We start from the raw sequence: 72089 nt of genomic DNA, 5'->3' as shown, positions 1-72089 counted from the left end.
AACTAGATGCTAAAAATACGAAAGAAATTATTAATGAAATCTAGATGACTAATTACAATTGAAAACTAATTCTAAGTAAATCTAATAACAACTAACTAATTCCAAAACAATTACTAACATTTTACTAATACTTAATACTTACTTAACAAAAATAACTAATCTAACAATTACACATTACTTAGCTACTTCAAACAAAAATTTTATACTAATCACTAATGATTTAATAAACTAACAACTAACTATTCAATTAACTAATAGCTAACTAATTTTATCAATTAGCTAACAATAAAAGTTCCATTGAGAACCAACAGTAAAAACAGGATAAATTTCAGTGAAAATCCAGTTTTAAAATCAGCACAACCATGAAAATCAGTTTTTAAATTCAACCGACTATGAAAACCCAATTTTTCTTTAACACATTGTGAAAATAACTTTTCACATTTGATTCACACCAATATGATCGGCTCTCACAATGGCTCAGTAAGAGAAGTTGCCGGAGAACTGGAAACTGATCAGAGATTGCTGCAGTGCCGGTAAACTAAGCTATCTGGCAGATCACAGAGCAATGACTGAACTCCGGTGGAAGGAAAACTTCCAGCCGATGTAGAAACACTCAGAAAAACATTTATTCTGGCAGCTAATAGAGGAAGATCTGGATTCTAGCCATTGTTGGAGTGATTCTGTTTGATATTCACGACAACAGAAAATGATTCTATTCGATCAAATGGAAATCCGATGAATACAATGGATTTGGGTGAATATAAATGAATTCCGGTAGATGCAGGAAAATCCGATCGATTTTTGGTTCAGGGAGCTGAGCCACCAGAAATTTCAATATCTTCCACCGGAACTCTCAACAGCCCACCGGAATGACTCTGTCGGACAGATATTACGGCAGATTAAAGTTCAAGATTATCTGAATTTGTCATTCCAGTGAACATTACTTCTATCGTTGTAATTTCCTGTGTCTTGCAGATGATCTAGATGATCCAATTCAGGTGAACCAAAAATATGACAAAAAAATCGATCCAGATCAAGATGATCTGGATACACCGGAACTTCTGTGACAGATTCAGGTCACGTTGAACTGGAATTTCAAATCAGAGTATCGGCAACCTCTGGTTAGTTTAAAATGACATTCAGATCGGATGATCCATTTAAACATTCAGATCAAAGTAACAAAGCACAAATTTGTCTCTTAAGAAGAAAATATCGATCCAGATGATCGATCAAATGTTTATAGAAATGTTTTGGAATCAAGCGACAGATTTTAAAATCAAAGAATGATGGATTTCAGATCAAATTTCTAAAAAAAAACAATTGAAATCCAATCAGATGCACACAAATCTGATGAATTATGCTTAGTTACTGAAATCATACTGATAGAAGCAAAAGCATATCGGATTGAAGATCAAAGTGAACCGATTTTTTTATTTCACAAAAACAACAACAAAGAAATCTAATAAAGCACAATGCATAAAATTCAGAGGCTAATACTAGGTATGCTGAATTTAAAATGTACGATAGAATTGAAAACAAACATTATATCTACTGTTACAAGAATTCAGACTAATCAAACAGCAAAAGAAGAAGAAGAAGAAGAAGATGAACTCACCGAACTGGAATGGTTAGAAGAGAGGTTGGAATCCTCTCTCTTGCTTCAGCCGTTGTCGGAATTCTCCACCAGAAAGAGGATGATAAAAAGAGGGGAAAATAGGGAGAAGAAGAAGAAGAGGTAAGAAGAGGTGGAGAGGAAGGGGAAGAAGAGAGGGCTTGGGCAAAAGAGAGAAGACAAGCCTCTCTTCCCCCTACGTATGATATTTATAATTTTGAACTTTTCTCCATAAGTCCCTCTTCTTTGTAAAATTGCATTTCAAAAACCTCTCTTCAAAAAGTTATTTACAAAACAACTCAAAATGACTATGTTTTAGAAAATACAAAACTAAGTCTATTTTAACTCTAATTTTTTTATGATTTTCAAAAACTAAACTACTACAATTATGTCAAACACTAAAAAAGGCATTAAAATGTAAAATAAAACTATTTTTCATGCATTTTCTATTTTTAAATCATTTAAGCACATTTACTCGAAACTAACATAAAATTGGGTTTTTAAATCATTTTCTCATGAAATCATGCATATTTTTATATGAAAAAACCCTAAAATATATGCATGATCAAATACCCCTATGCTTATGTTTTGCTAGTCCTCGAGCAAACTAGAAAAATGCACGAAATCAAACTATCACCTAACTCACTTTCGTAGGAATCACGGTTGCATTTAGCTCATGCAACAAGCCCTTTCAACCCCTAGGTTACCCCAGTGGACGAGTAAGGTCTCGTGAGGGTTTGCAGTGATGCTACCCACAAACATCTCTGTCATGTATGCATAATATTACACATCCTCACAATCAGTAGGTAATCAAAGACTTTGTTCCCACAAATATTTCCTGTTATTTCAAAATCACAATATAATTAGAATCTTTTATATACCATCACAGAAAAAGAATTTCTTTCACTTTTCTAAATATCACAATTATTTATGTTTTATTCTTAGAAAATCCAATAAAAACATATTATTATTTACTTATCCTCACTCATATGTTTTCTGCACAGGTTTTCTCAATCGCACTTCTAAGCACTGAACTTTTCTTTCTTTTTAAGCTCTTTTCTCGATTTTTTCATTTTTTTCACGCTTTTTTTTTTGCGTACTTATTCTTCTCTTATAGCTTGCGTGTGGTCTGCTTTTATGCCTTGTGCAATGTCAATATCTTCTATACTTTTTCAATGCATACCATAAGATATCAACTAAGACATAAAAGTGACTTCCTTCATTCACCCTTATAACATGAGAGTCAAACATTTCAACTTGTATCTGTTCTCAGTTACTTAGGATCACAAAGTTTTCCACTCTCCTTTTCGAAAATGGAATTAAAAGTTTCAATTTACATCTAAGTTCCATCTACTAAGGATTGTGGAATTATCCAAACAACCTAACACATGCTATATTTTTTTCTTTTGAGCTCATTTTTATGTTTTTTGTTCATTTGCTTAGTTTTTCAAAAATAGAACTGTGCATATTCATATTTATGATTCAAAATAAATTCTAACATGTATCTATCATCATTTCTTCGAAATCCTCATAAACAACCATAATTTTTAGATCTATGTCAGAAAAAATTTTCGTGGGGCTTAAAAATCCTCTAAAAACATTAGATTTGAAATAACATTCATATAAGTTCAAACTTCTTTCTTTAAAAATCTACTTTTCATGAGAGATGTGTAAACATGTGCAAGAACGTAAACAGAAATATCAAGGTGTGCAAACTACACCCTCCCCCATGCTTGAATGACACTGTCCCAGTGGCATTCCCCCATGCTTATATGAAACTAAGTGAATACACATGAGAGAAATAAATGAGGGAAAAGAGTAGAATGACCTGACATGAATTAAAAATATACGTTCTATGAATGCAATGTATACATGACAAAACATAAAACTCATGAATGAAACAAAAAGAACATGAAAAACTCATGAAAAAAAATAAAAACAAAATAAAATCTATAAATTCTAAGCAAATCTAATAATATACAAGATATGGGTTGCCTCCCATAAAGCGCTAAGTTTCACGTCCCCAGCCAGACGGATCCCTGGAAAAATTCTTCATCGTCCATGAGATCAATGGACATGAAGTCAGGCTCAACCGGGCTCTATATAGAAAAGAGTGTCATCTGTGACACTACGCACTCTGTTTCCATCCCTTCTACCTCTAAATGTAGTATCATGACTCTCTCGATATGAAGGATAGAGATTAGTCTCATCTGAGAGACTGGTCAAGAATTGAGAGTCTAGGAACAACCGACTATCAATAAATGCAACTTCAGACAAGTGGTGAATATGATCATGCTTGACTTGCTCAAGCACCTTCTGCATTTGCACCTCTTGCTTACTAAAAACAATCAGTGATCCTAAAGGCTGAGAAAATGGGGCTTTATATGATGACTGTAACAACTGAGGGCCTTGCCCCTTCTGCTGAGGTATAACGGAAATCGACTCGTCAGTAGAAATGATATGGGGCTCATGAGTCGATTCTCGAGTGGGGAGACATACCTTCTCGCTCTGAAGGGATGTAACAGATTCGACTTGCACAGAATATGAAGCTGTGGGTTGCAAGTCAAATGACATGGACTCCTCTCCCTTGGATGTGACAACAGACTCACTATGAAGGTTCCTCTGGCTTTGTCTACTCAACGTCTGAGCTAACTGTCCCATTTGAGTCTCTAGCTTGGCTATCGACTGCGTATGGGAGCAAAAAGTGGCCTTGATATCAGAAAAGGCCTCTAACATCTTCTCCTGAAATGATGAACTTGGAATGGGCTCCTGAAGAGAAGGTAGACTAGACTGGGGATGAACCTGTGGAAAAATGGGATGCGAGTAACCTTGTGAAGGGTTACTGGGTCTATACTGTGTTTGAGAGGGCTGATGGGATGGGGAAATGGAATAGTTTCGCCAACCTGGGTTATATGATGGTGTAAATGAATGAGGCATGGGTCTAGCGAAACCTTGGGCAGCATTCATCTGCTCCTGAACGAATTCAGGATATAATGGCGCTGCCGGACATTCAGAAACACAATGTGCAGGGCTAGCACATAGCTCGCACACTCTTCCTATTGGACTTCTCGAAGAATTTGCTAGGAATTGATCTAACTTCCTAGTCAACTGGTCAACCTTGTTATGCAAATCTAACTCAGACCCAACTTCGGAAATCCCAACTTTCCTAGGACCACTAGACAGAGATGTAATCCTATCGAGCCGTGAAGACAAAGCATGATGCATCGTGTTTTCACTCAAGGTCTCGAATAGAGACCACGCCTCATCCTCACTCTTGAGCATAAAAGTGCCCCCACAAGACAAATCAACCATTTGACGGTGCTTTTCAGTAAGCCCGTCATAAAAATACTGCACCAACTTCCAACAAGGCACCTGGTGATGGGGACACTTGTGGAGAAGATCTTTCAATCTCTCCCAAGACTCGTGAAATTGTTCTCCCTCAATCTGCGAGAAACTGATTATGGCTTTACGAAACTGCTTCGTCTTACCAATTGGGAAGTATTTTTTAAAGGAACTCGCGCTGCATTCATTCCCAAGTGGTAATTTGAACCATATCGAGAGCCTTTAGCCAATGTTTAGCTTTATCTTTGAGAGAGAACGGAAACAACGTCAACCTCAATGCGTCATCTCCAAAATTGTTGATCCGCACTATCGAGCAGATCTCCAAAAAATCATCAATATGACTATATGGGTCTTCGTTGCTAAGACCATGAAAGGATGGTAGCATTTGAATGATACTGGCCTTTATTTCAAATTGATTGGCTCCTACATCAGGTCTCGTGATGCAGGAGGTGGGAGTGTATATGGTGGGCATGAAGTACTCCTTAAGGGTACGGAACAACGACCGATTTTCGGCCATGGTGATAGGATAAGGAGTTCTCCTAACAAGAAACTCGGGACTCAATTAGCTCGGGTCGAGTGATCGTTGCTTGTGCATACACCTTGAAGTAGACCGATGTAGCACCCGTCTTAATTTTGGGTTTTCTACCTAACTAACGCGCTAGCGGCCAAACCACGCAAACCACAAAGCGAGTAAACTAAAAACAATAAAAACTAAACAAACACCATGCAGTTACACATAGCAGAGATTATGCATAAGAAATATCAAATCTATGTGTACGGTACCAATCGTATGCAGTCACCTCTAAGGAGATCCTAGTAGGTGGGCTGTGCAGAAAAGTAAGCTCGTCTCTAAGATATGCACATACGTGGTTCTAAACCTAAATGCAACACAAACACTAGGCAATAAAGCGAATACTAATATTACGTCGTTCCCCGGCAACAGCGCCAAAAATTTGATGTCTTCTTTTAAATCGTTGTAATTTTGAAAAGATTTTTATATGAAAAACATGTGAAAACCAGACATCAAATAATAAAAACCGGTTCTCACTAGTGGATGAGACCGGGTCGAACTCAGGGAACGGGAATATATCGTATTCGTACACAAATCTAAACTACTCTTTATTGCCGAATTATTTGAAATGTAAAATGTTCAAGTAAAAACAACTAACTATTACAACAAATGAATACCCTTCGCAGAGGGCGTAAAGTGCAATATTTACAAACCCAATCAAAGTCCTAATTCTAAACTAAAAAGTAAAACGAAGCTTTATTCTTCGTACTTCGTGTCACGTAATCACTTCCGCTCCACTCCTGTGCTATCCTGCACAATTCAAATGAACACGAGCAGTACAAAATAAAAGAATAAAACTTATACTAAACAAAATATACTAACTAGATGCTAAAAATATGAAAGAAATTATTAATGAAATCTAGATGACTAATTACAATTGAAAACTAATTCTAAGTAAATCTAATAACAACTAACTAATTCCAAAACAATTACTAACATTTTACTAATACTTAATACTTAACAAAAATAACTAATCTAACAATTACACATTACTTAGCTACTTCAAACAAAAATTTTATACTAATCACTAATGATTTAATAAACTAACAACTAACTATTCAATTAACTAATAGCTAACTAATTTTATCAATTAGCTAACAATAAAAGTTCCATTGAGAACCAACAGTAAAAACAAGATAAATTTCAGTGAAAATCCAGTTTTAAAATCAGCACAACCGTGAAAATCAGTTTTTAAATTCAACCGACTATGAAAACCCAATTTTTCTTTAACACATTGTGAAAATAACTTTTCACATTTGATTCACACCAATATGATCGGCTCTCACAATGGCTCAGTAAGAGAAGTTGCCGAAGAACTGGAAACTGATCGGAGATTGCTGCAGTGCCGGCAAACTAAGCTATCTGGCAGATCACAGAGCAATGACTGAACTCCGATGGAAGGAAAACTTCCAGTCGATGTAGAAACACTCAGAAAAACATTTATTCTGGCAGCTAATAGAGGAAGATCTGGATTCTAGCCATTGTTGGAGTGATTCTGTTTGATATTCACGACAACAGAAAACGATTCTATTCGATCAAATGGAAATCCGGTGAATACAATGGATTTGGGTGAATATAAATGAATTCCGGTAGATGCAGGAAAATCCGATCGATTTTTGGTTCAGGGAGCTGAGCCACCAGAAATTTCAATATCTTCCACCGGAACTCTCAACAGCCCACCGGAATGACTCTGCCGGACAGACATTACGGCAGATTAAAGTTCAAGATTATCTGAATTTGTCATTCCGGTGAACATTACTTCTATCGTTGTAATTTCCTGTGTCTTGCAGATGATCCAGATGATCCAATTCAGGTGAACCAAAAATATGACAAAAAATCGATCCAGATCCAGATGATCTGGATACACCGGAACTTCTGTGACAGATTCAGGTCACGGTGAACTGGAATTTCAAATCAGAGTATCGGCAACCTCTGGTTAGTTTAAAATGACATTCAGATCGGATGATCCATTTAAACATTCAGATCAAAGTAACAAAGCACAAATCTGTCTCTTAAGAAGAAAATATTGATCCAGATGATCGATCAAATGTTTATAGAAATGTTTTGGAATCAAGCGACAGATTTTAAAATCAAAGAATGATGGATTTTAGATCAAATTTCTAAAAAAAAACAATTGAAATCCAATCAGATGCACACAGATCTGATGAAGTATGCTTAGTTACTGAAATCATATTGATAGAAGCAAAAGCATATCGGATTGAAGATCAAAGTGAACCGATTTTTTTATTTCACAAAAACAACAACAAAGAAATCTAATAAAGCACAATGCATAAAATTCAGAGGCTAATACTAGGTATGCTGAATTTAAAATGTACGATAGAATTGAAAACAAACATTATATCTACTGTTACAAGAATTCAGACTAATCAAACAACAAAAGAAGAAGAAGAAGATGAACTCACCGAACTGGAATGGTTAGAAGAGAGGTTGGAATCCTCTCTCTTGCTTCAGCCGTTGTCGGAATTCTCCACCGGAAAGAGGATGAGAAAAAGAGGGGAAATAGGGAGAAGAAGAAGAAGAGGTAAGAAGAGGTGGAGAGGAAGGGGAAGAAGAGAGGGCTTGGGCAAAAGAGAGAAGACAAGCCTCTCTTCCCCCTACGTATGATATTTATAATTTTGAACTTTTCTCCATAAGTCCCTCTTCTTTGTAAAATTGCATTTCAAAAACCTCTCTTCAAAAAGTTATTTACAAAACAACTCAAAATGACTATGTTTTAGAAAATCAAAACTAAGTCTATTTTAACTCTAATTTTTTTATGATTTTCAAAAACTAAACTACTACAATTATGTCAAACACTAAAATAGGCATTAAAATGTAAAATAAAACTATTTTTCATGCATTTTCTATTTTTAAATCATTTAAGCACATTTACTCGAAACTAACATAAAATTGGGTTTTTAAATCATTTTCTCATGAAATCATGCATATTTTTATATGAAAAATCCCTAAAATATATGCATGATCAATAACCAAAGTTTTCCAACCGTAACTACATTTCTAAAATGGTAACTCACACTATATATAGTATAAACAAGGTTTCTAACTGTGATTAGGTTACAAACACACAATACATGTTAAGACAAGTTGCATAAAGCATTTTTAACCATAAATATACTAGAAAATGATATGAGCAATATAAGGATAATGCTTTCAAAATGATAAAACAAACAAAAACCACATATGATTCATATTTCTAGCATGAAACATGGGTCGAAATGATGAATCATTATTAATATTGGTGAACATCATTTTTTGACCATGGATGTATTTCTAAAATGTACTTAACATAAGAAAAAATATATAAAATGAGCATTCATGGCTTTATCCATGAAAAAACCTTGTTCATACCCACATGCATTACCAGAATGCATGTTTTTATAGATTGGAATGGAGAAGAGCTTTAAAATAAAATTCAAAATACAATGGATGAAAGATTAACTTACATCTTTAGTTGTAGTGGTTTTTTATCCTACCAAAAACTTATTCCTCTACCACAACTTGTGTAGGATAGAGTCCCTCTAAAGTACCTCACACTACACTTGAGTGGAAAGAAGAGAAAAAAACCCAAAAATGTTAGTGATAGAGAGAGCTCAAGAATGCCTCTCTTCTACTTTTTATGAGGTATTTATAGGCAAAGTTTATTAGTATATGAGATGTGTAGTTGAACTTACAAGGGAGATGGAGTCTAACCATCCTCTCAAGAAATGTTTTACTAGGTTGAAATTTGCCCCTCTCTAGTCACATGAAGTCTTTCACAAATTTGGTAAGCTACTTTATGCTCTCATTTTATGTCTTACCATTTTTGTTTTTCCTAAAAAATGTAGAGTTTCTACCTTGGGATCCATGTTAAGAGCCACCTTGGTTCTCACACCTCACACCACTCCCAAGATAGGGTCTTAGAAAAAATATAGATCTTTTATTATGATTATTTATTTTCTTCTGATTTATCAATCAAAACAGTGATTGTCACACTACTTAGGAAAAATCCAGAAGTTAGATATTCATCATGCTTACCAACTAAATTGAACAAGTGAAATACATTTTTTCTCAAATTGAACACAGAGAGTCTGGTTTAAATATCTAAAATTTTATGGGTCTTACATTTTCAAATTAATTTGTTGAATGACTTGTGATATCTGAGTTGCTAAAAATATGTTTCAATGTTTTAAATTACATGAAATTGGTATATATTTACCAGGCTTTTACGAGTCTGACCATGTTTCATGGGGAATATAGGTAATATTAAAGTTTCACAACAAAGTGGATGCTAGATGTTGTGATGACATCGGCGAGCCAATCATTTTCCTGAATTTGATATCCATTACTTTTGTTTTAGTGGTATAATATTCTATTTTACTGAGTAATGTTAATCTGCATTTAAATCTAGTATAATCATTTTTTAGTAGAATGTAACTCGCCTGAGGTTTTGAAACAAAGTTAAAAAGGTTTTAGTAGACAATTATAAAATTTTAATTTTACGTATTTTATTGATGGTTAAAAATCTTGAGATGTTACAATCCATAAGGCTTGGCCAGCCCTCATTCCACCAAGATGCACCACCTACTGGAGATGTAGCTACATTAAGTGTGTTTCTCTCTTCCAAGGAGGGGGGCATGAGAGAGAGGAAATGGAGAGAGAGGAAAAGAGAGATAGAATGAGGCATGTGGGAGAGAGGGCATGAAGCTACTCTTAAAAATGTTTTCCTCAAAGAGTCCCCTAATTGAATAAGGAAACTCCAAACCATTCTTAGTTAATTAGGATTTTTTAATTATTCTATAAATCCTAGCTAATTAAGATTTCTAATGCAATTAAAAAATAATTACAAAAATTTGACTAAGGGAAATAAGAGAGTAGGTGGGGGATGTCTCACCCCTTGAATTGACTTGGACTTGGTTGAGTCCTTCCCATATTGGATTCCAATATTCAAGAGGGCCCACATCCTATTGGGCATCACACCCTATAGATCCTATTTACCATATTCTAGGTCCTTTTCAGGATCCAGACACTCAAATGAAAATATCTAATTTAAGATTCAAATATTCAAATTACAATATCCAGATCCAATTTAAAATTCAAACCAATTTGGGACATAAATTTCATTTTTATTTCTCAAAAAAATATGAAAAAATCTCATTTGGTGCATGCACAATCTCACATGAGCCATGTCATACCATTTTTATGGTAGAAAGATGTGCCTAATATGATTCGTCTGTTTCCTATGGGCCCATTCATTGTTCATTCAATCCAGTTCCTAACCGGATCCAATTTGCTCTCCAACGTGCTCGCAGATATCAACGGTATTTTCATTTCATAAAGATATCCGACATTTTGAATTTCTTACAGCAATAACATGGCAACAACAAGATATCGTATATGTTTTCATGATTCTTTTAAGTTTTACTTTTTATTTTTAATAATTTTAAGTATAAATATATATGTGTCAAGATTTTTTCATTTTTTTGCTTAAAAAATATTTCCAATTTAATTGAGGGACGTTCCCTTGGCACTACTTCCCAATGTCGACATTTTTTATGCTTCTGTTCATGTGCTAGTGTTTGGGTTGGGTCAAAATGAATCTGTGCTGGGGTCGATCCATTTAGAATGGTAGTACTGTTTCTATCTCACTAATACTGGTGGCTGTAACTTGAAAATTCTGGATATGAATTTCACTGTCAAGCCACGTTTTCATGTTTTTATTATTTATCATGCCTGTATTGGAAGTTGGAGCCACTTCAGTACGGTTCGATCCAAACATAGAGTGGCTGGATAATTTTGAGGAGCTCCTTGATTGGGTCTTATATCCCACCTGTGTTGAACCCATTGATCACTGAATCCGACCTAAATGAATCTGGCTTAATCAGATTCCAAATTGGATTTGAAGATCAGGTAGATCCATCTGCCTTTGACAAGGTGGTCCTAATTCATTATCGTTTTTCTTTAATGGATAATTCTGTGAAATGTAGGGTCCAGATTAAGGGCAGACAACTGACCTGGCCCACCCTGGTTCGTTTGACCGGTCGTCGATCAGTCCGTAAACATAAAGTGGGATATAAATAGGACCCAACGTATTGTTTGTTTGGACCCACTGGGCGAACCATTTAATGTGTCCAAGATATGGGCAGGATCATGCCAGATCTGAATCTGAATCTGAATCCCAAATATAAATAGAAGATATGAACCCAAAGTTCAGTTCCGAGTCATGTGGTAGGGTTGAGATCGGATCCAAAATATGTGGTAATTCTAGGTATGATGAAAAAAATCTAAAACAAACTATTTTGATTACATATTGATTCCAAGGGTAGATTGTATACCTCCAGCCTACCGGGCTTTTGAAAGGTTTTTTCTATGTTTTCCTTAAATCTGACTGTACAGATGTGTTTTACATGCTTGATTTTATAGGAACAGACTCTTGGATCATCAGATTCTGATAAGCAGGTAGGTTTCTATAAGGTTTAAAAATCAACGGTCTAAATTTTTCATAAATATTTATGGCTTAAAAAATCATGTTTTTCTATCGACTATGCCAAACACATCTGCAAAAAGCAACCTGAAAATATCTGCAAGGTCCATATCCAATCCACTTGCACCCCTAATCCAAACCCATTAATCAAACTAATAACCAAAAAATTTAATTTAAAAAGTCATGATATGTAATGCAGAATTGGCCTGATTCAAATTGAATCGGCCCAAAATTAATTGGCTTCAGGGTTGAAACTTGAATCAGATTGAGTTGCCCCTGTTGGAGCTGGATAATGGATGAATCTAGCCCTTTTCTATTTTTTGTAATTTTTTATTTATTTTCAATTTCACGAAATCAAATAAACGGATTCAACCCGTTTTGATTCGAGCCTAAATCAGCCGATTCTGACAGCATTATATTATATTTTGCATATTTCTATTTTTTACCTATATTTTATATACTGGTTAGGTTTAATCATTTGTCGCTGTTGATCTCAACTGTGGGGACAGCTGACCCGGTGACACCCACTTATCCGATCCAACATGTGGGGCCATTTTTGTCCTGGTCCAATACAGATCTGACTTTCAGGCACATTTACCAGCCTATATTTGAGACTCAATCGCTCCACAAGACATAAAGACTAATATAGGACATAATATTGACTTGACAAATGGATCCAAACAAAAAATCGAAGATGGAACCGATCCATTCACACACAAAGTCAGATCCGGGTCCACATGTGGTCCCTCTCATGATTCCCATATTGAAAGAACAAAAAAGTTTGGCAAAATGCCTGACAAAAATGTGATCCAAGCCAACCTTTTTGTTTGGATTGTTTTCATGAGGGCAGAGTCCACGGCTGAATCCTTTCGGATCCGATTGACACATCTTTCCATCTGGGTCCTATCAATATCTGACCCAGATCCAACCAATTAATTAAAGTTGGATCCAAGTCAAGCACACATTAGGTCAGACCAGAGTAGGAACTTTTTTTCGTCATGAGTAAAAAAAAACAATACGGATCTGGGTAGATATCCTAGAGACCCTTAATTAATCAAATTTTAGAATAGGGCTGTCAAGGGTTGGACTTGAGCCTCACCCATATGGATCCGGACTTCCAACCTTGAGGTGATGATACAACGTTCACTCTGATCAGACCCGTCTTAGGCAGGATCAGATCCAATCCTGGTCCACATAAGAACTTGACCAAGCAAAATATCTATTATTAATATTTTACATGAAAATTTTCGAACATTGATCGGATATCAGGTTGGACTCGGGCCTGTTTTATAGCTTTAACACACCTTGGCCTGTCCACTTTGTGGATTCTGTGGGCAGGACCCAATTGTTGGACTTTTGTATGGCCTTGTATAAATTTTAATGAAATCCATGGATATCTAAATGAATAAATTTTGTTGGGTTCATGAGCAATTTCATATTATTGTATGCATTTATGACTTTACAAGACTCTATTGTGGTATTAATCTGATGCTTACAGGATGAGCTGACCTGAAAATTAAATATCAACTTTGTCAGTTTTGATACGTGAAAACCTCAACCTCAAAGCTTTTTGGCCACACTACTTTTGATGTCTCACATATCATGTTAAGGGTAAATCCTAAGTAAGTTGGGGTGATTGTAAGATCAGCTTTAGTAAACTTTTGAATTAAAAAAATATGAGGCATTTTTATGTAATTTTATGTATTGACCTAAAATGTAGAACAAAAGGATTTCAAAGAGCCAATTATAATTAGGACGCATATATCCTCAGGAATATATGCTCAAAACGTTCAAAGAGCTATGTCACACTCATTTAGCAAAATGATAGAATTTTGCAAAGAAAATCCACTTTGTCTCGTCAAAATGAAGAGAATGACATACTCACTTTTGTTTTGCAAAAAATATCGATGAAACCCTGAAAATATGTGAGTTCCACAAATATATCTTGTGGGTCCCACATAAATATCTCATAAATATCTAGGTGAGCCCCGTAAGGAACATGTTTGTCCTTATCTGAAAAGGATAAAAAAATGATATACTTATTTCTTGGGGTGGGCCCCACACCCAAATCCTCTATAAATAGGACTTCCTCACCCTTTAGAGAAATCACCCTTCTGTCTCTAGCTTTCTCTCTCCTCTCTCTTCTCTCTACTCTTTGTTCTCTCCTCTTTCTAGATTTTTATTTTCTCTAGAAAAGAGTCATCCCTCTAAAAAGGAGTTCTCTCTCTAGAAGAGCTCTCTCTCTAAAAAAAAGTTCTCTCTAGATTTTTTTTGTGTTTCTTCGCACCGATGAGTTCTACATGAGACGCTTTTGGTTATGATCATATCAGACGTAAAGACGTGTTGGCCATGACCTAAGAGTGCCTCTACACTTGCACTAAGAAACCTCTACCAGATTTTTGGTAGGTTTGCACATCGTTCCTTATTTCAAGTTAAATTTATTGAAATAACTGTTGTGTATGACAATTTTTCTTACCATGCATTTTTCTAAACGATATCGGGTCTTAGTTCTTGGTTCAAGCCATCTAGGCCACCGTAAACTTGTTTTAGTATTCACGCATGTATTCTTGTGACTACTTGATATTTATGTTGAATTGCGTGACATAGGGTCGTAGTCCTTGGTTCACGCCCTCTAGGCTACTGCAAGTTTACTTTGGTATTCACGCATGTATCCTTGCAAGAACTTCATTATTTATTATATATATACATTCTTTTATATAAGTTACTTACTCCGATGCATGGTTTCATTCATTGGGTCTTGCTTTATGCACTTTACTTTGTTGTCGCTCTGTTATGTGTGCAAATTCCTACTTTGTGTTGTTTACTTTATTATTGCATTGTTATATGCACAGACTCCTACTTTACGCTATTTACTTTATCGTTGCATTGTTATGTGCACAGGCACATGCTATTAATAAATATAATTGCGGTGTAATAAGCATACAAATGGTGACTGATCTCTATCATTCAAAGCAATTCAAAAAGTCTTGTCGCACTCAAAACATTGTTTGGTGAAGAAACACCTATCGAAAAAGTTTTAGATTTTTGCGTAAAATCGTATTTACGTAAACATCTAAGTCACCAGCATAAGGCCTAGGTTTCTGATAAAATATGAAAGATGCAATGTATGCACAATGATACGCATAGCATTTTTTCGTTAAAATAGGAGAGTTGCTGCCAAAATTCTAATAAGATGATCTCTGAGCTAAAAAGAACGCAGTGTTTTCTCCATTAAATAGGGAAGATACTGCCAGAATTTCTGGCAAATGATTACTTTAATCCTAAATGGCATGTATGTGGTCTCGAATAAGCATGGTGTTTTCCCTGTTAAACAGGAGAGATGTCAAAAATTCTAACAAATACTTACCTAAGTTAGTATGGATGACATAATAATGCCCTCGTTGTTGTAACCCTACCAGAATGGCTCATTCCATTTTCGCCTTCAAAGGCATCGTACTCATAAAGGTCGTAATGTCAGAGTAGTCATTTCACCTTGTTAGCCCTGTGCTCATTGCGATTAAATATGCCTGAGTAGTCAATTAAAAGAAAGCATTAATTATGCATGCCTCTATAAACTACTATTACAAAAATAGTATTCATAATTGTCATTGTGCTAGAGTTGGTTATCCACCCATAATGAGGTGAAGCGCTCGTGAAGGTCATAGGCGCTAAGAACGATGTTTGCATGCATATAAACAAACATAATGATAGTTCATATCGACACAAGAATATGCGCATGCTTTAAAAAATTGATCGAGGTTGGGTTCATATTTCCCTTTGTACATAATGCATTAGTTACCTATGTGACACTCGATATAACACCCTAAAACTTTAATCCAAAATTATGACAGATTTTTTTTAATACAACAAAAACAATAAGTTCGCTTTGGATCAAACGTCTCAGGCATATCACAAACATTCATACCAAAGATATCATTTCACATATTTAATAAAGTCTAACAATAAATTAAGCTATAAGTTTATTACACAAGTTTAAATTAAAATAATTCAACTATTTGAAAGTTATCCTAAAAATATCAAAAATTCATGCATCAAGGCTCCTACAACATTGTGCAATTGCTCCACACCATCTATTCCTCACCTGAAATGTTTAAATAGTATGGTCAAACTACAATCAACTTGAGCAGTAGGAACACCGAAGAAATAGGTGTGTACTCAGTAATAAGTATTCACCAACATACAACCATATACCAGTCATATGCAATACATTTTTACATCGAACATAAATCAGTTCGAGAAACTCACTATAAGAAACATCCATTTAGTAACATCCGAACAAGTATAAGCTTGATAAATAAAAATCATGTTAGCAGGGCATAAATTAATTCGATCACATATAAAAATCACTCTACTCAAATTTAGTAATCGGCTACACGCAAGTCACTGTAACTGTAACAGAAGAGACTACTCGGGGGTTCATTATTCTAAATATTTTAACAACCCAAGTAATCTAACCGAAATTAAAATTCAAAAGACCGATATAAAGACCAAGAGAGAACCTCAGAGGTTGAACCAAAATAGGATGCATCCTATACTTCTACAGAAAAACATGGATCTATCATATAAGACAAAATTGGTAGTGTGATCCCCTATCTCTGATAACTAAGGACCAACTGTTTCATTGTCACTCAGAGCATAACCAAAATGTGCTCAGAGTTTTGTACCACTTACCCACTCCCAGGTAAGCCCAAGATTGAATGGGTTATCTGTTATCATTATGATATATATGTATATATGTTTTTCCCTTTCTTCGAGGCTTTATTAACTTACCTTATATATGTGTAATTGATATTGCACCCATGGCTTAATAGCCTAGGTACCCACATTGGGTACCCTACCATATTGCCTATTTGGCATAGTTCCCCAAACAACCCACTCAAGTAGTGGATAAGATATGGTTTAACTTATTAAATTAACTCATTTGGTGTGCCCCAATACTTTTAAACCAATCAAGCTCTATAATTTTTTTATGTGTGCATATACTTCAAATTTCTTAATTTAGGTGCACCTGCAATACTCTGCGGGTCTATCTCAACCCCAAGCCCAAACTTGGCTGACCTAGTGTACTCATATCCTTAAGATTTACCATAACAGTACCTATCATGGTTCACACATATCTTATCTAAATTTAATATGCTAAATGTTTGAATTTTTAACACAAAGGCAAACACTTGAACATAAATCTTATAAAAGACACAAGTATATATATATATATATATATATATATATATATATATATATATATATATATATATACGTGACAGTTATGTTACACCACAACATATTCATGTGGCTGGAAATAGCTTGTGCATCTGGGTAAAACAGTTTTGTTAAGGGGCTAAAACATGATATGGCTATGTGTTTCAAAACTGACTATAAAGACGAGTCCAAAAATCAAAAAGTTTATATGGTTTGACTCAACATAGGTCTATGGTTCAAAACAGCACCTAAATATGTGCAGAAATCACACATTTATGAGGTTCTAAATTACATATACCTATGCCTTGCAAACACATCACCTAAGCATGTCTCATAACATCACATAAATGTGCATAAAAACAAGAGATTTATATGGTGTCACACTGCATATAACAGCACGTAAGACAGCATCTAAAAGTGCTTCAAAATAGCACATCAATGTGTGTTAGAACAACGCATCTATGTGGCTTCAATTCAATATATATATCTATGTGCAAAAAAACAATGTGGTTATAAATATATTGATGCATGTACTCATTCAGTGTACGCTGTCACATATTCAAAATATATTTAGATGCAAGGTTCTAGTACTACACCTACCTAAGAATGTAAGTAAACAATGGTATTTATGCATGCATGAATATAGGTGTACGAGGCTCGATTAATACAATTTCGGTATAGCATAGAGGTATGTATTAAGCTAAAAGAAAAAATAGCCAAAAACTCATGCATAAGATTTTATTTTTCTTTTGGATATGAACGAATTTTAGAACTAGGGAATCAAGGAAAACGAAACATGCATCATTGCAATAGGTACAGGGGTACATACATTTCTGCAACATTAACTGGGTTAAACATATAATCCTTGGATATTATTTTCTAAGAATCTATCATGTATTCAACCAAGTGTTGGGATATATATATATACATGTTCTGCGACTTTTCAGAGATACATGTAAAAGCATGAATCATTTATGCATCTATATGCATATAGTTTCTTTGTGTATTTAACTATACGCAACAACGAACTATATTAATATCAATCTACATATATACATATATGCTTCAACATTCAATCTTAGCCATAGTTAATACCCCATGGCCGAGCTTAAGTACAACCTACATATGCCAGTTTTAAGGTTGTATGCAAGTGCATATGAGAACCTTGCATGCACCATAGTCACAAGTCTTACCTGGGTTCAACTCGGAGGCAACCACGGGTTTATTGATGTAGGATAATTTTCACCTGGTTCGACTTCCATTCTGACAACAACAACAACACCCTTAGCAGCCTCTCTTCAATGGAGTCCCTTCCAATCGTGTGGGAGGAACAGAATAGAGGAGAGAGAGAGAGATAGTCACGAAAAAGAGAGAGAGATTTATGGAATCGTGACCGGGAGAGAGAGAAATCATGTGAGAGAGTTAGAGAGAGAGAGATGGGAGTCGAGTGAGAGGGAGTTAGAGAGATAAAAAAAGAAATGTGGGGGGTCGGTTATGAGGATAAGGAAAAGAGACGGGCGTGAAAGAGGTCCCACAAAAATGGGCTTTTCTTTCCTATTTTTTAGCCCATATTTTTCCCTAATTAATAGGCTTTTTTCTTTTTATTTATTTTTTGTATTTTAAAAAGGGTATCTCTTCAAAATCGTGTGGAGAGATACCATAACTACTTAAAACTCCTTTTTTTTAACCTGCTTACCTTTTTGCTTTTAACCTTTCCCCTTAGTAAATTTTTATTTCTTTTTACATTAAGATTTACCTTACTCTTTTACCACTCTACTTTAATATCCTATTTGTTACCTTTATATATATATATATATATATATATATATATATATATATATATATATTAAGCAGGTGGGTGACGCCCCACACTACTTGGATTATTATCCCATCATCGATAATTGGATCTACTTAATGAGGTTTCATGATCCGTTTAGATTTTTGGATCGGTATTGAGTCTATCATAATCCATACAAAGATCCAGATTTTTTGGGATCTAAAATCAAAGATCCAAACCCCGATATCCAAATTAGGTTTATAAGGATCCAATATCAGATATCCAAATAAGATATTAAGGATCCAATGGCAGAGATTTAAATAAGATATCATGGATCCAATATCAAATATTCAAATAAATATCACAGTCCAATATCAAAGAACCAAATAAGATATCAATAATCAAATATCAAAGATCCAAATAAGATATCAGGGATCCAATATCAAAGATCTAAATAAGATATCAAGAATCCAATATCAGAGATCCAAATAAGATATCACAAATGTAATATCAAAGATCCAAACAAGATATCAAGGATCTAATATCGGAGATTCAAATAAGATGTCACAGATCTAATAACAAAGATACAAATAAGATATCATGGATCCAATATCAAAAATCCAAATAAGATATCAGAGATCCAATATCTAAGATTCAAATAAGATATCACGAATCCAATATCAGAGATCCAAATAAGATATCAAGGATCCTATATCAAATATCCAAATAAGATATCAAGGATCCAATAACAAAGATCCAAATAAGATATCACATATCCAACATCAAAGATCCAAATAAGATATCAAGAATTTAATATCAAATATCTAAATAAGATATCATAGATCCAATATCAAATATCCAAATAAGATATCAACGATCCAATATCAGAGATCCAAATAAGATATCAAGGATCCAATACCAAAGATCCAAATAAGATATCACAGATCCAATATCAAATATCCAAATAAGATATCAAGGATCCAATATTAAAGATCCAAATAAGATATCAAGGTTTCAAATCTCATTCAAAAGTAAAAATACACACATATAACATTCCAGGCCATATTAAAAATAAAAAATTTTGTTTATTCATGTAACAAAATTTACAGGTGTTACACTCGAAGTTCTAATAATAAAGATTTGTCGTCGAACTCCTTTGGGGCTTACACTCATTAAGGAAGACGATGATGATACTACCTCGAATGACATACTTTATCTTATGAACCAAAGAGTTCATGCAGTCTCCCGATCACTCGGAGGTTCAAAGATCAGGTTATCCCTAAGACATAGGGCTTGACCCCACTACTGTAGTAGTAGGATGCATCCAAACCGATCTGGTGGCGGTTATCTTGAAAAAAATATGTTGTCTCACTACAGACAGGGTCATTCAAGCGACTAGGCAAAAAAAAATACATAGCATAAAAAACACCCAGATGGCTTCGTCTGATGCCGAAGTTAGGTTCTTTCACATATCAGGGGGTGGACTTGTAATTATCAAAATAATGCATTAGTCACAGGTTGTCCCAGGCCGAACTTTCGGAATGGGGCAAGTGCAGTGTGAAGCTCTACTTAGTGGAAAATGCATCGAGTGTAGGAACGCACAGTATGTGTTCGCTTGATTGGTGATGTGCGGTGGTAGCACGACATGCGATAGGCATCGGTGTCATCGTTAGTGCATCATTGTGTAGCAGCACAGACATAGAGCGTTGTTCAATTAAGCAGTGTCAACGGATCAGAGGATGTTGCCTTTAGAGATTTGGTTAAGGACCTCTCAGCTTGCAAGATGTTTCCCACGCGAAGCAGTTGGATGCACAGGGGGTGTGTGTGGGTTAGGGCTAATTCTCCCAGGAATCACCTTAGGTGGTTCCAACCAAGTATGGTGGCTTGGGGCTAAACGAGTGAATGCCTAGGCACTGACGAATGAGTCTAGGTGGTGCTCTTCGCTATGGTGTTCAATCATCAACTGGTCTTTGGACTGGAGGTCGTAAGGTCTTGTTCCTTCAGTGGCGAGGTTTTGTTATGTCGTGCGCATGAAGTCACAATACGCTCCATGGCACGCAAGGCTAAGGAAAAGTTTGTGCTTCTTTCGAAAGTGATAGCTGGTATGGGACGGCTATGCACTAAGTGGCATGAACTACATGGAATGCGCATTTGGGAATGCGCTTGATCAGCTTCTGCTAGGCAGTTGCGCACGGGGTGGTGCGTAGGGCCAATAAAAATGATTCAGCGCATGGAAAGGTGTTGGTACGTGGCCTTTGGCTGTTAGGCTAGGCAGCTTAGCGCATCACGAGTTTATGAAGCATTCTATGTCCTGACAGAGCGATAAGTAGGCTTGTGGTGGTAAGGAAGGATCATCGCGTCGCACTAACTTATTGAAAAAAGTAAGCCTGTGACAAATTGGTATCAGAGCAGAAAGATTCACGGAGACGGAGACCTTGTTCTTCATGGTGTGCGACATTAAAGAGGACAGTGATAGTTTATCTCGGCTACGTAATTTTGTGCAGCTGAAGTATGGTCGATCGAGCATAGAAGCAATATGTTGGCAGGATGGTATAGGATATCTTGTCGATGAAAAGCAAAAGTGTAAGGTTGTTGTTCAATTGGCTAAGGGAACATAGATAAGCCAAAGATTCCTACCAGTTGTGCGTTAGGCTCACAGGTGGAGTGTGGTGTTTGCCTTATGCATGCAGAGAATGCACGTTGAATTCGGTTGGATGGATTTACACTTTTGGGTATGGGAGACTCAACTAAACTTCTAGATACTCTCTCAAGATTGTGGGTTAGCGAAGTGCCCACATTGAGCAGAAGGATCGCTGCTTTTTGTCACTTGAGTTAGCAGATCTTTAATGAATTGTGCATGTAGAAAAAGTCATTGTTTGTGGCTCGTTGGTTCTTGTGAGAACGTTTGTTGACTCTGAGAGAGAGTTTAGCGTGCTTACTTCGGGAGTGGAGTGCAGCATTGAGGCAAAGTGCCCTTGTGAGGACGAGTGCCCAGGAAGACACTTTGGAAGACCTCATTAGGGTGATACGCAAGCAGGTGTCCCTCCACTTGAGGACTAATTTGGACCAGTGGAAAATGACAAGTTATTGCTTAAAGGAGTTGATATCCCTGCGACACGCATTGGTAATCATCTTTCTCTATGATGACCACGAAGGGCTTGGACTTGTCCTTGTTGGGTTTGAAAGGCACCCCAACCATGAGCATCAAGATGACAAGTTTGTTGTGCGAGCGATGATAACCCGCTTGTGTTTGAGACTGTATTGGGGTCTCACGAGTAGAGAATTCTCGATGTTGATAAAGCAGAAGACCGTTATCTAAGTGATCGATGATGCGTTAAAGGTATAAGACTTGGCATGTTAAAGGTTGCGATGATGGTAGATGTAAACCAGAATAAGTTAAGTAGGTTGAAGAAAAAGAGTAAACCAAAGATAAGTACAAAGAAAAACTGGCATATCAGCAAAGACTGTGTTCTTACCTGCACCCGCATTGTCGAGAACGATAATGGTTTTGGGTGGGAGTGAATGTCTCAGGCCGATCTTTCGGAATGAGGTATGTGCAATGCGGAGCTCTACTAAATAAAAATGCATCAAGTGTAAGAACATGCAGTATGCGTTTGCTTGATTGGTGACGTGCGGTGGTAGCACGACATGCGATAGGCATCGGTATCATACTTAGTGCATCGTTGTGTGGCGACATAGACATGGAGCATTATTCAGTTAAGCAGTGTCAGCGGATCAGAGGATGTTGCCTTTGGAGATTTGCTTAAGGATCTCTCGGCTTGCAAGATGTTTTCCACGCATAGTGGTTGGACGCACAGGGGTGTGTGTGGGTTAGGGCTAATTCCCCCAGGAATCACCTTAGGTGGTTCCAACCGATTATGGTGACTCAGGGCTAGGCGAGTGAATGCCTAGGCACCGACGAATGAGTTTGGGTGGTGTTTTTTGCTATGGTGTTCAATCATCAACTAGTTTTCGGACTGAGGGGCGCAAGGACTTGTTCCTTCAGTGGCGAGGTTTTGTTATGTCGTGCGCATGGAGTCGCAATACGCTCCATGACACGTAAGGCTAAGGCAAAGTTTATGCCTCTTTCAAAAGTGATAGCTGATATGGGACGACTATGTACTAAGCGGTATGGACTACATGGAATGCGCATTTGGGAATGCGCTTGATCAGCTTCTGCTAGGCAGCTGTGCACGGGGTGGTGCACAGGGCCAATGAAAATGATTCAGCATATGGAAAGGTGTTGGTACGCGGCCTTTGGCTGTTAGACTGACAAGCTTGGGCAGCTTAGCGCGTCGCGGGTTTGCGAAGCATTCTATGCCCGTGATAGAGCGATAAGTAAGCTTGCGGCAGTAAGGAAGGATCGTCACGTCACACTGGCTTATTGAAAAAAGTAAGCCCGTGACACAGGTACACTGACAAATGAATGAATGTATGTTAGTACTACTCATGCATCACCTTATGTAAGGTACTGATCTCGGTACTTTATTGGACCGATCAGGTGAAGTACTCAAATTGTATATGTATGGCTACGCTAGGCTCGAGGAGCTCCTACTTCGGTTTATGGGATACCTATACGCTAAGTGATAGAGATTTGAGCTATGATATTTTCAAGTATGGCCTTAGAGTGGTCTTTTATGTCTTCAACATATTATACTTGTTAGAATTGAAATGTGTTTCTACCATACCAGGAATGATTATAACCCCGTTTTATGGGGGATACAGGTACTCAACCTGCGGTGTGTGATGCGAAGAAGGGCGGCATCAAGATTCAGGGTTTCTCCAGATTTTGTTAGACATTTCATTTACAAACTCAGTTTATCTAGTACTGCTTTACTAAATAATACTGCTTGTAATAAATAAATCTGTTTGGTTTGCTTAAATGAAATATTTTGATGGACAATGAGTGATTAACCACATACCTGTGACCTGACTGACATTTTTCTAAAATTGATGACCAACTATTGTCTATTTTCGTTGCTAAAGTCTTTTCTAAATTTTGTTGCAAAGAAAAAAAAATAATCTATAAAATTTGGATAAAGTGTTATTTTGAAAATTCGAGGCATTACAGTGATGCAGTGTGTCTTTTATTTTTCGTGTACTAGGGTCTTCTGAAAAATATGCATTTAAAAGATGGACCTACTCACAGTATCAATATGGGGAAATCACTCAAGAACCTGGCATAAAATCGTGAAATATGCAACACATATACTTGCCGGAGACAACACTCATTGGTGGACTTTGGGTTTGAATTGGCTAAGCAAACTTATGTATTTGATAATTGACGTGCCAATATGTCCATGTGTTGGGTAAACAAGGTTTCTCTAATACATGTTACAGTACTTAGCATAAGCACACCATGTAAGTCAAACCTAGTATGCCTTTCAATGTGACTTATGTTAATATACAATAATAATTAAGTATATTGAATTAAAATCATGATTTGTCAAACAAGTTTTTTAGAAATCATGTTTTTGTGAGCATGTTCGTAAAAACTAGATTTATTAAATATTATTTTGTATCCCTACAATCTTTACAATTTTTTTTTAAAAGTCTTAATTTATTAATTAATATTACTTAATGAGAGTTTGACATAGTTTTTTGAAAGTGTGGTTGGATGTTTTAACTGAAGAAAAGATCCCCAACATTATAAATATGGGTTTGGCTCTTGGGAGGAGCATTGAAAATACTTCTAAGTAAGCTAATGCAATTTAGCCAAGAGACAATCCCAAGGTCTACCTGATTTGTTTTGCTTCCAAACCAAGCGGGAATACAAAACCTTGAGCTCCCTTCAATTCTTGACAATGGTTTGAGGTAAAAAGTGATTTGGTTCTTATCTTGTGCTTCCTCTTCTTTTTCTTCTTCAACATGTGTGGAGAAGTGTTGCTCCATGAAGGTTACGCTCTTTTATCTTTATTTTTATTTTTTTTTAGATTTAAATTATATTGTATAAGATTATCTAATTGTAGCTGTGAATTTATTTTTTTCCTACGAACAAATTAGTTGGCCGGTTCTAAACGTATGCCTAGCGGCTTATGTATAGCCCGATTGATTCAGTAAATTTTTTTAATTGAGCATGCCTAATAATCAATTAAAAGCCACACTATATCTGTGTCTGTTTCACCGTGTGAGGATGATAACTCGTTGTATATAACCCGTCAAACCGTCCTTATATTAGATTTTTTTATTATTATGTCATTATGATTGCTCTCAAGTCTTGATTGGTTTAATAATTATTGTTTTTGTCTTTATTGGTTATGAGCAATTAATAGCACTATGCTTACCTATTGATTGGAAAATCATTATATATCTAATTTGTATATTCACTTTTATATTAGTTTCCTCTTTCATGTGATTTTAAATACACTGGATTGCTTGAAATCGTGATGGATATATTGACCTGATCTCTAATGTATTAATAATTCAATCGGGTCTCAATACCAGTTAAAACCGAGTTATGAAATTGTGTACTATGATAGGCTAATGTATTATTCAATTAATATTATTAGTCATTTTGGGTTTTGTCAAAGGTTAATTATACTTATATGTGATTAATTATATTTATAATTAGACTTAATTATAAAATAAAGGTTATTTAATTTATTTAAATAAGATTTATATGTTATTTGTCGATCCTAACCTATCACTTTTTTCATCATTGGTATCATAGTCATGATTAAATAACCTATAAATAAGTTTTTAGAATATGTCGTGACATCCAATGGTAATTCAACCAAAAGAGAATAAGTTGAATGAAGAGAATTTTTCAAATATGTGGTGACCTCCAATGGTAGTTCAAGTAACATGATCGGATTGCTAATCTCACCCGGATCCGCTCCCATGTCAATGGGTTGGATATGAACTTAGATCCGGATCCGGATCCAGTTGGGTTAGAATGATATATAAACAGCAGATCTAAATCTTGGTTGTAAACGTCCGTGCAGTTTGAGAGGATTCCCTCTCAGTGAGTTCACCGTCCGTGTCGTTTACTTTTGTTGACTCCCTCTCTCTGGTAGCATGTTACATTGAGGTTGAAACTTTTAATGTGAAGTAGTAAATTTGAGGCGGCTTTCAATCTCAATCGAATAAAATCAAGGTGGTGAATCGGATATTCCTACTACCTCTCTGGTGAAAACGGAGAAAATTCATGTGCAAAAGTCCCGAGTTTCTAAATCGTATCTCTTTATATATACATTTGTGTGCATATATCGATGCGATGAAGACTCTCATGGCTTCCCCTCTCCTCTGCCCTCTCTGTAAGTATTTGAGGTCCTGGAGACGTAAACAAGATGTTTCCTTTAGATTTTGTGGCATGCCCATCTTCTTGTTTTCTTGATCTTGGTTGTTATTTGTGAAGAGAGATCGTTTCTTTTGATCTTTTTTGTGGCATATCCACTTTTTGTTACTGTGGCAAAGAAACGTGGGTTGTTTCGTGTTTGAGACATTCCCATTTCGCGTTATTGTCCTTGGTGTTGCTGTTGTGAAGAAAAAAGGGCTCATAGTATTGCTACCGACCACTTTTTTCATGTTATTGATCTGAGAAAGAGAGTGAGGCATTTGGATAATTTATACAATAGAAAAGTCACTTTCTTAAACCTTTAATTACCCATTTTTGGTTATTTAGTCGTGATAATGTTATTGCTATATTTACCTTAGTATTCAGGTTCATAGTAGAGATGAAGAAACGATTTTCTGTTTCCCAAGGTTACTTTGCTACGCTGTTAATATGTTTAAATCATTGTGATCTCTCAAGTATAATGTATAGAAATCGGCCGAAATTCGTATTCTTCTCATTTACCCGTTTTATGACATTAAACATTCCGTTCATATTGCCCTCCTTATATGTTAATATTGTCAAGTTCATTGTGTCTTGCTGTTACATTCTGGATTTTGTATCTCAGGTGTTCGTTATTTGTCCTATTTCACATAGGTGCGGGTGCGCAGGGGCGTAGCTAGGATTCATGTGAGGGGGGGGGGGGGGGGGGGGGGCAAACAGGATTTTTTTTTTTTGAGATAAAATAAAAAATGGCTACAATTATTAATAAAAAACTATTTCATATGGACAAATCAAACTATTTGCTGCAGTCACGGCTGGGCTAGGACTGGACTGGGCTACAAAAATGGATAAAAATCTATTTCATATGGAATCAGGGCTGGGTTAGGACTGGGCTTTTAAAAAAAAATTAACTGTTTCGGGAGGCAGGACTGGGCTAGAGCCCAGTCCTGCCCCCCCCCTAGCTACGCCCTTGCGGGTGCGGGTTCAGGTGCGGGTGCAGCCATGCGGCACTTTAAAAAAACTTGGGTGCGGGGGTGCGGGGACGGTATATATATATATATATATATATATATATATATATATATATATATATATATATATATATATATATATATATATATATTTTTTAACAGTTTTAAGTTAACACTGTGTATGTCTGTGCATTTATGCATTTATATATATAATATAGATAAAAATGGACTTGATTAGGGTTAACTGAATCTACTTTTGGATAGAAATGGACCTCAATGTGGTTGACTTCACCTAACATAAAGGAAGCTGTGTCCAAGTGTCGCACCCGCCTGGGTGCGGGTGCGACCCGGGTGGGGTGCCCTGTTAGAAGAGTCCGTGTGACATAGTATTTGTCCAGTCTTTGGTCTCCTTGTGATCAATAGTACATATAATGTGGGGTTACACTTCCAAAATTTTATAGTTTATGCTTGAGATCAGGTAAGCCTTTTTTTTTTGTAAGTTTTTAATGAAACTTTTGTCTAGGAGTAGTTGGTGATGCATCAGATGAGACTTTCCTCTACACGAGGATGAATTGCAGAAGTATATGTCCCATATACATATAGTTGTATTCTTTACATGGTGTCCTTGATGTTAACTCTTCTTCTTTCAATAACTTTCCTCCCTTTGCAGCCACAGTTTACAGGGTCATTTGTGCTTGTGATTATTGAGTCCATTTCCTTCTCAACAAATAAAAAGCTGTAATTATCTCCTTTCTCAACAAATAAAATGTTGACGGCCTGTGAAGCTCATTTACAGGACTAATTAGTAAGGTAGTGTTACTGGATTATTAATATAAGATTGTCCCATCCAGTACTTTCAGAGTCAGTGATCAAAACGAGGAGGGCTCACCACTTGACAAGCTCAATCTCCTTGGTTTCAAGAATTAACAAGTCATGATGAGCCTCTTAGGTCTATCTAATCTTCATCTGGGCTTCAAGTTCTAAAAACTAGTTTTAGAGGTGTGCAACTAATCTTATTATCTCTGAAACAACTGAAACCCGGTTGTCAAGCGCTCTTAATTCATGTTGGTTGGGCTGTTATGAGTCCATGACAAAGCAATCAGCTTTAGTTTTATGTTCCCTTCTTCATTGGTACAAGAGTAATCTTTCTTTCTTATTCTTGCTTTTGGTGCTGAAGCTCATTAGGCTTGGAAAGAAAAAAGAGAAAAACATCAATTTTGTGCTATCTAATATTGTTATTTAGATCATTCTCGAGCTTCAATTGTTGGGCTTCAAGAATCAAATACATGATCTCTCTGATAACTCTATAACCTAGATGCTTCATTCTCTATGAAGAATATTCATGGATTCACTTCATTTTTTATGGCAGGGTTTCTCCCTATCATTGTTCTCACTCTCTTAGATGCATGTGTTGGGAGGCCCCTCTACCCACTTCCAAGCAATTTAGATGAGGAAAACCGGCAACCAATCCAAACATTTCGCCCATATAATATAGCGCATCGAGGGTCAAATGGGGAGCTTCCTGAAGAAACTGCTGCTGCTTATATGGTATGACTTATGCGCCAATAGTGCCTTCATGATCTAGAAAATCGGACAAAATTCAATCCCTATAAGCTGTATGAATGTCATCAATTCTTTTTACACTGGCTTACAGTCGGCTGCGTCATCTCTTTCCATTCACATTGAAGCTCATGGTTTTGTCATGCAGAGAGCTATTGAAGAGGGTGCAGACTTCATAGAAACTGATATCCTTGCCACTAAGGATGGTGCTCTCATATGTTTCCATGATGTTTGTCTTGATGACACAACCGACATTGCAGAACACAAGGAATTTTCCGATCGCAAAAGAACCTATGAAGTCCAGGGGTCTAACATTACTGGATTCTTCACAGGTGCAGATATTTGTTGTTTGTAGTGGAGCAATTCAAATATGGTTTTGGGTTTAAACTTAGATCAAAGTTCTCTTGTTGAAATATGGAACTCCATACTGTCTTATTTTTGGGCTTCACTCAAGTATTTATGTTCTCAATTCCATGAGTACTAGAATGTGTGTTTATTACCACCATTTCAATAGTTGTTTGGTAAGATTATATCTGAATGAAGCCCATAGTAGCCTTATTGTATCTTCATATTCTTCCTATGGGGCCTCTATTATAGAAAATCCTAAGAGTTGCCACACAAACAGAAAGCTAATGTTTTGTTTGTTTATGTACAGTTGATTTTACTTTGAAAGAAATCAAGACATTAAGAGTGAAGCAGAGGCACAACTTTCGTGATCAATCTTACAATGGTCAGATCAAGGCTGATGTTTTCTTTTTAATCTACACTGTTTTAATTGTGTCCTAGCATAACACAGTGGGAATATTATTTATTACCAATATTATTAACAATAAGGCTGTTGTTGTTGTTGTTGTTGTTGTTGTATGACACTCCATCCTGCCTGTGTGTGCTTCGGTGTTCGGTTGTCACATGAACCATAATTGTCATGTTCAGATTGCAGGTTGCAAGTTTGTTTTATGTGACTGGTCTTATTTTTCTTGCTCTTACACCTACTGTGACTTGAATGATTGGTCCTGGAAACTCACATAAGTGCTGCTGTGATCTTGAAAGTTCCTTCTCAAAAACCAATACTCAAAATCTAATGGGTACCATTAACACAGTATTCTAGTTTCATATTGTTCTTTGCATAACAGGCATGTTGAATGTTGATCCATCTGGAGTGTGATATTTGAGATATAGTGCATGTTTGCAATCTGTAGCTGGGATGGGCGTTCATGGAGTTTGTGCATTTGAAGAAGTGGCAGCTGCCAAATCCATGATTTAGTGTAAATACAAAAGAGAAAGGGCCTCACTTCCCATCCCAAATGCTTAAACGCCCATCCTAATGCCGAGATTCCAAACAGGACCACCAAGGTAGTTTGACCAAGATTTTACCTTGGGACCACCAAATGCATAAACGCCCATCCCAGTGACGAGATTCCAAACAGGCCCATAATGTCAAATAGACAGAACTGAAACATACTAAAAATCTAACATCTGAGATTTAATTATTCTCTATTATTCAAGAACAATATATCTATACCAGTGATAACTAAAGTGATGCCCTTGGATGGCGCACCACAGAAAGTATGTGCAACCTGAAATCCTGTGGAGATTAAAGAAATAAGGATGTCCATAATTAATGACAGCCTTGTCTTCAAGGTGTTGGGATTCATAAGTGAGATATACTTTGTCAACCTTGACAAATGTTACTTTCCTAGAATTTTAGAGGCAGGACTGTTTTCTTTCTTCAAAAGTTTTAAATAGTTATGTATAATAATCAAGGAAAATGAAGGTTCTAGATGCACTGACTGTGTGGACATCACAAGTTGTATCATGAACCAAAACTGAACTAGTTGAGTCAAGCCTTGCAGGATTGCCAATTAATACAATCTTAATTGTTATGGAAAGAAACTTACAATTGATTAATCTTGGTTTTTCTGGGTGGTCTTCCATGAAGTTTCATGCCACTGATGTGGCTTGTCTGACAGTTTTCTTTTCAGTTGTGTGACCAACTAAATAATATCCCAACCATGACTTAAAGACTTATTAATGTTAACATGATATAAATTCAACAATAACTCCCCAAGCAAATCAAGGTAATAAATGGTCATTTGCATTCTTGCTCTTCTGACCGTCTCCCTACTTAAGAGCTTTTGTACTTCATGCAGTCTGCATACAATCTCAATATAAAAGCTACTATGTTATGAAAACAAAAAAGAAAAACCTGAGAGCTATATTTCTCAATAAATCATGAATGACTCACCTGGTGGTCCTCTTGACAGGGAAGAGTATATTGTCCTGGGTATACTGCTTCATGGCTTATGGATAGTAGATTTGGCTGTTATACCTAATGCTACTGGAATTTGCATGAAAACACAATTTGGCACAATCTTGTGGCCTTGGATGTGAGAATGGATGCATCCAACACCTGTGAACCAACATTTTACATTCCTTAGAGTGTTACATTCAACATATCATATTGCACTACATTGAAGTATTTTTATTTTTATAAGAGCATATACTTAAAACATAGTGATCAATTCCTTTTCTTCATCTGAGGCTTCAGTATTAACCATTTCTATCTACCCTTTGTGATCAATATGTGTCTCACAGGGAAGTTCCCAATTATTACCTTTGAGGAGTACATTGCCATTGCGCTAAATGCACCACGAGTTGTTGGAATCTACCCTGAAATCAAAAACCCTGTTTTCATCAACCAACATGTAAGTCTTTAGGCCTGAAGTATGAGTTCAGATGATTACAGCTCTCTCATGCAATATATTATGTATCATTCAAGAACACATTTTTTTACATGGTAGCAGGTATCTTTTTGTTTTTATATATGCCAGTTTAGCATTAGAGGCCATTGAAATGCCGAAATTGAACATGATATATATATATATATATATATATAGAGAGAGAGAGAGAGAGAGAGAGATTTTGATTGGATTCAACATATGCATACTTCAAGAAGTTTTGAACCCAGGAATGAAGCGGGTAGCTATTGGGCCAAATGCCACAACCTATCTGGTTCATCTCAAGTTCAAAATGATTTAATCAGTGTCACAGTTTACAAAACTAAGGAGTGCAACATATTCCTATTTGTAAGTGTTTTCTCGGCATGATCATTTGGTTGAGGCATAGAGAAAAATAGATTGGTATTGGTCTGCAGTTCTAGGCCAAGAATCTTGGATTGGTCAAACTTATTGACTTTGATGACCACATCAGGGTCATTCTGATTGGATGATCTTGTTATGCTTAGTAAGGACGAATGACTACACTGGCATTATGTAGAATGCATTTGTATTAAACAGCAAGGCGTCTTTGAGTGGCTAATGTAGTCTAGTCACCTTGATGATCAGATCAAGTTCCTACTATTCTGTTTGTGAGCAGCCAATATGGCGCATTTGCATTCCAAGTTATTATCCCTGCAACCTCACATCATGGAGTATTCTTTTTCATAAGAATTTTACTAGCATGAGAATCTTCAGAACATGTTTTGGTATTCCTGATCAAAACACTAGTGCAGAAGCCTCTCCATGATAGTTTGTTTTCAGGTTACAAACTTACAACCAGATTAAGATGGCACCTGAGGATGAGGAGGACAAGACAGCATTTTGTATCTCATTAAATCTCAGTAACTTTGTCAATTGATTTGACTCAATATGTGCTTTCTTTTTTTACTTTATCCATTAAATAATCTCATCATGCAACCTAACTCAAGATATTTTTCTTCCATTTTAACTAATCTCCTTTGAATTTTCCCTTTATATGAATTCATGCATGATTTGAGGATCTGCTGTAACATAGATTTCCTAGGGACAGAAGCAATATGCATATGTAGCATCAGAGCAAGCTCAGTATCCATAGGAACTAATATGCCCAGTTATGCTTTAAGAAACTTAATAATAGCCATGATCCAGGAAATTAACAAATTAGCCCGATTCAATATCCTGATCTCTAATCTTTGGCTAAATCATTCTGTGCTCGTGCGTAAAGTTTTTAGCCCTTTTGATTCATTAGCTTAGTCTCACACTCAATTGGAACCTTGTCCATGATATACTTCTAGCCTTCTCCAGTAATAAGATAATCATGACGTTCAACATGAAATAATAAAACATCATTCATCCTTTTTTGATACACTACAATTGATAAAAATATAATATATATAATAAAAGAAAGAAAATCCTCATTTTCCCTGCTCCTTACGGCTCATCATGTGTAACTTGAACATACCTATTAAAGTACATTTGCAGCTTCAAATATTTAGTTTGTGAAAAGACCAATTTCCTTTCCATTTTCCATTTGGCCTGTGCTAATAGTTTTAGACTTGAAATCCTTTAAATGCTATATAAAGGAATGTGCTCTTTACAGGTCAAATGGGCAGATGGGAAGAGATTCGAAGACAAGTTTATTGAGACGCTCCTGACATATGGTTACAAGGGAGAATACATGTCAAAGGAGTGGCTGCAGCAACCAGTATTCATCCAATCTTTTGCACCAACTTCACTTGTATATGTTTCAAATTTGACAGATTCACCAAAAATCTTCTTGATTGATGATGTTACCATACCAACTCAGGACACAAACCAGGTTTGTCCTTTTCCTCTTTTTGTAGATGTGATTGCCCAACTGTTGAGATCTCTCCATGAATTATTATTTAGAACATGTGTCAAATGAAAGCTCAGATATTTTTCCTTCCATATTTTGATATCTTATGTTTAGGAGTTATGACACTTTTGTGAAAATATTGAAATTGCAAAGTTGGTCTTCTGTAAACCCCAATGTTTGTTTCCCAGCTCGTAATTAGGGCCCATCTGTTTCACCAAATCCCATGAAAAAATTACCTGTTTTCATATGAAAACAGTTCTTCCCAGTATGGGTGAAACAAACACCTCCCGTACGATTGAGTGGGGCCATGCTTTCATATGAAGAGCAGATTTTCATGTCAAAACCCTTTCATAGACCCCTGGTAAGCAGTTTTCTGTACGTGCATTTTTTGAAGGGCATGCCTTTCATGCTAAAGGCACTTTCCCTCCCACCCACTGAAACAAAATAAGCTCTTATTAGTGTTTGTGCCTATAATATAGGAATTTCATGGGTCTTTCTTGATCCAACAATTACAGTAGCTTCTGTAGGAGACTAGCGTGATGTGATGTCCTAGTCTCCTATGGTGTTAATTTCATCTCTTTCCATATTGACTATGTAGGATTTTTTTTCTGTTTTTTTTCTCACATCTTTTTTTCAAGAGGAATCTCATTTACTGCAGATGGTTTTCTATTGGGTGACATTACTAATGGAGCAAATAGTTTATAGCTCTTGGAGCGCCCATGTTAATGATTCTCCACTGTTGTGTGCAGTCATATTTGGAGGTCACTTCAGATGCATACTTTGATTTCATAAAAGACTATGTGGTTGGTATTGGACCATGGAAAGATACTGTCGTCCCACCTGAAAATAATCATCTCAGAACAGCTACTGATCTTGTTGCCAAAGCACATGCTCATAATTTGCAGGTACAGTATCTTCCTGTAAATGCTTATCTTTTTGTGCTCCTTGATGACCAGCAAAAGTTCATCTTTTAGCCTCTCTTAATGACAGTGGCGTTGCAGACGTATTTGTGCAGCTTGCATGCATCCCATTCAGCAGACTTCATTATTTTGTACCCATAATTCCATTCTTTTTTATTTGAAAACAGTTAATGTATTTTGCTTGCATAAAGTTGCTGAGCTTATTATATGGAAACTTCAGGTGCATCCATATACCTACAGGAATGAATATATGTTTCTTCATCTCAACTTCCACCAAGATCCCTATGCTGAGTACGATTATTGGATAAACAATATCAAAGTTGATGGATTATTCACGGATTTCACCGGAAGCTTACACAAGTTTCAAGTGTGGACATCCCCTTCAGCTGAAGATGACAAAACTGCATCAGGTTTGTTGCATAAGATTGGATCAATGATTTCCTCCTTCAAAAGGCCCATGAAGAATCCTTGAATGACTTTCCGTAGATGGGCTTTGTATAATTCTGAAAAGGAGAATGTCTGAAATTCCTTATCAGATTTGGCAGTTCACATCATGTCAAACATTACTCTGCAAAGCAAGCAATATTGAACATGATTGATTATTCTCTGGATTTTCCAAGGAATTTAAAGAAGTTTTTGAATAGCTCATGATTGGATCTACCTAAGGGTAGCAAACCAATGTCAGATCTCCATTAGATTTAGATGCAATTGGTACTTTTATCTCCTAAAATCTGTTTTGTTCAGCCTCTTTCACAAGAAAGAGGGTCTCTTTCTCACGTGGGGTGAAACAAACACCCCCATGAGAAGGAGGCAGCGGGGCTCGCTAATTAAATGCAAAAGCCCTATTTTCTTGTGAAGATGGAGTCACACCTTCCCCCACTGGAAAGCCCATTCTCTCGTGGGTGTTCCTTTCACGGGAAAGTGCCTTCCTGTGGGTGGGTGGGTGGGTAACAAAAGGACCCTAAAAGTCGATCTCATTTTTTGTTGGAAGTAATTTTATGGTTGACAGATCCACACCCAACTGATGCAACACCAACTAATGACTAGATATACCATATGGGTTCATGTTAGATATGAGGTTAAAGTCATATATGAATGCTTCAAGTCTGATGAATTAGATATAGCATGGTCTCATATAAACAGGTTCATGATGGATTTGAGGTTAAGGTCATGTATGAATGCTTCAATTCTCAAATCCGAGGGATGGGATTTGAAAGCCGGGTATCTATGGCCCAACCCCCCTAAGCTAGTCCGAATAACTGTATTTTCCCTCCAAATGTGTCTTAGATCATTTGTATCCGGGACACACTGTCTAGTTCATCCTGGACGTATTAAAAAAAACTATCCTGTCCCCACCGTTTCAGAGGGGGGGGGGGGGGGGGGGGGGGGGGGGTCGGTGCGAAAAAAGTGTCCCGTGGACGTTCATCCGCAGTTTGATTTGTGGGTGCAACACACGTGTCCACATGTGATGCATTTAAACGCGCCCTATCGTTTTAATTCCTCGGATGTGGGTATGGGCCCCACAACCAGATTAGTGGCTCCCCATGCCTCATCAGATCCTCGAGGGTCCCAAACAGACCCCTATTGGTATCAACCATTAGTCTTTGTTGATGGCCAAATGGATACACATGCTCTTGGTGTGCTATTCATCTCCCAAAACTTGTCTCTCCAGGTGCATTTCAGTATTCCTCCAAATGGATATACCGTTGTAACTTCGTGTGATTCATATTGAATCATATGATTAGTCAGGGCTAACTAAGCATATCTACAATATATGTAAAAGCCGTGGGTTGAATATGATAGAATGGCAAATGCAGCGACAACTAGGGCTACGGCGGTAAAGGAGATGAGCCGCTAGTGGCTCGGCTTGTATTCAGCTTGTAAAGAGCTCGTTCCAACTCATGAAATAGGCTTGGCAAGCCAAACACGAAGAATGAGTGTTATGCTCAGCTCTACTCACATAGGCTTGTTAACTAGTAATAAATATATCTTATGAAAAATGACTGCACTGTCCTGGTAAAATTGTGCATTTTTCAAAAATATCTTACAATTTGCCAAAATCCTCTCTTTATCTAAAATTTTGATTTTTGAAATTTTTAGAACATTTTTACCCTTTGGAGACCTCCTTTGACGCTTTCATGTGAACCTTCTTTGACTTGACTTTCACATGCAAAGCTCCTGACATTACTATATATGTATATATATTTGTGAGCCTTCTCTAGTGTTTGCATGTGAACCTCCTCTGATGTTCGCACAAATATGTTGTGAATCTCCTTATGCTCACACAAATAAGTGGTGAACCACTTGATGTTTGCACAAATATATTGTAAACCTCCTGACGTTCAAACCTTCTATTTATTGCACAATTATGTTGCGAACTGTTTGATGTTCACACAAATATGTTGTAAACCTTCAAATATATTTGCGCAGACCACACAAATATGTTGCAAACCTTCGAATATGGTTTAAATCACCAAGGGGATAAGCAACATATTTGTGTGAAGATCAAGAGGTTTGCAACATATTTGTTTGAATGCTAGGTGGTCCATGCAAATATGTTGCAAATCTCCTCTGTGATTTTAACCATATACAGAGGTTTATAACATATTTGTGCGAACATCAGAAGGTTTGTATATATATGTGTGTGTGTGAAAAATAATTGTATTGTCTTATAAAAATGGTGCTTTTGCAAAAACACACAAATATACCAAAACCTTTGCATGTTCCAAATCATTGATTTTCAACTTTTTAGGATCATTTTACCTTTCACAACAAATTTGTTAGACCTCTTGACATTCATACAAATATGTTGCGAACATTCAAATATAGTTAAAAAATATCGAAAAGATTTGCAACATATTTGTGTGGACCTCCTGGCGTTCACAAAAACATGTTGTGAACCTTTAAATTAGGTTAAAATCCTTGAATAGATTTGCAATATATTTATGTGAACCTCCTGACATTTGCACAAACATGTTGTGAACCTCTTAATATAGTTAAAATTACTGAAAATATTTGCAACATTTTTGCGCAAACCTCTTAACATTCACACAAATATATTGTAAACCTTCAAATATAATTAAAATCACCAAGAAGATTCACAATATATTTGTGTCAACCTCCTTACATTTGCACAAACATGTTGTGAACCTTTGAATATGGTTAAAATCATCGAAGAGATTCACAATATATTTGCACGAACCTCTTTACGTTCGCACAAATATATTATGAACCTCCAAATATAATTAAAATTTATGCAAACCTTTAGCTATGGTTAAAATTATCGAGGAGATTTACAACATATTTGTGTAAAATTTCTCACGTTCGAACAAATATATTGTGAACCTACAAATATAGTTAAAATCAAACTAAAGAAACTTGCATGATATTTATGTGGGTCGGCCGACCTTCACACAAATATCTTGTGAACTTACGAAAGATTAAAATCAATCAAGAGTTTCACATGATATTTGCACGGACCTGTAAATATTCACATAAATATTTTGTGAACTTCTGAAAGATTAAAATCAAACGAAGGATATTTATATGGACCTTTCAACATTCGTACAAAATATATTGACATCTTATAATCACATAATTTTATAATCATATAAATAAGTATTTTGTCAACTATGTTGTGAATTTTCTCGGTGATTTTAATTATATTCGGAGGTTCACAATATATTTATGCAAACGTGAGGAGATTCACCTAAATATGTTGTCAATCTCCTTTATGATTTTAACTATATTCGGTGGTTCACAACATAATTGTGCGATCATGAGAAGGTCCGCCTAAATATGTTGTCAATCTTCTTAGTGATTTTAATTATATTTGGTGGTTCACAATATATTTGTGTGGACGTAAGGATGTTCATTCAAATATGTTGCAAATATCCTCGGTGATTTTAATCATAGTAAATTTGTAATATATTTATGTGAATGTGAGGAGGGTTCACACAAATATGTTGTGAATCCCCTTAGTTTTATTTTAACTATATTTAGAGATTCGCAACATATTTGTGTGAACGTGAGGAAGTTTGCACAAATATGTTATGAATCTCTTAAGCTTAATTTTAAACATATTTGGATGTTCGCAATAGATTTGTGCAAACGTGAATATTTGTGTAGAATTTCTCACGTTCTAACAAATATATTGTGAACCTACAAATATAGTTAAAATCAAACTAAAGGAAATTTCATGATATTTATGTGGGTCGGCCGATCTTCACACAAATATCTTGTGAACTTACGAAAGATTAAAATCAATCAAGAGTTTCACATGATAATTGCACGGACCTGTAAATATTCACATAAATATTTTATGAACTTCTGAAAGATTAAAATCAAACGAAGGATATTTATATGGACCTTTCAACATTCATACAAAATATATTGACATCTTATAATCACATAATTTTATAATCATATAAATAAGTATTTTTGTCAACTATGTTGTGAATTTTCTCAGTGATTTTAATTATATTCGGAGGTTCACAATATATTTATGCAAACGTGAGGAGATTCGCCTAAATATATTGTCAATCTCCTTTATGATTTTAACTATATTCGGTGGTTCACAACATAATTGTGCGATCATGAGAAGGTCCGCCTAAATATGTTGTCAATCTTCTTAGTGATTTTAATTATATTTGGTGGTTCACAATATATTTGTGTGGACGTAAGGATGTTCATTCAAATATGTTGCAAATATCCTCGGTGATTTTAATCATAGTAAGTTTGTAATATATTTATGTGAATGTGAGGAGGGTTCACACAAATATGTTGTGAATCCCCTTAGTTTTATTTTAACTATATTTAGAGATTCGCAACATATTTGTGTGAACGTGAGGAAGTTTGCACAAATATGTTGTGAATCTCTTAAGCTTAATTTTAAACATATTTGGAGGTTCGCAATAGATTTGTGCAAACGTGAGAAAGTTTGCGAAAATATGTTGTAAATCTTCTCGGTGGTTTTAACCATAGTTGGAGGTTCGCAAAATATTTGTACGAACCTTCGCAACATATTTATGTTTACGTGAGGAGGTTCGCACAAATATGTTACAAATCCACTTGGTGATTTTACCCATATTTGGAGGTTCACAACATATTTGTGTGAAAATGAGAAGGTTTGCATAAATACACTGCAAATCTTTTTGGTGATTTTAACCATATTCAGAGGTTCACAATATATTTATGCGGACTTGAGGAAGTCTGCTCAAATATATTGCAAATCATGTATGTTGTTAACCATTCTCATTCGACCGTTTTTAATGAAGATATTCATAGTTGTAGCACTGAGTTGTATGATTGTGGTGACCGGAGCTCGGTTATGTGATTCAGATGCGCTTAAGTTTTATGTTGGTGGGGTTTTTTGGCCGCGAAGCCACTCTGGCCACCAGTAGTTAGTGTTGGCTGGCTTGACAGCCTGTGCATGGAGAGTTTCTTGTCCTGAAAGCAAAATGGTAAAGTAGGAACATGCATGCAGCATGATAATCCCTAATTTTAAGCAATGAAGTTGGCTTCTTCTAATCAATTGGTCCTGCGATTTTGTTGTTATGGGGAATGTTTGTTTGCGATGTTTTATTGCTTCACTGAATCATGCAGAGCTTTCAAGGTTAGAAATGTTTTGCCCCACCTCTAATATTGTCTTTATTTGGACACTTATTTTTTTGCAGTTACCAATCTTGTCTGTTTTTTGTTTCTCTGTTTGCATCTAAAATTTCTTTACTTTTCCTGTGTGGGGACAGTCACCTGATTAGGGATAACAATGTCCCTTTTCGACTTCTGACAATTTATGATTTTGTTTATAGTTGCCAGGGTACGGGTACTGGTATTGGTATTCATTATGCAGAGGTTTTACTAGCATTAATTTGGTATGAATATCTAAAAAGATTGATGATTATTCAAAGTAATGATAACTTAATATATGTTACATAAAAATATTAACCATTTTAAAGTAAGTATTTTATATTTAATGACAATCTATGACTTATCAACTTCAAATGAATTTAAAAGTAAAACAATTTGTAGTTTCATGTTAAAAACAATAAAATGAGAACTATTCTTTGCAAATGTGTATAATTGACGAGAATTCGCATATTTTATCATCACTTGTCAAGCAGTTCATTGATATTTCGTCATTGCAAAATTATAATTCTGTGACATTTATCAGAAAATAAACAGATATTCTGAGGTTCACAATATATTTGTATGAACGTGAGTCCGTGCAAATATATTGTGAATCTTCTCAGTAATTTTAACCATATTTTTAACCATATCTAAAGGTTAGAAACCTATTTCTTTCAATGTCGAGAACCATGCAAATATGTTTTGCAGGGTAAAATGATTCTAAAAAATCCAGAATCAGTGATTTTGGACATGCAAAGGATTTTGGCATATTTGTGGGTTTTTCAAGAACGCATTAGATGTTCACGCTGTTGAGCTATGAAAAAAACGGCAGTACATAGTACATAGTTCAAGTTTATGCCAGATCATGATGAACATAAACTGCATAGGATACTCCCTGGCAATCTCTTGCTGATTTGACTTACAGTAGGACGTCATTTGCAGAGCATTCATGCTTGTGCGAAAGAATCCAGCGATATGAACTGAAAAAGATGCTATTGCAACATTGGTAAGATGTCTGTTATTTGTTTATTCATGGTATTATTACAATAACTATGTGAACAAGACGCATTCAAATCAATTCGTGTCCCAAAGTTCTCAGGTAACAGATAAAAAATTGGTTTTCAGTATATAATAAATATATGCAAATAATTCTCAACCAACAACAGCAACAGTACATGCGCCTATTCTTAGTAGCTTTAGTATTGTATTTGTTCACACACCTTGTTTATAGCTGTCATCTCTACACCACCAATTGTTAGATACATGGTCGATACAATAACAGAGTACCACCTAAGGCTATATGATGAAAGTATGTGGTGTTAAGATACGAACAATCACCAACACTGTCCTCATGATGGCATCGGTTCAGATTGTCTAGCACACATCTCATCTGACCCAAAAAAATTGCTCAGAATGCACTAAGTAGACAATGTTGAGTGCGTAAGACCATATCACTGAATACTGCGCACAAAATGATAAATCCTTTTAAGGTGAATACAATAACACGTTGCAGCTTAAAGATATTGTGAGTGTGACAACTTAGCAAGTATACCTCAGAGGGGCCTGTTCAGATGAAGGTTGTGAGCTTATTGCCAGCCAATTCAGTATCTGAAAAATATTCAAGTTGCTGCTAATATCTGATCAATCTCCACAAAAAGAAAGAACCAGTGCACAAATATGATCCACAGAACCCTATAATCCAACTCAAATGTATAAGTTTAGAGTTTTTACAAGTTTATCAGCTCCGAGTTGCATTATGCATTATATGGTTTGATGCTATCCTTAGAAACAATGATAAGGCTCACTTCCACAGAAAGTGGATAGCCACACAAAGGCCTAGCAGATGAAACAGGCAAAGAGCTGAATGACATGCCACGATGTTCAAGTAACCGCCATTACATTGAGAAGTAAAACCAATTTCTGGAAGTGTTCATTTGATGCCAAGAATCTTTAAAAGAAAGATATGCTATCTAGCTTTCCAGGACATGCATATGCAATATGCACATTGTGTTGCAGTGTTGCCGTTTCTAGTAACATCTAATTCAAGATCCGAATATTTGATTGCTGTCTTGCTGCTGACCAAATAGCAGAAAAAACTGTGACAAGATGGCTAAGAATAATTAACCATAGATGCGCAAACTACTGAATGCAGAAGAGATCTGTGACAGAAATCTACAGACAAAACCTGAGGTTTTTTCACTTGTCACACCAACAGCCATGCTACTAATCATCTTGTATAAGAGTATCAAGCCTGCGGCAGATGCAGTAGCAAACATTGATACTTTGGCCAGCTTCAGCAGATGACAGTGACAATAAGGTATAACAAAACAAACAACCAAGTTTTTAACAATTCATTAGGCAGATTTTGGTTTGAATGATTTGGTCAGAAATGAAGACAGATCCTCTCAGTGTTGTCATTGCAAATACTTGGGTATCGACAGGAAAACAGCAGGGGGACTATTATCCACTCCATTCACTGTTTCGGCAACATTTCCACAGAACTTGGAAGTATCTATTTAAACACCATGTTTCCTAAAGCGAACTGCAGGTTCCTGTTGGAATTAAGATTGGTTAAAATCAAATCAACTAAACTAACACAAAAAACTTAAAAGATGATGGCTCATCATGTCCTAATTACTTTCTGTATTGCTACAAATTACTCTTTATGTGGAAATTTTTCAGCTTTAGATTTTGGAAAAACAAATTTTTCAGCATGAGCCAAATATATGGCTGAGAAATAACATATTGATCTACACTATAAATGGCAAATTTGTGGAACTTTGGTAATGGTTGCAACATAATCATCAGTTTACGTAGTTGGAAAAAAGAAAAAAGACGTCAAACGAAAACTCTTTGCATTATATTACAGGAGGATTACACCTTTCTTTCAATGGAAATACAACTCACACAAAATCTGAAAAGCTAAAAGGAAAAGAAAACGAACAGATTGAAAATTTTGAGGTAACCGGGAGCATGAATTTACACAGGATCTGGCATCTGTTCCACACAGTTGAAATTTGCTAAATCTTTGGATGAATCTGCTAGCACGCTGGGGGTTGAAGTTGCTTCAACCGTTGGACGACTTGCTTCATTGAAGGCCGGATCGAGAGGGAGTCAACAGTACACTTGACAGCCAAGTGCAATGTGTCCACCAAGGTGTCATGGGGGCCTGCATCCCAAAGCCCTGCGGCAAAGAATTCGCGAGCACGACCCTTCCTAAGAAGCATGCATGCCCATGCAACAATGTTGAATCCGTTCCCATAGGCGGAAAACGATGGGTCCAACACCTTCTTATCAGAGATCAACTCCAACAGCACAACACCATAGCTGTAGACATCGGCCTTTTCAGAAACCCGGCAAGTCATTGCATACTCTGGAGCAACATAGCCAAACGTTCCTGCCACATCTGTGGTTGCATGTGTTTCGGAAGCGCCCAGCAATCTAGCCAGCCCAAAATCTGAAAGATACGCAGTGAAGTTGTTATCCAGCAGTATGTTGCTCGGCTTGATGTCCCGGTGAAGGACCCGGGGAACGCAGACATCGTGCAGATACGCGAGCGCCTGGGCAATGTCCAGAGCAATCTTGTGCAGCATCCTCCAATCAGCGGCTCTCTTGGACCTCTCCTCTATGAATTTCTCCAGATTACCTCCTGGTAGGTAGTTGTATATAAGAAACATCTCTGTCTCACTGGCATGAAATCCGATTAAGGTCACGAGATTCGGGTGCCGTGCTCTTCCGAGCGTTTTGATCTCTGCTTCGAATTGCTGGACTCCGTGAAACCTCCCAACAGAGAGCCTCTTTATGGCGACCAACACTCCAGGGGAGACCTCCGCCTTGTATGTAGCTCCAAAACCCCCATTGCCAATGCAGTTGCTCGCATTGAAGCCACCCGTCGCCTGCACGACGTTGTCGTACGTTAGCGTCACTCCTATGTTAGAGAAAGTTATCACTTCCCTTTTAACCGGCCCCTGTCCTACTGCTGCCCTTCGTGCACATCGCCTGGTGTACAAGAGAAGAAGAACCAGAGCTAGAAGAACAGAAACTATGGCCGATGCCGAAGTAATGGACGCAACCTCTATAGCATTGAACCCATTGTTCGCCTTGGGCGCACTATCTGATGGAGGAGAAGCAGACCGTGGTGGGCTCCCGGCTTGCCCCTGCGGAACAGATGATTGGGATGCCAATACTGCTGCAGATATGCACGACTGAAGAAGAGGGTTGCCAGCAGCATTGTCGCATTGCATTGAACTAAGATTCGAATTAAGCGACAAGACCTTCAGAGAAGGCAAGAGAGCCAAGCCCGGTGGAATTCTGCCCGTCAGGTTGTTCCCTGACAACGAAACATACTGCAAGTTCTTCAGATGACCCAATTCCGCGGGTATCGAACCAGTCAGCTTGTTCATGCTCAAGTCAAGGATAACCAAGGAACCCAAATTCCCTATACTTGGAGGCACCGTTCCGGTAATAGAATTACCAGACAAATCCAGTGTCTTCAGAGAGCTGCACCAAGCACCAATTTCAGCAGGAAGTTGACCAGATATCTTATTGTTGCTCAAGTTGGCGATGAATCCGCTAAGGTTCTTGCACATATCGAACAAATTTGCGGTAACAGGCCCATTGATTAGATTTCGACTCACCAAAAACGCATAGACAGGGCGATTCCGCAACCTATCCGCCGCAAGCAGGATCGAAGGAAGCACACCAGTGAAGTTATTCTCACTAAAATCATGGAACAGAATATCGCCATCATCCCCAAGTGCAGGAAGCAAGCTACCGACGCGAAAACTGCAAGTAAAGAACGACGAATACACAGAATCGAAATCGAAGAGGTCGTGCCCGCTTGCCACTGGCAAACTACCCAAACACCCATGATCGACAAACCTGGGTACTGGGCCCGATAGCAGATTTCTGCTGATATTGAACGCGGCCATGCACGGAACGGGAAGCTTCTCATTGAGACCCCCAATCAATCGGTTGGAGCTCAAGTCAAGAAAGACCAGATTTCTGCATAGCCCAAAGGCCGGTGGCACCTCCCCCGCGAAGAGGTTCTGCGCAAAATTCACCATTTCCAAGCTGCTGCAATCTCCCCATTCGGAAGGAATGCTTCCTTCCAAATTTGCACTGGGTGCCCATACGATCCTAAGCTTGGGAAGAGACGTCACATTGGCCGGAATCCCACCTTCGAAGAAATTGAATTCGCCCTTATCTCCATCCGAATACGAATTCATGCCGGTATCGAACGATCGAGGATCATAAGAGTTCGCCAACACGAGGACCGACAACCCGAGGCAATTCCCAAGCTCTGCGGGTATCGGCCCGCTGAGGTTGTTCCTCGATACATCCAGGGTTTCGAGAGCCGAGAGCCTGCCCAATTCCGGTGGAATAGAGCCGTCCAAAACGTTAGAGAACAACAATAAAGACCGGAGATTCCGGCAATTACTCAGAGTTACCGGAATACCGCCAGATAATCGGTTCCCGGCGAGATGAAGGCGCTCTAGGTACCCACAATCGCGCCCCAATTCATTTGGAATCGACCCGGAAAGCAGATTGAACTCGAGAAACAGCCACCTCAACCGCGGCAAGAACCCAGGCACCGTCCCGGTGATCTGATTTCCGGCCAAATTGAGGTATCTCAACCCAGAGCAGCCTGAAATCTCCGCCGGAATAGGGCCAGAGAGCCTGTTGTAGCTGAGATCGAGCACCACCAGTTGGCGAAGGCCGCCGATCTCCGGCGGGATCCCGCCGGAGAGCTCGTTGAACGCGAATGACAGAACCCTGAGCTTGGTGAGGCTTCCGACGGAAGGGGAGAGTTTCCCCGCGAGCTTCTTCGCCCCGGGCGGAGGCGCCGGAACCAGAGGGGCCGAGCAGGAAGAGGAACCACGGACGGGAGAAGATCTGACTCCGCCGGCGGTGAGGTTGAGCGCGACGACGCGGCGGCCGGCATCGCAGGAGACGGCGAACCAGGCGCAGGCGTCGGCGTCTGCGGGGCTCCACCCGGAGAGGAGGCCGGCGGGGTCGTCGAGGGAGGATCGGAGCCGCAGGAGGGCGAGCTGGTCGTCGCGAGGACCGTCGTATCTGGCGAGGGCGAGGCGGTGGAGGAGGAACAGCGGACAGAGCGCGAGGGCCAGGTGAACTCGCCTCCTCGGAGGATCAGGCATCTCTCTCTTCTTTCTCTCTCTACCGTGAGAGTGGTTGCTTGGTGGTTCAGGAAACCCTAAACGTAGGGCTGGAACTTGGAAGAAAGAAGAAAGAAGGCCTCTTCTCTCACTGAAGCATGAGAGAGAAAGACAAGGAGAAGAAGACAAGGGCCACTTGGACAAAAATGCCCTTGGTTGTGGAAGAAACTACAGTTGAGTACTCGAACTCGTTGGTGCTACATTAGAGTCTGACACATGAAACGTTCAACGAAGAAGAACCGTTAGATCGTGTGAACGGTATTTTGAAATGACGAAAACACCCCGAAACTTATTCAGTTTTGCTTAGGGGGTGAACATCGAGTCGGGTACCCGTTCGGTTGTTGATTACACGGCCCACGTTAGGTTGAGCTACGAGCCCAGCCTGATAACATAATTGGTTCTGAAAAGGGTCCAACCAATTTGCAAAGTGAATAGGACCCAACAGGCCCAGCGCATTAACTGGATCGGGTATAAAGGGCCCGGTCTGAGCTCAAGCTTGATTACAATGAGGTCAGGCTTGGGCTTGGGTACAGGTCAACTCTGTCAAGCCAAGCGAGCTCCATGTTAACCCTTAGTTTAAGTAGAGGCTGCATTTCTACACTCATGGTAGATTGATTTTAGATAGTAGTCACAACCAAAAAAATGAATAATATCGTGATTTTATTTGGTATTTTAAAATCTGATAAGATAACCAAAAATATGATATTTTTAAAACATTACGTATGCCCAAAAAGTCATGGTGTTATTTTGATATTAACATGTGTTTTTTACTTTCTCATGTTTCCAATATTCTCTTACATTTTTATATGTACCAATATTTTTTAGAGATATCTTTTTAAGCAATTGTTTTAATAGGTTGAGATTTTAGGCAGCCTGTGTACCGCAAGATTGAGATTCTTTTTAATGGATCTTTAAGGGTGAGTTTGAATCCCTCAAATTTCTGATTCAATAAATCACAACCCAGATTCATTTTCTAGTATGGATCAAAGTTGCGTGAATATCAAATCCAAGAACCGAGACATTCAAACGGACCCAAACAGTATCTCATTTCCGAATTCGAGCAAAAAAAAAACTCGTTTAAATTAACTGCACTCCATCAGACAAAGATCAACGATCAGACAAGTCGGTGCTTATTGATCTTGGCTCCATGTACAGACGGATCTTATCCAAGAACCAGCACTTCAAAATCGGAACAAGATCTGATTGAGATCCGATCCGTGACATGCCCAATCTCAATCATGTGAACGAGGGTATATCTGGTCATTCAGTCGCAAAGCAAGCTTAGACGGGCATGGTGGCAGTATCGTAGTTTCTAGAAATCCGGGGGGTCGATTTCTAACGGTAACCGATCAGAACCCCGAGGGGGTGTGTGTCCCTGTCGGAAGACGCGTCTTCCGTCTGCTTTCCACTATCTTTTGCAGGTGGGCCCCACAGTACGGCCGAAGCCCCGAGGGCCACAGCCGGTACTCCAATCAAGACCGAGATCCACGGATCAGGATCCGACCGTTCATCTGTTCACGAGTCGCGCGATCCATCGTTCCACGTGGGGCTGCGGAAAAGCTTTTTAATCAATTTCCCGTCAACGGTCTACTCTCCAAAATAATTTTTATTTTCGAGTTTACTAAACTGCCCTCTCCTTTTTGAAAAATGCTGATGGCTACTCTCGGATTCGTCGGAATCGCTAACCTTACCCCTCAGCGAGTCGAATCTGATCCTGACTTTGGATCCAACTCTGAGGTGCTGGAACCGGATCCACATGTGGTTCCTATTGGGCACGGTGTAATTTAACCAGAAAGGTCTTCTTCATTTTGAAAATATGTCCTATGTAAAAAATTATGGATCTTAATCGAATCGAGGTCACTTCCTATGTCTATAGCATATAAAAACTTTATTACCAGCCCAAGGTCCTTTCATTAATTGGACCTTGTCTGGTAGGAGTAGCTTGTGCACGTCACCTCTTGTTGGGGACGTTGCAGTTTCAAAATCCAATGGTACAGTTTTATAACTGGTAGAGGTCTGCCTAACCCAGCTTGCCTTTAAAAAAAATGAAACTCAAACCCATATTTTAAATAAAAATGGTTTGGATCGACCCGAATAAAAAAATGTCCACACTTGGAAATTCGTGTCTGACCCATCGACAGCTCCCCTGTTGACCTCAAGTCTCCCAAGTCTAGTCGAAGCTGAGACCACGTCCGATTTGGTCTCACCTTGCAGGTATTTTTAAGATTTGACAAGGGTAATTTTGTCAGAAATTTGGATAAGAAGATGCGTCCGTCATTTGAATTTAGAAATTTGGTCAGGGGTACTTTTGTACTTTGGCGTTTATAAATTTATTGAAATAACCCAACTATGATGACAAAGTCAGGTATTGATTCTTGAAGTAAAAATAAATACACTAATAAATATTCAATAAATTGGAAGATACAGTTTCCACTGAAGGGTGCGTTATGATTCATGATCCCATAGTTAGACTCAGCATTTCATAGGTGTTCCTTTTTGCTTTTTAGAACTATTGATGCTCTAGATGAATGGCATCTAGGGTTTGCAAAATCAATGGCTAAAAACGTAATTCAGTGATGGTATTTTGGGCTTTGTCCTTAGCATGGGTGATGGGCAGGGCGACCTCTGACTTGACAAGGTCACCTACCCCATAAAAGAAAATGACTAATATATCTATTTAGGACAAGTAATCTTTGAAAATTTGTATCTTGTATATGAGGACATTCCAAGATAAATTTCTTTTATTCATGCATGCACATTTGAAAGCTTTGAAAACTTTTCACACAAAGCAAAACTTGGCTTATGAAAAATTTTAATATAATAACTTTTTTAAACGAAGAAATTGTGCTTGTTTTTGTTTGTGTAGCTTGAGAAAAAGGTAGTGAAAAATATGAAAAAAATAAGAGAGGGTCGATCAGGCCCTCTCAAAGAAAAAAAGAGTCGATCATGTAACTCTTCTTACGGCAGCCCATGAGATGAGATGTGTAATAAGTGAACGGTTGTCTTAATGCAAAAAAAAAAAAATTGAAAAATCATCATATTGTATAAGAAAAATGATATGTGTCTTAAAAAAATCATATAATCTTTTAAAATTTGCTTGATGTCCAAAATCTCAAATGTCTAGCTTTAAAAAAACCATTTTACTCTTTGCACAACAGACCTCTTGAGGTTCGCACGATATATCGGTCAACTCGTCAACTATCACAAACACTCACTTAAATGTAAATTTCGCATGATTTTTTTTTTAGAGCTCACGAAGTTCGCATAACTATATTTGCAAACTTTCTGTAACTCATACCTACTAAAACTTCACAAATATTGAACAAAATTCGCATATATTGTATGAAGTTCTCATGAATATATCTACGAACTTTCAATAACTAAAATATGTAGAAACTTCGCAAACATTTCATTAAATTCGCATCTACAGTTGAAGTTCACATAGGGTCGTGCAGAAATCACTTGAGTAATTGATCCTCAAGGAGATCCGCAAAAAATAGCAATGTGCACATATAATACATTGTGAAGTTCTGTGAAATTTGCATATTCGTTGAATCATATATAAAGTCATTTTTGTTCGCTTTGTTTCTTTTTCTTGCTTGTTTCTGAAAAGAACCCTAACATTTTTTTTATAGAATCTTCAACATTTTTTTTCCTTCCTTTAAGGCGATTTTCATGAATTTTTTTTATGCATTTTGATGAGGTTGTAATATCCTTCACATTGCATCGACTTGCCAGGTAAGGTCAAATGGTGAGTTCGATAGCCTCTTACGTATTTATGTTGTTTCATTCTAAACTTTTTATTTTGTTTATAGATATGAACATTTAATGGCCCCATGCGTATTTGTGCTTGGTTGTTGTTGATGATATTTTTTAATGTTTGTTTGTGTTTTATTAAATATTTGCCACTAAATTTATTGATTAAGGTTTTTTTACAGTATGTTAGATCCTTTACAAAATGTATATTTGTTAAGAGTTGTTTAATGATTTTTTTTTATCTAGGGATTTTAAATAAATGCCTCTAATGTCATATGTCTTTTATGTATATCGTAGGTAGTTTGCGATGAATACTTATAAACATAAAGAAAAATGTGGTAGCAGATGAAAATCCAAACCCCTATCTCCACCCCCAAGCAAAGACCCAATTGTGAAGAAAAAGGTATAGTTAATGTCATGAGTCATGTGTATATATAACCAGTGGTATAATTTTATATATGTGTTTATATTCGTTTTTCAATTGGTGATAGAACATGTTATTGACATAGAAAGCAAAAGGCCATCGAAACTAAAAGACCATGTTTTTTATAAAAAAACTTTGTTGGCAAGTTACATAAGTATTAGATTTGCACATTCATTTGTTTTTTCTTTTGTTACATTTGTGTATACAATCATTTAAATATAACGAGAATATATCACATATTTCTCTTATTTAACATCTAGCAATATTCATAGAAAGACTCGAAGCTACCCATAAGAACGACATGGCAAACGAAAAGGAATTCCCAAAGACTATTTACCTTACTTCATATTTCTCTTTGAGTCTCAAAAGCAAAGTTTCTGATATTTTTCTACTACTAATATAAATCAATCGATAAACATTAATTGTTCACAACAAATGGTCGAAACTAAAGGGATATAAAATAGGGCTCGTGGATGCTTGAAAACCGACAAATTTTAATATCATTTTTTTGAATATGGCAATGTGTTTGTTGGATAACTTTGCATACTTATGAAAGATAAGTTTGTGTGTGCACGACTTTAAACTTAATTTATGTTGAGGCGAAGGAGAAGACATCAAACAGTCAGGTGCCAAAGGAAGAGACATCAAACAATGAGGTGTCAGAGGCTGAGGTCTCATAAGCTGAGCTGTGGACAATTTTGGAGACTATACGTTGATAATTATTATAAAATATTGAATAAAAATTTGATAGATTATTGAATATAAATTTGATAAATTTTTGGACTTTTTTTTTAAATTATTGATCTTCTTTTAATATTTGATGTTTTATACATGATATATTATAAGTTCTGAATGTATATTTTGTTTTGTAAGTTTTGAATGTTCTTTAAACATGTTTATATATTTAACTTCATTCTAAGTTTAATATTCTGTAACAAGGACACATACAAAATATATTGGTCATCGTAAATCATTAAGTCATTGAATTATCTTCGATTGAATTATGTATATGGTGTAAATTAAATTTGAATTGAGCAGATAAATTTGAATATAACTGGTGAAGTAAGTAAATATTGTAAATTTGAATTGAGCAAGTAAAACTACCAATTTGTAAGGATGAGAAAGTTTGCAAAAAAAATTATGAAAAATGACCAATTCTTGTGAGGATGAAGAAGTCTGCAAAAATTAATATGTGAACAGTAAGGCCAAGACTTTTGATGATGAGGAAGTTTACAAAAAAGATTTACAAAAAAATACCCAATATTTGTGAGGATGAGGAAGTCTGCAAAAGGGGTTTGCAAAAAATGATCAATATTTACGAGGATTAGGAAGTCTACAAGAAATGATTTGCGAACAGTAGGACCAAGATTTGCGAGGATGAGTAATTTACAATGATGAAGAAATAACGAACGTGCAAAACCTAACACTTAAGTCTACAAATAAATTATGTGCACAATGACCAATATTTGAGATGATGAGAAAGTTCATAAAAATAATTTGCTTTTAAGATTGTACTTTGCGACAAATATTTAGTCATTGTGCGCATAATTTATTTGCACACTTCCTCATCCTCATAAATATTGGTCATTTTCCGTAAACCTTTTTGTAGACTTTCTTGTCCTCACAAATATTAGTCTCATTTTTTGTGAATTATTTTTTGTAGACTTTCTAATCCTTACAAACATTAGTCATTGTTTGCATAATTGTTTTTATGAGCTAAGTATTAGGTTTGCACGTTTGTTATTTGTGTATTTCTTCATCCTCACAAATCATACTTTTTAGAAAAACTTTTTTTAGTTTGGAATTGTCAAAAAGTTATCATTTTTTTTAGTTACTTGCATTTTTTCTTACCATTTTATCGATTCCAAGTGTGGGGCTTGTTTGTCACGCTGAACGCACCGGTGTAGGAACCGAGCAGCCTCTGTCCTAGTGGTGCAATTTTACAAACAATTATTTTTAAAACAAGAACTGCATACCAAATAATAAATTCACAACCAGTCCTTGCACTCATGTAGAGTGGCAAGTCGAATTGTCTCCTTAGGGAATGGGAAATAAAGAATAATATTTCACTTAAAAACCTCACTTTATTAATATTTCAAAAAAAAAATAATTACAATGCAATAAAAGTAAACACAATGAAAGCAAGTCCTAAACTAAACTCGAGACTCCTCTTTTGGGCTCAAGTAAAGAGGTAATGATAGATATCACCCACTCCAAAGAAGCAACATCTAAGAGAAAATAGCTTCAAAATAAATTACACAATTCTACATATACTAACAAGACTATTATTAAAATAACAAAAAGCGCCACAAGACTAACAGTTAAAAACTCACACAAATTAATTCTAATTAAATTTGAGGGCAACTGAAAGGGAATCAATAACTAATCAAATAAGCAATAATAAATCTATCTAATTTAACACTACTCAAAAACTAAAATAGAAACAAGGAAAACTATGCTAACATCTACAACTAAACTAGACTAATGCAGAAACAAGGAAACTGACCTTATTGATTTCTACTCATAACTCAACTAAATTCTAACTAAAAGATAATTTAAAACTAATTAAAAATAAAGCAATTAATTCTAATTTACTACTGAACAGAATGTAATCTACCTTGTAATCAATTCCGAAATATGCAGCAAAAAGGAAGTTAATGATAACTAATTTCAAGTATTTAAAAGCTATAAAAATCTAAACTAATCCTAACCAACTTAATTTGCGTCTAAATCAGACCCTACGACTATGAACAAAAATTAACGTAAAGTAATTTAAATTCTAACTCTAATTGTTTATCACCAACTACTAACTTCAACTACTAATAAGTACTAATAAAAAATAAGAAGTCTAATTAAACTAAGAAAGCTTACTTACTTCTAACTTAAACTTAGATAAAAACTTATCTAAACTAATTAAACATACTTAATTACAACTTGCCATTTATAAACAAATTAAAATTTAGAAACTAGCCTTTAAAAAATGCTAACTAGGAAAGTTTCTAAAAACTCTAACATGTTATAGCATGAAAGCCTATTTTAGAAAGTAATAAGTGCAGCACCTAATCTAGCATGAAACCCTAAGAAACTACCCAGATTGACATTAAAATAAAAACAATCTATCCTATGCTTAACCCAATTCATATAAAGCAACCCTAATCTATCAAAATTCAATCTAACTACATGCAATAACAAATCTAATTACTCAAACCTAGAATCAGCAATACTAATTCTAAACTAGGTTTGAGGACCATAGATTGGTCGAGAACCGCCTAACCAGCCCTCACGACTAAATAGGCGCCCACGACCTAACCTACGATCTTCACCTTAGGTGTCGGAGATGCTAAAAAAATCAAATGCTAAAGAGAAAACTGCAACCAAATTAAAGATATTCTAAGATGCAAAAATAGAGGAAAACTAATCGAAATTAAAACTAAAATTTAAACTACAATGCAAAAGAATAAACTAAAATCCTAAGACTCAATGAAACTATCTAAATCTATGCATAACTACAAGCAGTGGATGAGAAGACTCGCCTCAAGGGTTGTTCGACAATTTCTAGGAAGAAGAGAGCGGTCTGCTTTCCTTGGAACCAAATATTCATGTTCTCTTTGCTACAACTTCGAATCCCTCTTGTTGAAACACATTTTAGAGTGGAGTTTTCGAAGGAGAAGATCGGTGGAGAAGAAAAGAGATGTTGGTGGTTGCTAGAAGAGGAGTCTCGCCCGCCAACGGTGAAGATAAGTGGTACAACTGCACCACATCTGAGTTCTTGCTCCAAGACAATGTTTCTACAGAGAACAACAAAAGAGCACACACCAAATACAACGAAAAACCGATGGAGGTGAAAGAGACAACGAAGAAGAAAATGATGAAAGGAGAAGAAGAGAAGAATAAGAGAAGGTAAAAGAGGGAGGTGGGTTTCCCAAACATTGCTAGACGGCTGCTAGGGTTATTGCAGCCCTTTTTTTAAACAAAATATTTTAAAACAATTCCTAAAATAATCTTATGTTAAAACTATTTTCAAAACACCACCTAAACTATAAAATTATTCTAGGCAGCACTTTTGAGGGTGGTTTGGTCTTTTTTTCACTTTGGATTTTGGGTTCTTAGGTAGATTTGGACTTGGATTTGATCCAAGGTCCGTGGTAAAATCTTTGGGTTAGATCTGGATCCAAATCTTTTCAAAAACCGATCTAATTACCTTGAAGTTGCTCTATCTCTTTAGTTTTGACTCAGTTTCGCATGAAATTCGAACCAAAACCTCTTTGCACCTCAAACATCACAAACACAAGTACTTAAGTCATAAAATCAAATACAAATGAATGAATTTGTGATAAAATACCATGCATCTCATGCTTTATCACCTAGTGTTGTCCCAAGTTTGATGCTTAGGAAGTTGTGTGTTCAAGACAGCACAAAGCAAGTCATGTGAAGCAAACATGGAGTAAGGGTACGTTTGACTGACCCCTTGAATTTTCCAGCATACAATAGTCGGACCTCCATGGGTCCAATTCTTCCATTCCATGATTTTCGAGACAAAATGAGCCCCAAATGACAAAGTATTGAACTTTTAACTTAATAGTCACACGTTCTAAGTCCTATGCCCAAACATACATGAGTAAAGAGCATTCAAAGTTTACTCACTTTTTTATTGGGCGAAAATAAAGAGTAGTGCTAGAGTAACTTCCATATTCATTCTATAGAGCAGCACTGCGTAGATAAGGGTTGGATTAGCTCCACAATCAAACACTATGAAGAGTGTATGGGGGCAAAGAATGCTTTTTTTTTTTTGGAAAGGCAAGCTGGGGTTAGGCAGACCCCTACCCAGTTATACAACTATACCATTGGGTTTTGAACCTGCAACATCCCACGTGCAGTAGCTGCTCATACCAGACAAGCAGAGCCCCCAATTGGTAAAGCAAAGAGTTGATTCTCATTTTGCCTCGCATTTTAAAAAGTTTTCATGGTTGGTGATGAAAAATAGTAGTTTCATTATTAGACCACTCATGGCTCCATTGGCCATCCCTATTTTCTTGAGATAAAATGGACCCGTTTTCCCCAGGGTTGGTAGAGGTGTGGGTCGGGTTTGGTTCGGACCTAGGTAGAACCAGACCCAAACCTGATTTGAAATGATGGTACCAGGTCCAGACCTGTATCTAATCGAACCAACCATAATAGAAAACATTCCCAGATCCTATAAAGATTACATGAACCAGACCTGGACCATTCCCAGTAAAAAATATTTTTTATCATTTTTACATTGAAAATTATGGGTCTTAATTGGAGCTCGGGTTGGGCCCAGGTCTGGTATTAAATTTCACAAACCATACCCGGTTTCATATATTAATCGAACTCTTTAAGTCCGACCCGAATTCTAATTGAGAATTCTTATTTATCACCAAACCCTGACCCCATAGGGTTTCATACGGGTCGGATACTGATCAAACTCAACCAGTTGACACCCCTAGGGGTGAGGCATTACAAACACAGAAAAACCTGCCCATGGAATGCCCCTTGGAAATTCTTTTGCAACCACCTTGTGTGATCCAAAATGCTGATTCTCAATTTATCCCACCCCTTTGGGCAATGACTTGAATCCAAACTCCTACTAGCTGGAATAAAGCACACCCACATTATGTGATCATATATATGGTGACTACAACTTACCCTTTTGAATACTTTCAATCAAATTTAAGGCTCAAAACAGCATAGTTGGCTAGGCTAACCCTATAGAAAAATTAATGGGGATGCTTGTCTGATTATATAGATTTTATTAGTTGTTTGTTTGGATACTACCAAAAACCAAAAATTTCCCAGTCTTGTATACTTTAGTGCAAGTGAAATCTACCCACTTCACCAAACGGGGCTACTCTTGTCTGGTAGGAGCAGCTAGTGCACATCACCTTGTATTGGGAACTTGCAAGTTCGAATCCCATTGGTATCTTTGTATAACTGGTAGGGGTCTGCCTAACCTCAGCTTGCCTTTCAAAAAAAAAAATCTACCCTGTAGTCTATTGTTTAGGAAAAATAGACAGTCTACTTTTTTTTCTTTTTATGATGAGGAACCCTCGCCAAGAACCAAGCCACTTAATGGGCTCGAGCCACAGGTTTCCTCATGGGACCCAGCTGTTGCCCTCGCCGGGCGGGACACATGACCACCAGGCTTCAACTTGGCACAGGACCCCCCGCTTACCACATGGGATACCTAGGGATGGCAGTGGGCCGAGGGAAAGCGGGGCCCCGCCCCACCACGCCCCGTTTGGACCGGGGATGGAGGCGGGGACGAAGGTTAAAATCCATCCCCGCCCGGGGATGGGCGTGCACTTTTCCCCGCCCCGACCACTTTTCCCGCAATATCCCCGCCCCGCCCTGCCCCGCCTCATCCCCGTTTGAACCGGGGATGGAGGACATGAAACGGGGATGAAGGCGGGGGTGGAGGATAAAATCTTGAGGCGGGGCGGGGGTGGAGACCTTGTCCCCCGCCCCACTGCCATCCCTAGGGATACCACCTCCGTGGTTTTTAGTAGACAAAAACATGAATTGAGGTTTCTCATTATTTAAAAAAAAAATATTTGTTAAGGAGATTTTAGTGATTATATCCTCTCACCGATGGCATGACCTCTAGATATCAATGTTGTCAGTACAAGTATAGTATCGGCAGAAATTTGGTACAATACTAACCTGAATCGGCTATTTTTTAATAAATACAAAAAATACTTAAAATTAATTTTTTTTAATATTATTTTATTAGTTTTAACATGTGTCGGCGTTTTGATTGACACGGAATATTTTTTAATTATTTTTTAACGATTTACTTCAGAATCCATATCTGCCGATTCACCTGAATCGTTGGCCAAACGATTCGGGGCCGATACCGATACTGACAACATTGGTTGATATAGAAGCATAGTTGCACACCTTGGATTCTCTCTTTGACAAATTCTTAGGCAATTATTTATTTGAAAAGTACTACAAGGCGAGAGTCCAATAAAATAAGAAGAAAATCGCCCTCTGTTTCAATGCAGGAATCTAGCTTTCCCAAATAACAAAAGTGCCCCTAAATTCTGCCAATGCTGTATAGCCATCGCCATCAGTAGGGTTGCACCAATGTAAGGAGCAAACGGATCACATACTGTATGGATCATGGTTGCTTCGGAGCTAAATCCAGTTTTTATGCAGAAAATCCCTACCCTGAACTAATTCTGATCAAGCAGAATTCAATCTGGATCTAAAGTTTACATGGTAATACGTGAAATCCATCAGAAATAAGATTATGGGTGATAAAATGTTGTCACTATCGGCCGATACTTATCCTATCGGCAGAAAATCGATACGCTTCACCCTGAATCGGCTATTTTTAATAAATGTAAAAAAATACTTAAAATTATTTTTTAATACTATTCTAATGGCTTTAACACGCGTCCACGTTCTGGTTGACAAGTAATATTTTTAAATTATTTTTTGACCGATTCAAAACGATTCACTTAAGTTTCCCAATCACTTGAATCGTTGGCCAAACGATACAGGGCCGATACCCATACTGACAGCATTCATGTGATCTGAATCCGAGTATATATCAAACAGAAACTGTCAATCCAAATCCAAGTTAAATCTTAAAGGACCAATAGTACATGGAGTCCATATCCAATTCAAAAGGACATTGAGATTCCATTTTGAGATCCGTGCACAAAATAATGTATCCAATTCAAATCAAAAGCCCAACAACTCTAACCAAATTCAATCGGTTTACACCTTTACCCATGTTTTTTTTTTAATTAATGACAGGAAAACCTTTGATTTTTAGGAAAACCTTCTTTTTAAGATCCCTCTTCTAGGGTTGGGAAATGAGATGACTGGCTCATTGCTCAACTCATAAGGAGTTCCATTGAACTCATGAAATAAGCTTGGCAAGCTCAAGCATGAACTACCAATGTTCAGCTTGTTCTAGCTCATTAATTAATAATAAATATATTTTATATAAGAGTGAAGGTGGTTGAAGTGTTTGGCTTGCAGCAATAAATTTAGAGTTCAAATCCTATTGCTTGCAAGTTTAAAAAACAAAAATATTTATTGGGTACCCTTATTTATTTTGTAAACAAGTTAGTTTGGGCTAGGCTTAGTAGGTTTATATTCCAAATTCTATTATTTTCAACTCTGAAAAAAAAAATTGTAAATGAGTTAATTGGTACTCGGCTCATGCAACTCAAGCTCGGTTCATTCGGCTCATTTACCAGCCCTACTCCCTTTGCTTCAACACTAAGACCATGAGTGCCCACTCCAAGATTTTAACAAAAGACATCCGAAAAGCCTCGGATAGGCATATGGTGGGATCCCATCTTACAATTGAATAAAACAATTGGTATGCAGGGTCAAGGATGTGCAGCTCAAACCAATATCCAGGTAAGCGGCATATGGGAGGCAGGATCAGGTGCAATCACATTGTACACATGCAATGTGCCGCTGCATCTGATCACCATCTATCTCCTGTTGGGCCCCACTCTGACAAGCTTACAACAGAAGATGGAAGGCAATCAGGTGCAACGGCACATTGCATTTGTCTGGTGTGATTGCACCTGATCCCAACACTGCTCAATGTGGGTTCCTATCTTATTTTATTGAATATATGGAATTTCATTTCAGGGTCAATTTTTTTAACTATAATTTCAAAAATAGGCCACACGTTTCTGAAATTCTAGGTATAGATTATTTTTTCTTGAAAATAGTCCAATAGGGACCTGAGGTCAACATCCATCATCATGGCCAACATGATACATTTCACTTTTCCTGTTCTTTAAAAATTGAAAAATGCTTATTCATCTTCATTAAAAAAAAGTAAACAGTTTGAAGTCTTTATGATGAAAGTAAATATTTAAATTTGACTTGTGATTTAACTTGAATTAAAGGACAATAATAAATGAAGCCCCTTGTTTGGCAATTTTCAGAAAAACATAGCGTATATTTGAAATTTTAAATTTGTAAGGCCCTTATTTGGAATTAGAGGCAAAAGATTGGCCCCTAAATAGAATTTTTCCTTCAATAAAACAAGTGGCATATGAGGGTCTGGGATGTGCAACCTAAACTAAATCACATCAAACCAAGCTCAAAATCTAGATCACAAAAGACCAAGCGAATTTACATAAGATAATTCCCAATCAAAGATTACCCACCCAACTGGATTCATTCCCCAACTCAACCAGTTCTCAAGTGGCAAGGCCATAAACTTTGCAACTAATAACAAGGACTGCACTCACCCAGTAGACAAGCAAGACCTGGCTTGGACCAGGTTCAAGTTAATAAGTGGGTTCACCAAGAAAATTGACCAACTCAGCATATTAAGCAATCAAAGAACACTTTGAGCTTGGTTAAGACTTGAGGCTCACGTTTGGGACTAGCTTTTCAAGTTCAGCTGGTAGTGGCCCAAAAGGGCTCCACATTGGCTATGTACCTCTGCTTAAGGGTTTCAAGTTGGAGGTTGAGAGTTAGATACCAAGTGTGCACACCCTTCATTGCAAGGCCTAAGCCAAGTGTCAAACTACCTTCAAGAGCAAGAGGGGAGTACTTTAGGGGGCGTTTGATTGCACATCACCCGGGACACTGTTTCCCAAGAAACATTATCAAAGTCCCTTAAATTTTCAGTGACATCATATTTACCAATGTGATATGAGATATCCACCGTTTATTGCCTACAAATACTAAAATTAGCGGACAGAGCTCCTGTGCAATGCCTTCTTTTCCCTTTCCTCTTTCCCCTCCCACCACTACACCACCACCTAACATCACTTTTTCGCCGTCAGCTGTCCCTTCCCTGCCTCCCCACCCTCGTCTCCCTCCGCCTCTCACCTTCTAACTCTGACCTGCCAGATCCGTCCTCTCCCTCCTTCCACCACCGCCAGGTCTACCATAAATCCCAGATGAAAGTGGAAGGAAACGAGGAAAGAAACAGCCACCACCCATTCCCTACCTCTCTGCTGGCCACCACCACAATCGAAGGCCGGACGGTGGAGGTGGTGGCTCCAGCTGCACCTCCACCAGCAACTGGGTCCAACCTAGATTCGTGGATGCTCACAGTAGAGGTGGAGGTTGTAGTTCAGCTCGCGGTTGAGGGAAGCCACTGGTGGCATGGTGGCAGGAAGGAGAAAGAGGGTTTACACAAGAACCATCAAATCTGGAGATCAAACAATTCCTGTTAGTTCAAACTAGTTTACATATTTATCCTGTTTACAGATTCTAGTTTTTGTATATATACCCTTTACATCACTTTCTAAAGACAAAAAAAAAAAAATAGTTAACATGAAAAGTAAGACAGGTTCATGTTTGGATAATTCAAACCATTGAATGTGTATTAACAATAGTATACAACGCTACATCAAACCAAATGCTTTGTTTAACACCTACGAAATGGTCAGTGTGCAATTACAATTTTTTAGCGAACTTGCCCTTAAAAGGTATGCCCAAGTAATGAGTTTGTTTTGCCTCATTTCACACATGCTTGGATTTGAGTATGATGCACGCAAAACGTGGACATTTATATGCTAGAGTGTGCATGCATGTGGCACACAGAAGCAGTGAGGTGTACATTCATGGTCCCACTGATCACGCTCTAGAAAGCATATCAAACTCATAAAATAGTTATGATATAGCAAATTTAATAATACCATTATCATATGCTGGTATGGCTATGTAGGGATGCACACCAGCATAGTTCAAGCAGAGCATGGGCTGTTCAAGCTTAGCTCAATTGGTACAAAATACATCTGTTCAAGCTTAGCTCAAGCTCAAAGCTAAGCTTGAATGGCTTTGTCCAAACTCAGCTTTTTCGAGCTCAAACTGAGCTTCAAGGCATTCCAAAAAAAATCATTTTTTAAAAATATTGGTGAAGGTGGGTTTTGAATCCTAACCTCTCAAGTTTTTCAAGTAACCCACCACTAAGCCAAAGCATATATTTTAGTCATTGACACCAAAAATAATACAAACTAAAGTACTCTATATTACGAGCCTTTCGATTAACTTGATGAATAGTAATGCAAAATATATTATATATACTTGTATCGAAGCCTACCGAGCTTTATCAAGCTCGTAGGCTCGTTTGCTCATCCAAGCCTTGTAATCATGTTCAAGCTCGGCTCATTTGAAGCACAGACGAGCTTCGAGCCAAGCCCAAGCCAAACTCAGTTCGTGGTACATCCCTATGGCTAGGGCTCAAGATAATATAAGATTAGACCTACATGCCAAGATGCATAATAAAATATAGGAACTTATTGTTCAAATAATATGAATGAAAATCATTATGCAACAGACTACTAGATGAAAAACATCTATATCGATACTTGGATTTGATAATAACATTATGAGTTTTTCCGTTTTCATTTAACCCTGTCAACGATATGGGAAGGGAACCTAAAAATCATGCTGGTTATATATTACAAAATGGTAAAACCTAAAAACCATTTTGTAGCTCTGCATCATTCAACCATCCTACTATCAGATGGAAAGTTCCAGAGCTACATGACGAGAAAAAAAGAGAGAATGAACTGAAGGTTAAAAAACTAAGACTACAACTTTGATATTTCTTCCAACAGCTGTTTTGATTCAGCCGCCCAATCAACTGGAGCTTGAGCTCGCACAGTGATCCTCTGACGTTTCTCATTCATGTATTCCGACTGTGCAGCGCTTACTCGAAACAGATGAGGAACCCATGTGGCTTCCTTCAATTTGCTTTGATACATCTTCTGATCACCATCCTTCAAATAGAGATCGCAGAAAGGAAATTAAGTCACATTGTTTGCAATATTCTAAGAAGCTGAAGTGCTTTCTTTAATGTGAATTCGATGTTTTAAAAAAAAATACTTAAATTTGCCCATTTGGAGAAAATTCAGGAGAAAAGAAGAGCATATTAACAACCAGATTAACCCAAGGCTCAAATGGGCTTCAAGTTGGGTCTTGAATTCATGTAGCTCATTTTATACTGGCAATCACTCAAGCCAATCTTGATAACTAAGAATAGGCAGGAAGTTCATAGTTCTCCAGCTAAATATGAGCAATCATGACCAGGACCAGTGGTGCAAGTCTGATGAAACTTGATTGATAAAGACCACCACCAAATTTGGTTTCCTGAGCAAGAGTTACCTCTGATTTGATCTTATCTAGTTCATCTGCAGTGCAGCCGATAATTTTCTCTGCTTGCTCATTAAAAACAGAAACCCATGCCTCGCCACTTGAATCAGTGACTTTCACGACCATTATGTATCTGCAAACAGTTTAAAAATGAGTAATTCGCTGATGAACATAGAAATTTGGAATCATAGCCATCCGAGAAAAGAGTTTTCAATGCCATCCAAACCTCAAACTGCTCTCCACATCATTCCTTTGGCATCCTTCACACCAATAACCAGATACAATTGCTTCTGTCACCTTTTTGTTGCATGTTTTGCATGCCCGGTACCACATTGTCTGATCATGCTTGATGAAGCTTATATAGGCTCTAATACTGAACCATGCAGGCTGCCCATAAACAACACCACTGATCACTTTGAATTACATTAACAGAAAGAACGGATGAACCTAAGTTACATTTTCCAATCTTCTAAATTTGAAAATAGAAAGAGATGAGCCAAGTCATCTGAACAAAATTATCAATATACCTTATCCTGTCCCAAAGATGAGTCACCAACAATCTCAGAAAGAAACACTCTATCAGAATACATTGATCTTGGTCCTGTTTTTGATGAGACCATGCCAGACCCAATAGATGTCATGGATGACTGTTTACCTTCAAAATCATACCTGGTATGAACAAAGATAAGAAAATTAGAAGTTGTATATCAGTCTTGGAAAATCATCAGTGGGAACCTGACTTACCAAGATCTTAATTCTTTTGCTTTAGGGATGTCAGGATTTATGACCACAGTGCTTCTGCTTATTGAAGAAAGAGATACCCCTACAAGCATTCCAGAAATTCAGGCCCCTAATTTAGATAGAAAATTGAAAACCATAATATCATGATCAAGTGCTTTACCTTGGAAATCACCTACTTTGAGGGTTTTGATTGCTACCACTGGTGCAGTTTCTACCATATCGAGTAACTCTTGTCCAACTTTAGTAGCAAGGTCGTTCCACAATGAGACTGTAACAGTTTTCTTTCTGCAATTTAAGATCTTGAGTAAGAAACAGCTAAACTGCATAACATTTAAGGCCACAAGTTTTAACACCTAACCATGCAAGTCAACTCAAACCTTAATGGAAATGGAAAAGATAGCTGGATAGTTAAGTTCGCTATTATGAACTAGGACTGTCAGGTTCAAGGCCACAAGGACTATCCTCAATTTGGCTTTAGGAGGGAAGAAAATAAAAAGTAAAAGAGGAAAAGGGATCAACAAAGTTTCAAACTGTTAGGCTAACCAACTATTGAGAAATGAAACTTATGTAGAACCAAGCCTAAGTCAGGTTGCCCCACATGGAAGACAGATTGAATCTGCCCCAGCCTGAGTTCCAAGTCCATAAGATTTTGAGACTCAGAAGCAGACCAAGCTGAATGAGTGCCTGAATAATTCATTTGATCAAAGACTATTGAAACAGACCTAAAAGTCTTTGAAAGACTTACGATTCATCTACAATTGTGATATCCCTCTTTGGGACATCTTCATTGTTACTCTTTCTTCGAATGCTCAGAGTATTTGAAACATTTTGAACAATTCCAACAATATCTGCAGTGAGAGAAGAAAAACTAACATAAAATGAACGTTCTGAATCACAAGATAGTGTATATACTTGAATAATACCAACAGTACCTATGAGCTCTTTCCCATTAACATATTGACCCAATTGATCTATATTGACAAAGTTGAATTTCATCTCTGGAATATAACCACCTTCACCAAATGCTTCTTCAACTTCTGAGTTTTCATTCAAGGTCAGCTCATAATCATTTGGCAGAGTTTTATACTGCCTGTTGGCAAGTCTAAGAATTCCTCGAGATATATAATAGACCTTCCCCAACTCAAATTTAGGGTAGAACTTCTTTGCAGCCTCATTGAACATAGTTGCCTGTATCTGAGTGCCCTGTAACATTGTTCCAAGCACAGTTGAGAGATAATTCATGTACAACATCCACTTTGTTTTATCAATTAGCATGATAACAGTACCCATACAATTAGATGAAAATAAGTATGTTATGCAAACCACAACAAAAACAAAGGAAACTACAAGATAAAGAGAATAAAAGAACAGAGTTATGTGGTTCAATCAACACTCAGGCCTACATCCACAGGCAAAGGAAGAGTAAAAATCCACTAGCAAGATGCACGGAAATGCATAGGTTTATACAAAGCTCTCAAAATCTTAACCCCTGATACACCCAAAATTATCCTGCCCAACTCTCAAAAGGAGGAGGCTATATATATGACAAAGGGCATAAAACCCTAGCTGGTCTCAAGCCTAACGGACCAATCTCCATTGTACGGTGAACAGTATATTTTTAGATTAGGTCATGGATTGGAGCAGATCCATAAGTCAAGACGCCCACAACATCCACATTATTTTGTCAAGTAGCATGATAATGGTAGCCATACAAGTAGATGAAAATAAATAAGATAAAATAAATCATTAGGAAAGAAAAAAGACAGACACAACCAGCATAATCCACGACATGACCAGTCATACCAGGCATTGCAACACAAATGTATAACAATGATTTCAAATACAACTTACCCACTGGATAAGTTAAGTATATAGTCTAAACATTGGCATTTAATAACAGTAGAAACAACAAAGAAGTCCAAGCTGAGCCAGAACAAGTCTTAAATCTGCGGTAAGAATCTAGCAGCAATCCGTCTGTCACAATAAATTAGTTGGCACAGGTCCACTTTATAAAATGGTGGTTCAAACTTTAGACATTTTCTTACGGAGAGAAGGAAAGTTCCAACTCAATTGGTAGCCTAAATTGAGCCACAAGCACTACTTGAATTGAGCATGCCAGGGTAATGCTCTGGTGGTTATCTTCATAAATTGATGTTAGCAATGAAAACATGTAAAACACTTCGCTAGTAGCACAAGATTCATGATGCAACAATTTCATGTCATCACATACAAAGATCATAACATGTGCAAGCTCATGAATCAATTCAAACATAACCGTTTTACATTACTGAGGATGTTTCACTTACATCTTCATCTGTCAACTCTACATTGAACACATTTCCTTCACCTTTCAGGTTCTTGTATGACCGCATGTTGCCTTTATTTGTGACTCGAACCTTTATAGTCCAGTTGCCTTGATATGGATTCAAAGAAACTAGAGGATGCACTCTTCTTGTCATGGCCATTCGAGTGGCAGGAGCAGCACTACAGATTCATGTCACAGTATAACAAGTAAGCCACAAATTCCAAATGTGCTGTCATGAATTCACGTGAAAGGTGTCAATAACATAAGGGAATAAGGCACCTTCTGATATTTTTTCATTGGTCTACACGGATCTAAACTTATTTCAGTATCAAACTAAACAATAGTGTATGAATGGCATCAACATCCATGTTGGATGTACAGGGTTCAACATGAGTAATGAGAAGTTCCCTTATTTACATTCTCCATAACTATTTTCCTTTAATATTCATGATCATTGACTATATGTTAGAGAGAGAGAGAGATTACTTTTCACGATGTTCCTTGATAATCTGAGCAGCAGATTTTGCATTAACTTCAAATTTCGGCCTCAAAATGATGCCCATTGCATCAACTTCAAGCTTAGGCTTCAAAAAGATACCCGTTTCATTGGCTTCAAGCTTCAGCTTCAGATCAATGCTTGTTTCTTCGTTCAATTTCCCCTCTGTCTTGATCTCCATCTCAAGTGGCGGAGATGCCACCTCGCATTTTGTTACTATCAACACCCTGCAACATAGAATCAAACATGATCAGCTCGCATTACTTTTACCCCTGCACCAAAGGACACAGGCACTAAAAGATTTCATGAACACGGCAACCAGTTCTAAAGCAAGCCAACCAATGCCATGCTGATATGATCAAACATTGTCATGAGCTCTACATTTATAATCCCATATGACCCCAGGATACCAGTGAACTTTGCCAATTTGGGAGAAGCTCTTTGGCCGCTTGATTTTTGGATCAGACCAAGTAACAGACTACCACCACTCAATAAGAATATGTCCCAAGAAAGGCAAATTCAAATACCAATTTTTCAACAAGTTGATGGTGCTCTCTGATTCAGGTAGCCCAAGAATTCCACTTAAGATGTTCTCATTTGAGACAGAGAACACTCTTTCCGACCCAGATCCAATTGTTAGCCAATTTTAAATGGCCACGGAAATGGACGAGAGAGTAGAAAGAGAGTAATCACTCAAGTAGACCAACTGAGTTAGTAAAGACTCAATTGATCCTTCAGAAGCAAGGCCAAACCGTTGGGCTCTACCGACACAATGGAACCGACTCAGAGGACTAGCAAGCAATCGTGTAGACCAAGGCCTCACACAGACCCAACTGGGCAGGTAGGACATCAACCATCTAGAACCCAATTGCTTGCCGGACTTAGGGTAAGGATCATGAGCCATGACACATCTCACCTTGTGGTACATTCCAGAACGCATTCCATACAGGGTAAACAAAATAGTAAAAAAAAAACATCTTGGAATCTCAAGACTAAGAGTTGGGGTTAAATACTTTTGGGGGTGATTGGGCACCGCATTGCAGGTGTAGTCAAGGACCCGAATCAGCCCGAGGTTCTGGAGTTTTCCCGATTGAACTTCAGAGGCGATTGACGTCGGGAGCATCGCCTTTATCTTCGTCATCCCATCGTTCGCCATAAAACTGCAAATGCACATCAATCATCACATAGTCTGAATCCGTAAGAGAGATGATGAATACGAAACAAGAGGATATCTTCATAAACTGGGAAGCCCAAAAAAACAAGACAACATCACATAGTCTGAATCCGTAAGAGGGGAATGGAGACGCTTACGTGAATCGAGTGCTGCTGTTTCCAACAGGCTTCAGATCGACGACCTGGACGACGAGATCAGGGATTGACGATGAAGAAACGGGGCTGGGATTGGAAATGATGGCTAAGATTGCCGATGGCGTAACGGATATCGCCATTTTCTTCTATTTCTTGCACTCGTTTGATTCTTGGGATCGTCTTCTCAGATCTAGAATAAGTAGAGAAGAAGAAGAGGGAAAGAGAGAAGAAGAAGCACAGAGAGAGAGAGAGAGAGGTGAAGAACAAGGGAAGAACGGTGAGGCTTAGAAATATGATCAAATTTTCCCTCTTCGCGGGTTTCGATTTCGCGCATACTCTCTCTCTCTCTGTATATTTTTGAAATTTCCCTCGATTCTTCGAGCTTTGGGATTTTCCAAATTCCCGCAGTTTTTTTTGGCGCCACTGCTTTCCGAGTAAGCCCTAATGACGATTCTACCACTCGCCATTTGGTAAAATGGCGGTTTCATTGTTTTCAGAATAGCGAGTAGAATAGAATAATAGTTCATATCTGAACCAGATCTAGAACTTCATTATGAGATCTTGTCAAATCCTGATCCAGGACTAAACCTTTCTATGGTAGATTGGATTTGACTCATATCTAAGCATAGATAGATCTGACAAAAAAAGCTCATCATTTTTTTTATTTGAATCCAAAAATGGTCTGGTTAAATATCTGAATCCAATCCAAATGCACATTAAGATCTTAATTTGGACCTATGTCAAAACCAATCAAATGGTAGACAAAACCTGATCCAGTTGCAGCCCCAATTGCTTGTTTGAAGTCAAGTCAGCTCTCCTGGTGGCCCAAAACAAAACCAACAAAGCCCTGGTTTTAGCAAGACTGAGCTTATAACTCAGGGACAACTGGCTGAGTAGGCTTTGGGGATGTCAGTGGGTCAAGTTGCTATGCATGGTGTGGGAATTGGGATGTGAAACTTTCAATCTGAATAAATAAGGTTAATATTTGGTCATGTCGACCTGACCATTCGAACGAGCTAGAAACCATAGGCCTCAATCATGTACACTCAATCGAACCTCATAGATGAATTCAACATGCCCTAAATGCTAGGAACCTGCTAGGGATGTCTGCAGACTGGGGAAAAAATAAGGATTCGTCTGAACCCACTCCGTTTTGATAGGAGATGAAGGACATAAAACGGAGAGTGAACCCAGGATGATGGTGAAAATCAAAACCCTTATGATAATGAAGGCGGGGATTGACTTACTCTTGCACCCGCCCCGCCCCGTCCCCAATCCTTGTTAATTAAATTACTAACATATCTTTATATATTATAAATTTTTTATATTTATATATACATATATTCATAACCCTAAACCCTTTCCTCTATTTGATTTCTTCTTACAACAACAACAACAACTACTACAACTACGCCTTCATCCCAAAACAATTGGGGTCGGGCGATATGAACCAAAAAAGAAAATCATTTTGGGTCTTCCACATGAATCCTTCTCCTCCAATCATTTCTATCCAATGCCATGTCCTCGGTGAGGTTATTTGATTTCTTCTTAATTCTCTTAAAATAGGAATAAAGTTTTTTTGAGATGGGGACAGGGCCAGAAACAAGGATGAAGATGGAGGTTTTGAGACAGGGATGGAGGGCAAAATTTTGAGACGAGGCGGGGGGGATGGAGACCTTGTCCCCCACCTCTGCCCCGGTCCATTGCCATCCCTAGAACCAGGTATTATATTGTGTTTTTTCATGAAAAAATGCAATGTATTTTTTGCTATGAGCCCAAAAATTATTGCACATGGTGGACTATCAATTTTTTTCAAGACTCATAAATTTATGGCTATTTGTCATAATTGGATGATTTAAGAGGGATTCTCAACTAACCACACCACTTAGATTACATACGTAACAGTTAGTTTCATGAAAATAATGACAACAAAAAATTTAAAAATGAAAGAGAAATTTCATTGTGGCATTATGTTAACCTGACCATTTATACAACAAATATTGGACAATCCAAACTGACCAAATCTGTGTTTGAAATCTTGATGGACATTACCATATTATTTTTCTTTCACACATTTGCATTTAAATCCTATATGTTACAACTACGTGAGCCACCAACACAGAACACACCATGTTAATTTAACATTAAATTAGTTGGGTTTAACATTAGATATATTCAACCTTATTAAAATGATTAAAATACTTTTGAAAGACTGATTTTTTTTTAAATACATGGCTACTTTTTTTTATAATTATAAGTTTGGAAAGTCAAAACACTTTTTCAAAAAAAATTTAACTTTAAGAAGCTATCAAAATTACCTTTTTGACTTCAACAAATAACCTCATTTTAAAAAATATTATTTTAAAATTATTGTAATTATTTTCGTAAGGTTGAACCCATTTAGTATTAAACATAATTAGTTTAATGTTAGATTAACCATATATATATATATATATATATATATATATATATATATATATATATATATATATATATATATATATATATATATATATATATATATGAGTGTGTGTGTGTGTGATTGAACGCTAAAATGGCATTGAACCAGCTTGGAAGTTATTGGTATTTAGGGTCTTTAGCGGCAGTCTGTGACCACCTAAAGGCTGCACGGGTCTTTAGCAATGGCTAAACCTCCAGTTTTGCACATGTCCCATGACACATCTGGAGTTACACCTCTCTCTCTCTTATATATATAGAGAGAGAAAGGGATATGTGTGCACGACCATATGAAAATGCACTAAAATTTTCACCAATGGTATTTTTTTTAATATTCAGACCTCACATGTATGTTCTACACAATCAAATCACTAGAGATCGACTTTTGAATAGGGGTGTCACCGGGCCTGGTTTACTGGGACTCAACCCGAACTAAACCCTATCGGGTCTGGCTATGGTGATAAATAAGAAGACCCAATTAAGACCCAGGTCTGGACCTGAAGGTCTGGTTAATACATGGAATTGAGTATAGTTTGTGAAATTTTATACTAGACCCACACCCAATCCAAGTTCTCGTTAAGATCTACAAATTTTCAATGTAAAAATGATAAAAAATACGGTTCATGTAGTTCTTATAGGGTCTCGGTATGTTTTTTCTTATAGTGAACCCAATTAGACAGAGGACGATACCCGATACCATACCCAAAAATCTGGTCAAAGTCTGGTTCCACCTGGGTCCTTAACAAACCCAACCCGTTGACACCCCTACACATAAGCAGTTTTTTACGCTTGAAAATCAACGGCCCACAAATTTTTTAAACTTGAAAAGTTATAAAATCATGTCTTTTAGTAAAAAAATATAAACCAAGGGTTGAACACATCCAGACGCTATGACTATCTGGTTATCAATCTTATTGCGTTTAATGTTAGAACCAACATGGCAATCAGATGCATGGTGCTTGGCTCCTCGGTTACTCGTCCTTTCTCTGTATCGCATTATGTCTCTGAGGTTTTTTCTTCTACCAAATCTTTTGGTATTCCGCCAGACACGGTCTCCTTCATTAGTCCAACACAGGGTCAGCAGCATCCTAGTCCACAACCCCTGGGTGTCACGGTTGTCGATGCAGCTAAGTTGCTGGATATCTCTCTCTCATCTTCACAACTGCAAGTGATAGCTGTTGATATGGATTCTATGATTTCAGCTATTTCTGCGATTATTGGGGACTCTCTCTGCAACTCTGGTGAAGCAGATTGCGAGCAGTTGGGCTTTTTCGATGGTCACTTGAGGTCGTCTGTCAGTGTTGGTGGTCAGCGAAGAAGAAAGAGGTCTTCATTAATTGTTTCAGCTACCGATGCTAGGTCCCCAAGAAGGTCATCTCAGTGCCACCAACCACAGGTTTTTCCAGATTTTGTTCCATGAAGACTGTTTGTTGGAATGTTAGGGGCTTAAATTGTCCTACTAAATGCCTGCTTCTAACTAATTGGGTTAGGGAGCAAAAGCCCGACCTTTTGGCTTTATGTGAAACTAAAATGGAGGTCATCTCGCTCGTGGTCGTTTCTAGCATCTGGCAGGGAGCTGACTATTTCTATAAGCCAGTGGTAAATCATGCAGGCAGTATCCTTATCTTGGGAAAGCAGTCTTTAAATTTATCACAACTGGATATGGGTCTTTTCTCTTTGTCTGTTGCTTTCAACTTGCAGGCAGTTGATAGAAGAGTAGTGGTTTCTGTTGTTTGTGGTCCTAATTTCGTCGCCATGAGGCCCGCTTTTTGGGATGATTTGGATAGGGTTGTCATTTCCAGCGCGGATTGTCACCTTCTTATGAGTGATTTCAATTGTTTGTTATCTATCCATGACTCTAATAACCTCGTAATTCCCAATCCCTCTATGCGAGGTTTCCAAGACTTTGTTCACCGTCATTTTCTCTACCCTATTCCTTTAACCGGGGAGCGTTTCTCTTGGTCGAATATGCAGTCCCGTCCGTGTTGTAGGGTCCTTGATAGGGTCTTTATCACACCTAATTTATTGGACCTCATTCCCGACGTTAAGTGTGTGTTGTTTGCTCCCTCTATCTCGGATCATGGGCAGATCATCACTCATTGGGGAGATGGCTTTCAACCCACTAGGAGCTTTGTGTTTGAAGAATGGTGGCTTCAGAAGCCAGATTTTCTCACGGTTGTTACTAATTCTTGGAACAAAACTGTTGATGTGCATTGGGCCACGCTACGTGTTCAAAATAAGCTCTCTCGTCTAGCTAAGGATATCAAAGCTTGGCTTCATAGTCGTAAGGTGGAGAAATTTCAACAAATAGCCGCATGGGATCAAGAGATTTCTGAGTTGTATCAGTCTATGTCTTCTCCT

The 72089-nt window shown here is 37.4% G+C and overlaps 3 protein-coding genes across 4 annotated transcripts; 1 reads left to right on the top strand and 2 right to left on the bottom strand.

Annotated features, from left to right (window-relative positions):
• Positions 1 to 26137: 26137 nt before the first annotated feature.
• On the top strand, positions 26138 to 34964 carry LOC149818848 (glycerophosphodiester phosphodiesterase GDPD6-like). 2 transcript variants are annotated; one of them, XM_089984243.1, is made up of 8 exons: positions 26138 to 26259; positions 28620 to 28798; positions 28959 to 29142; positions 29466 to 29540; positions 31406 to 31515; positions 33167 to 33385; positions 34153 to 34308; positions 34544 to 34964. In XM_089984243.1, exons 1-8 carry the CDS (start codon positions 26151 to 26153, stop codon positions 34793 to 34795), a joined length of 1284 nt encoding a protein of 427 aa, XP_089840369.1. In that variant the 5' UTR covers positions 26138 to 26150; the 3' UTR covers positions 34796 to 34964. The 2 variants fall into 2 exon arrangements, with proteins under 2 accessions (XP_089840369.1, XP_089840370.1); XM_089984244.1 differs by lacking the exon at positions 29466 to 29540.
• Positions 34965 to 42789: 7825 nt separating this feature from the next.
• Positions 42790 to 46221, bottom strand: LOC149818847 (LRR receptor-like serine/threonine-protein kinase RPK2). The gene has a single exon (XM_089984903.1). The coding sequence runs from the start codon at positions 46107 to 46109 to the stop codon at positions 42993 to 42995; it is 3117 nt and encodes a 1038-aa protein (XP_089841029.1). The 5' UTR covers positions 46110 to 46221; the 3' UTR covers positions 42790 to 42992.
• A 15638-nt stretch (positions 46222 to 61859) lies between these two features.
• Positions 61860 to 67411, bottom strand: LOC149818846 (replication protein A 70 kDa DNA-binding subunit B-like). Its single transcript, XM_089985473.1, has 12 exons — positions 67275 to 67411; positions 66977 to 67123; positions 65954 to 66190; positions 65469 to 65646; positions 64095 to 64365; positions 63908 to 64010; positions 63323 to 63447; positions 63166 to 63244; positions 62949 to 63090; positions 62648 to 62808; positions 62434 to 62554; positions 61860 to 62048 (listed from the first exon to the last, which is right to left on the bottom strand). Exons 1-12 carry the CDS (start codon positions 67409 to 67411, stop codon positions 61860 to 61862), a joined length of 1890 nt encoding a protein of 629 aa, XP_089841599.1.
• Positions 67412 to 72089: the final 4678 nt, after the last annotated feature.

This window comes from Nuphar pumila, chromosome 13, assembly GCF_984573655.1.
Source record: "Nuphar pumila chromosome 13, dmNupPumi1.hap1.1, whole genome shotgun sequence".
NCBI classification, from domain to species: Eukaryota; Viridiplantae; Streptophyta; class Magnoliopsida; order Nymphaeales; family Nymphaeaceae; genus Nuphar; species Nuphar pumila.
Note: the sequence above shows the minus strand (reverse complement) of the source record. Positions and strands in the feature narration are given on the sequence as shown.

Excerpts from the sequence above, each read along its gene's own strand:
- LOC149818846 (XM_089985473.1), bottom strand. The coding sequence starts at position 67,411 with ATGGCGATATCCGTTACGCCATCGGCAATCTTAGCCATCATTTCCAAT. Across the intron at positions 62,809-62,948 it reads CATCTTTGGGACAGGATAAG|CCTGCATGGTTCAGTATTAG; the intron begins GTATATTGATAA and ends GTTTATGGGCAG. Across the intron at positions 62,049-62,433 it reads TAGATAAGATCAAATCAGAG|GATGGTGATCAGAAGATGTA; the intron begins GTAACTCTTGCT and ends CTCTATTTGAAG.
- LOC149818848 (XM_089984243.1), top strand. The coding sequence starts at position 26,151 with ATGTGCAAAAGTCCCGAGTTTCTAAATCGTATCTCTTTATATATACAT. Across the intron at positions 28,799-28,958 it reads AAACTGCTGCTGCTTATATG|AGAGCTATTGAAGAGGGTGC; the intron begins GTATGACTTATG and ends TTTGTCATGCAG. Across the intron at positions 29,143-29,465 it reads CATTACTGGATTCTTCACAG|TTGATTTTACTTTGAAAGAA; the intron begins GTGCAGATATTT and ends GTTTATGTACAG.
- LOC149818847 (XM_089984903.1), bottom strand. The coding sequence starts at position 46,109 with ATGCCTGATCCTCCGAGGAGGCGAGTTCACCTGGCCCTCGCGCTCTGT.